Source organism: Poeciliopsis prolifica, unplaced genomic scaffold (assembly GCF_027474105.1).
Source record: "Poeciliopsis prolifica strain line A6 unplaced genomic scaffold, Auburn_PproV2 SCAFFOLD139, whole genome shotgun sequence".
Classification (NCBI taxonomy): domain Eukaryota; kingdom Metazoa; phylum Chordata; class Actinopteri; order Cyprinodontiformes; family Poeciliidae; genus Poeciliopsis; species Poeciliopsis prolifica.
Window position 1 is genome coordinate 455,043 of NW_026562514.1, and position 72,089 is coordinate 527,131.

Sequence of the window (72,089 nt, forward strand, 5' to 3'; positions counted from 1 at the left end):
CTGGACCAGAATCACCTTGAAGCTTTGCGGAAGTCCTTTTCCATGGCTTCTCCGAACTCCTCACATTGCCGAGTTTACAGTTACAGTTTGCTTCTCTGTCTCCTGCAGCTGACCTGAAGCCGCTTTGCCTGCTTCCTTATCTGACTGCTCTCACAGCAAGGTCGAGCTCAACTTGTAGTTATTTCACACTCATGCTTTTCACAGATTAACATTTTTATTGCAGATATGAAAATCACCACAAAACATTTTTATTACAGATATATTAAAAATATATTTTCACATAACATAATTTGATTAGCAAGTCAGATCCAAGAAACATCAAAGAATTATTAGACATATAGATATAACTAAACCGTTAACCTTTTGGCCTTCAATAATCATCTCAATACCTCTGACAACCAGACTGTCTTCCATTTAACATCTAATGACACAACATAGCTCAACAAGAAAAAAATAATAGATTGGTTTTAAAATCTGCATTAAGAAACATTCATCGTATCAATCTTTGTCCTTTTAATTAAGCAGAAGGTCGACACGGCGACGGCTCAGTCGTCCATGATTAAAAAGCAAACATGGCAACACGGACTGAGGCCGCCGCTCGACACTACTCAGCAGGAAGTTCAGAAATCCACGAACTTGTGACACATCAGCTGGTGGTTATGAAAACCAAACGCTTGTGTAACAAACCCGTCATCATTACTTGAGCTGCAGCTGCTTGTCGCTCCAGTCAGTAAATATTTCTTCCACATGTCATGACTCCAAGCATCAGAATGACGACGTTCTTCAAAGTCATTGCTAAAGTCCCACTGTTACTGCTCTTTTTATGTCATACAGGCCTAAATTCACAACCATCTGGGACTTCCTCTTTTATCATGTTTCTGATTTAGTCAGAAAAATGTCGTGTGACCACAGTAACCCCTCACCCTTTCACTATGCAGTCACGTAAACAAACGAGCGATATCACCAGTCTATCAAGTTGGGGGTGATGGTGCTTTATTCAGATCCCTCGATTGTGAAAGCGGGGGGCACCGCAGGGGCCCATGCTGCCTCTTAGAAGATGCCACCCTGGGCGGTTGCCCATGTCACCCATATCAGAAGCCCCCACTGGCCCCTGGTTGTGACATACACTTGTTTTTGTTGCCTTGTGTTCACTTAAAACTATACAGCCAGAATGTAAACCTCAACCTCAATGATGTCAGGTTTAGTGTTTTAGAATTTGATGCATTTTATAGGATAAATGCACCTATTTCTGATTTCATCTTGAAATAAGATACGTTTTACCTGACCCTGTATTTTTGTCTTGGTTATCTTCTCCATGGCTGAAAGGCATTTGTTTCCACATTGGAATATGGCAATTGCTTTCTCGAACCAATCTTGAATTAAATATTTTGATATCTGGATCGTAACTCACTCATGTATATCTAAAGCTGTCTTTTGGAACAGACCGCTCTAACATTCAGTCCAAACAGCGTCATCAATATCCGTAGGTCGGTTTCACTTCAGAGTAAACGGCTGTGTCTGCTGCTGGACTGCACCTTCCTGTAAATGCAGAGAGGAATCAGGTGAGGCAGTACATGGACTAGGACAAACGTGAAACAGATCTTAACCATGGAGATAATACTGTATTTGAGCCTGAAATACTCAGCAAATATTCAATTTAAAATGCCAACGCAAACATAAACACTCCATCAACAAGAGCTTGGGTTTGTCACATGTTCTGGATGTTTTTAGTCCATAAAGCCATGTGGGATTCTGATTGGTTAAAACTGATAAGCAAACAGAAGCATATTAAAGCTCAAAATAGGGCCAAGTAAATGAAAGATGTCGACTCTGAGTGACTGAACCTGTAGTCTCCATCCACAACTATTGAAAACCTGGAATATGAATAAGTTCTGACAATTTCTAACCAAATGACGTGCAACGATTTCTGTTTCTGCTGACTGTACCTGCAGCTCCTACTCTCAGGTCAGTATTGACGGGGATGTCATCTGGTTCCAGATAGGGCCCTGACAAAAGGAAAAAAACACAAAAAAAGTTAGGCTCTTTGAAAATGAAACTTTCAGGACATTTATTTAACCCGACAACGTTGGAGGAACTCACTCAAGTTTCCAGTGTTTTTAAAGTTAAGGAGAGAGTAGGACATGCTTTGACCTTTCTTTGGATCTGTAACAAATTAACACATCATTTCAGTCATCTTGATGTCATTCTTTTCTTGGATAGCTCAGAGTTTCGGCAGGTAAACTTTACCGTTTGGAGGTTCTTTAGTGGGTCTCACTAAGTCATAGAAGTAGGAAGTGCCTAATAAAATACAACACAAATGATTTCCTTTCACAGTTGTATCATGACATATTAATTTTATTTAACTTTGGCTTCTAATAGAGCAGAATTTATCAGTTGAAAACTGATAAATACAAATATTTGTAGGTTAACTACAAGTGACAAAAAGTTGTCTCTTTCATTTTGTAGCTATTTCAAAAAGCAAAACACAATTTATGAACAAAAATATCAGCAAGTGTTTCAAAGTTGACTTTACTAATTCCATAATATTCTAATGAGGGGGTATTCACACCCGACACATTCAGTCGGGTTTTTAATGAACCAGAGTTCGTTTCCCGCATTGGTCCTGGCATTTCATCCACATTTTGTGCGTCCAAGTGAATTCTGACACGGTTCACTTCGGGTGTGAACGCAGACCGGCCTTGATCCGGACCCTCGATTGTCAAATGACTTTGTTTACAAATTACAGTCGGCTTGCTAAAAAGTCCAATTCGAATGCAAAGCATACCTAACGAAAAAATAAAATAAATAAAGTCCTCTTTTGGTCTGGATCAAAAGACTTTCCTGGTGTGAATACAACCTTAGATTACTTCTATTTAAAGTAAAATGATCACATGTTCAAAGTGTTTCTCTTCTGTTTATCTCTACCATGAGATTGCTGGCAAGTGAGTGTGACTTATCAAACATCAACCATTGGCACTTCATAAGAAAATGAAAGTCTGACCTTTGAGCCTTATGAAGCGAATCAGAAGCAGCAGGAGAACAACGAGGATGATTCCACAAATCGGCCCGACGGCCGACATTACAGAAAATGAAGAGCTGCTCTGTTTCAAAACGGCTGCAAAACAAAACAAAAGTATTAAGAATTTATCTTAAAATAAATAAAACATCAATTGCTAAATCACAGGCAGTGCTTGAACCTTGAATAGCCACCCAGCTCTGTGGAGAGACATTTCCTAAATGTTCACACTTGTAGAAACCGTCATCTAACCGAGACACTGTGGAGATCGTCAGCTCCCCACGGTCGTCGTTTTGTCTCAGCTTGTCGTTGTGATAGAAAATCACGTCGGAGAGTTTGTCTTGTTCTCTCGTCACGCAGCTCAGGGTGACAGGAGCTCCTTCAGTCACAGGATGGACGGGGCTCACCAGGAGCAGATCTCCATCTGTAAGCCAGTCAGAAGATGTTAAACTCCAGCCAGGAATCAGCTGCTGGAGACATTTAGAGCAGGTTATCAACGACAAACTCAACACATATATTTTTTGACAAACATACACCAACTTTTCACAATGTTCAACGACACAGCAACATTTGGCGTCAACAGAATACCTGGATTAAAATCCAGACGTGTTATTGACGCGTTGACAGCTGGGAAGTCTTCATGACGATGAATTATAATCCAAAGATAAATATGTGGAGCCTGTTAGTTTAATCAAGATGTAACAAAATGTACTTTGTTGACAAAAAATTTGTTCTTTAAAAAAAACAACTCTTGTGAAAGTGAAAGCCGATGTTTGAATTTTGAATGGAGGAAAACTGTCCAGATTGAGACCATGTGTACATCTAACTAATGCTGACTTGATAGAGTTAATATTCATGCAATCAATTATTATTTTGCATATTTCTACCTTTTGTGAAGAGATCTTTTTTTACTAGCCATTAGCATGTTTTGTTGTGGAATCAGACGAAATCAATTATCCATTCAAAAGGATAAAAGTGTCTAAACAATGACTACTTTTTGATACTATTGCATTTTGTAAAGGTCAATTTCTACAGTGCACATGAAAACGCTGGTTATGACGGCCAATCTAAGGTGATTTCAAAGTTTGGGAACAATTTGTGTTGTGATCTCTACACCCTGAAACTAAATCTAACACCAAAAAGGTTGCATGAAAAAGTGGAAACGCTTTTCAGACAAGCTAATTTACATTAATTCTCTACACCACAGAAGAAGAAAATGTTTGTTATCTAAGTCGACAAAGATTTGGCCAGTCGCATTGCATTTTTGACAAAAGGGGAGCTGAATTTGTACAGCAGGTCCTGAGGAGGAGCTGCTCGCCTGATGCGTTTAAGGCACTTTTTAAAGTAGGAAATTAAAGTGAAATCCTGATGAGACTAATAGGCAACTTATTAGCGGAATAAAAATTTGATTATAGATCAAATTAAATATGATTAAGACATTTTACACTTTTTCTTTTCACTCTTGTAGGGCTTGCAGAGATGATGAAGCTGCTGAACCGAATGAAAAACCACACACAGGCTGTACCTTGCACTGTGATGTTGACTGCGTTGCTGAGCTCTCCTGATTCAGACTCGCACCAGAACGCTGCTTCATAGGACTGTGGACTGCTGAAGTTACACACGGATTCATTCATCGCCCCCCAGGTGGAGCACGAGTCGGTGTACGACGAGAAGCTTAACTCTCTCGTCACCTTCACTCTCCACTCGGCAGCGTTTCCTCCACAGCTCAGTGTCACCGGCTCAGAGGTGAAGTGTTGCGCTCTGTCAGGACTCACTGAGAGAGACGCTGCTGGATGAGGATCTGAAAAACAACGTGATCAGAGGAATCAGTGAAATCAGTGAAGTAGAAAGGAAAGGGGAAGAAACAGGTCCTCAATTCAGGAACAGAATTTCTGGCTTCAAATTAAAACCTTTCATGGAGTCTAAGTGAAGAAAAATAAAACATTTTCTGAACTAAACCTTTAAACAAGTGTTGATAGTTGGTCATGGATGAAAAAATAAATCACTACAAATCATCCACCCCTCTTTTTATACCCTTTACAAATACTTTCTATTCTTTTCCAGCGATAAAGTCTTATCTGTATGTTTTTACTTTGACCAACCTCTGTGCGGTAAAAACTGCATAAAGGGAGGTCAGGTTGCTAAATCACAAAAACACGTTAATTGCAAGAAGAGGACCGCTCTGACCTGAAGAACAGACGAACTTTGGTTCACTGTATCGAGAGAGAAACTCTGGGTTTCCATATCCCACCCTGCATGCATATCCCGCTGTGTGTCTCTGTCCATGAACGATGAGGGAGTCCTGGCTCGTCCCATTGACTTGATCGGGCAGCAGCTCGTATCTGTAGTCATTTCTTGATATATCGGGAACAGCTTCGTACCAGTAGAACCTCCACTCTTCAGACGGAGGATCGACCTCACAGCTCAGGTTCACTGAGGCTCCGTGACTCAGCCATGACGGAGACGCAGTCAGGCGAAGCATCGGTGCAACTGGACACAAACAGTTTAGATTTGGTTTGTTTTTCATTGTAAATAAATGTGAAATTTAAGTGGCAGTGTGACGGCGATCGTACAGCCGAGCTGTGCAACAAACCAACGACTGTGCGATGTTGTCAAGTCGATTCCTTTGTTCTTCGACATTAAGCTCAAAGCTGAAAACTGATGAACTGACATCAACAACATGGTGCAAAAAACCCAAAAAAGTGTAAGTCAGATGATGAAAACCATAAATTAACCTACGGTGTATGGTGATGTTCACTGCGTTGCTGAACTCTCCGGATCCAGACTCACACCAGTACACCGCTTTGTGGAACCAGCGGCTCCTGAAGGTGCACAGGGATCCGGTCATTACCCCCCAGACGGAGCAGTCCGAGGCGGACGATTCCGCCGTCCTCTTCACTCTCCAGTTAGCGGCGCTTCCTGTGCATTGCAGATGGACTTCGTCGAAAGTGAAAATTTTTTCTCTTACTGGACTGACTGTGAGAGACGCTGCTGGGTGAGCGTCTGAAATACAAGAGACAAAATAAACCGAGAGAAAATCAAAATGAAAATCACACATGTTCTGTGTTCTATGATATTCTGAAGGATTGTGTAGATGACTTTACGAAGTCTAACAGGTGCAGCAATGTATAGCCTATTCAATCCCGAGAAGATAATAAATGATTCGTTTGAAATCTATCTTTAAACAAGTAATTCTACAAGTTTCTCTGTTTTAATCTTTTGCCATCATGAATTATGCTTTATTTTTTTTACCTTTAGTATCATTTAAACAGTTCAATTAAAATGACTGTGCTTTACAGACAGAAATGATCGCAGGCCTTAATTTGACAGAGGTAATTGTAAATGTGTTTATTCAACAGAAACATACTGACCAGCTGACCAGACAAACTGTGGTTCACTGTAATTAGTGGAATACTCTACGTTTTCCCATCCGGCTATACACGCGTATCCTGCTGTGTGTTTCTGTTTGTGAACGACGAAGGAGTTCTCTACTGTCCCGTCGACGCTGTCAGGCAGCAAATCGTATCTGAATTTAATCTGCGACAGATCAGGAACAGCTTTATACCAGAAGAACCTCCTCTCTGCAGCCTGAGGCTCCCCCTCGCAGCGCAGAGTCACCGCGGCGCCGGGACTCAGCCACGACGGAGACACGGTCAGTCGGGGCGTTTGCACAACTGGACAGGAGAAATAGTTTAGTTTTTTTTCTCCCCTCGCACATGGAAAGAGATGGAACATCTTCTGTTTGATATTTACTAGCATTTAAAAGACAACAACATATCAGGTCAACTCAAAGGACTTTTAAAAAGAAACCTTTCTCACTGCAAAATCACAAAATCTTACCAAGTATTTTTGGTCTAGTTTCAAGTGTAAATATCTTGTAGTGAAGCAAACTAACTTAAAAGTAACTTTTCAGTGAGATATAGGAACTGATCTTTGGTAAATAATTTCTTAATATTGATGGAAAAGTACTTGTTCCATTGGCAGATAAATTTATTCATAACATAGGAAAGATGTCTTGTTCTAAGTGAAATAATCTGCCAGTGGAACAAGTACTTTTTTTTTTTTATCCCAAACTGATATGTAGCTTAGTTCAAAGAGTTGACCTGATTTCTGATTGAACAAAATCAATGTGGATTTTGGATACAGCTCATCAAAATTGAAAAACCATTGAGTTGAAAACCCCACAAAATCTTTTGATTGTTGACCATTGTTATCAATACTTTGGATCTGACCCCACCTCTAATAATTCTCCTGGCTTGTTTAACACATGTTTCGACACGTCGACACAAAAGGAGACACTTCCTTCACTAACAACCCTCCACTTCTGACAAACTTGAAAAATAACTCGGAACAAAACTAAACCTGTAATAAATAGCATGGAAAGCAATAATATAGACATCGAAAATCAGAAGAAAGGGAAATGTAAAGAAACCCACGGTGCATGGTGATGTTGACCGCGTTGCTGAACTCTCCTGATCCAGACTCGCACCAGTACAAAGCTACATTGTACTGGAGATTGCTGAACGTACACAAGGATCCGGCCATCGTTCCCCAGCCGGAGCAGTCCGATACGTCTGACTGGTCGTATGATTGTCGAACTCGTCTCACTCTCCAGTCAGCAGAGCTTCCTGTACATTTCAGCTTGATGTCGTCAACGATGTAAAGCTTGTCTCTGTCAGGACTCACTGTGAGAGACGCTGCTGGGTGAGGATCTGGAATACAGGAAAGACCAAAAAAATCAAGAGGAGGTTTAATGAAAATGATTCACATTCTGCCTTTAAACTGTTTTTGAAATCCTGAGACTTTTCAAAAAAATGTAGCTAAGTAATTAGCTTGACAAATCCATTTTAAAGCAAGTGAATTATCGTCACTCTTTCTTCACCCTGTCAAATCACTTTTGTTTACATCGTTTCTACTTTGACGTTTTTAGTTATCGTGTGTCTGTTTTTCATTTCTCTACCATAAAATGAAACAATTTCACTCAAAATGAGGACCGGCATTTGTTTCGTTACATTAACAAAGCGAGCGATAAACCAATTCATAAAGTGGAATCACACTGACCTGCAGACCAGACAAACCTCGGCTCACTGTAAGCAGTGAAATACTCTTCGTTTGGTTTTCCGCTCTACATGAAAACCCTGTTGTGTGTCTCTGTCCATAGACGATGTAGACGTCCTCTACCGTCCCCATGGTAACGTTGGACAGTGGATCGTGTGTGTAGTTTTTCTGTGATGGATCGGGGACAGCTCTATACCAGTAGAACCTCCATTTTGCAGAAGAAGGTTTTACCTCACATTTTAGAGTCACAGAGGCTCCAGGACTGAGCCACCATGGAGACACAGACAGTGTGGGCGTTGGCGAATCTGAACAGAGAAATAGTTCATGCGACTATGTGAAAACATGTGACATCGTCTGTTAGTAACATGGCTACTATTCAAAGACAGCATCCACAATTTTATATATGTAAAAACATGTTTTTTTTAAAGAGTTTCTAAAACCCAGATTGCAAGAGTCTTAGCAACTAAGAACTCTTAGATTCATAGAAGTGAAATAAAACATGGATGCCACTGCTTTAAAATAATGGCATTACAAGTTGTGCGATGTTATCCATGCAGTTGCTTTGAGCTCAAACTGTGAGCAGAACTCAGGCAAAAGGTAAATATCATAAACCGACATGGACCACAAATCTTTAAAGTAGGAGAGGGAAAAAATATGTAAATGAACCTACAATTTAAAGTGATGTTGACTGCATTGCTGAACTTTCCTGATCCAGACTCACACCAGTACACTGATTCATGGTACTTCGAACTGCTGAAGGTGCAGGAGGATCCAGTCATTGCTCCCCAGCTGGAGCAGTCGGATGAGTCTGACTGGCCGTATAAATAGCTAAACCGCCTCACTCTCCAGTCAGCAGAGCGCCCTTTACATTCCAGCTTGATGTCGTCAACAATGTATAGTTTTTTTCTGGCGGGACTCACTGTGAGAGACGCTGCTGGGTGAGAATCTGCAACAGAAAGTCAACCGAGAATGATTATTTAATATCATTTCCGAGGGTTTCTCCTCCTGCAGGTGACTCTGCAGATTTCAACAAGTTCAACTCTGTATTCTCAATCCTAAAAGTATTGACAAGCAAATTAATTAGCTTGATAAATCTATATTTAGAAAAGTAATCCTAATATCTCAATTTCTCCACCATCCATTCTTTGGTTTTGTCAGTCATACTTTGTTTAGTTTTTCAATCCCCATGTTTTCTTTCCTCCGTTTCTAGACTTCCAGCATACATCAAACGGCATTTTTCGGATGAAATTAGCATTTGCTCTAGTGATAGAAATGATCGCAGATAAAGCAGTTCTTTCAAACACACTGACCTGCTAACCAGACCATCTTCGGCTCACTGTAATTGGTGAAGATCTCTGGGCTCCCGATTCCAGCTCTGCATGCGTATCCCGCTGTGTGTTTCTGACCACGAACGACAATGGAGTCCTGCACAGTCCCCTTATTGCTACCGGGCAGCAGATTATATGTGTAGCCTTTAGATCGATTTGGAACAGCTTTATACCAGTAGAACCTCCATCCTGCTGATGAAGATTCAACCTTACAGCTCAGAGCTATTGAGGCGCCATGTCTCGGCCAAGATGGAGACACGGTCAGCAGGGGCCTTGGTGCAGCTGGAGAAAAGAAATAGTTTAGTTTGTTTAACAGTACAGACATGTTACATCCTCTGCGAAATCCGAGCTACAACACTAGCATTTAAAAGACAATTAACAGAAATCTCATCTGCAGAGGTCATGAGGCGAGAGGCGTCTCCAGTCCATCGCTGGGCGTCACAGAGACAAACGGGACCAGCAATCGTTCACGCTTTTAATCAGTTTTAGAAAAACCGATCAACCTGACAGTCATGTTTTTGGATCGTCGCAGGAAGCCAGAGTATCTGGAGAGAAACGGTGTGTGTGCAGGGAGAACATGCAAACTCCATTCGAAAAGATCCCAGATCGGATTTACGCAAAACTAGACGACTGTTTCACAAATGCAGGACTCCGAAAACCACGGCAGGAGATCAAGTCAGGCTTCACATTGAGGCATCAGTTCATCCTTCAAAATCAAAACTGACCCTTGCTCAAAAGGTTTAGACTTAAAACTCATTATTATAACATGAATCTCAGAGCTTAATGCCGGGTCAATTTGCTGCCCTGCTTTGGAGAAAAACCCCAGGTTGATGCACCACAGAGAGAGGGCGCCAAAGTCATGGCGGAAAAATAATTTCTAGTCGGGACAGGAAGGAACAGAACCTGCAATGTGCCTGCAAACGCCTTGGAAAGTCCCCACTGGCGCCCTTTCCTCAAATAAAGGATGGCACCTTACTGATGAATTTTTTTTAGGTTTACTAGAAATAAACCCATAAATTGTTTACAATTCAAAATAACATTAATGTTAGCATGTAACTGAAATAAAATGCACAGTTTAAGTCACACAATGTTTAACAAAGGTCGTTACATAATGAGCTCTCCCTGCTTATGATGTAACTAATCACAAGATACATTTCGTCAACTCTGTTACACTTATATTCTGTTTTGTATTTTGTTTTTTTGTTTTGATTGCCAATATGTTGCATTTACACACACAGTTACAACAGAAATGTTTCCTTTCAAGATAAAAGGAGCAATCAAAACTGAAACAGGAAGTTAACCACTGTTAAGACTAAAAACAAAAGAGGTTGTACACAGATTTTTTGAGTCATTAGTGCAAGTCCCTTGTACTAATTTGACGTTTAGCATACTGTCAAATGTTCTTGTAACACCTGCTCTCCTTATGAATGAATCCTCTGTCTGATTCACACATGATAATATTGACATCCTCTAATCATTTATTAGTATTTTGTTTGAGAAAATGAAAGGTAACGCCATGAACTGCACAAATGTGATGTCTTTTAGTAAGCAGCATTGGTTAGGAATGTAATCTATCAATCTATTATTTTGTCGCTATTGTTTCAGCAGCTTCTTTATGGAGCATTTGTGCTTCAGTTTCTCAAGTAAAAATGTTGCCAGTGTACTGTGAAGTGTATGCAATTGATCAATTAGCATCTGTGAACGTGTGAACGATCTCGTAGGCTGTTGAAGAAATCAGTGGACGCGCTTTTATCCGAATGAAGCCTTGCTTCGACTCTGACGCTGCGTTTCTGACTCGCCGACAGCCATCAGGACATAAAAACATGCAGGGAAACCTACGTTTCAAAGTGATGTTGACCGCATTGCTGAACTTTCCCGATCCGGACTCACACCAGTACACTGCTTCGTCGCTCTCAGGATTTGTGAAGGTGCACGAGGATCCGGTCATCTTCCCCCAGACGGTGCAGTTGGACGAGTCCGACTGTCTAAACCTGTTCACTCTCCAGGCGGCCGAGCTTCCCGTGCAGCTCAGCTGGATTTTCTCATTGGCGAAAAGTTTCGTTCTCTTGGGACTCACGGTGAGAGACGCTTCTGGGTTGGAAGCTGGAGATCAAAAACAGAGACGAAAAAGAAGCCAAGAGAAAGTTTGAGCAAAATGTTCTGATTTTTATTTTTTGGGGAAAATTAAGAGTCGCACCACTGTATTCTCAAACCCGACAATACAGTGCTTTATTTTGATGAATCCATCTCAAAACAAGAAATCATATTATCCTAACCATTTCAAATCACTCTTTTGATTCCATCAATTATACCTTAACTTTTCCCGTCCCCATGTTTTTGGGTTTCTTTTCTCTCCAATCACAGACATTTGGTTGGCAAAGACAATAATAAAGAAGTTTGTTCAATAAAATCACACTGACCTGCAGACCAGACAATCTTTGGTTCGCTGTACTCTGTGAAAAGCTCTGGCTTTCCTTTTCCACTTCTGCATGCGTATCCTGCTGTGTGCATCAGTCCATGGACGATGTGGACGTTCTTTACAGTCCCTACAGTAACGTCATGCAGTGGAACATATTTGTAGCTCTTCTTTGATAGAAGAGGAACAGCTTTGTACCAGTAGTACTTCCATCCCGCAGAGGAAGGTTTAACCTCACAGATTAGAGACACCGGGCCTCCGGAACTCAGCCATGATGGAGACGCGGTCAGCCGGGGCCTCGGTGCAGCTGCAGAAAGGAAATCATTTTGCTTTTGCACAGTCAGGATCTAAATTCTGTTAGATCTGAGTAATATTACCAGCATCTCAAAATTGTACAAAAAATAAATTAATTAAAACCAAATAAAATAAGTAGCTTGAAAAGAGACGACTCAAATTTCTTCAAACTGAAACATAGGAACCACCTATTTAAAATAGAGGCATTAAAAGTTGCGCAATATTCTCAAAATGACTGCGAGGAACTTCTCCAACTTTAAACAGAACTCAGGACGAAAGATGAATATTATAAACGAACAACAGAGTAGCAAACAAAACTTATCAATAAACATACGTTCTACAGTGATGTTGACCGCATTGCTGAACTCTCCTGATCCGGACTCACACCAGTACACTGCTCTAGGGTACAGGGGATTGGTAAAGGTGCACGAGGGTCCGGCCATCGTTCCCCAGCTGGAGCAGTCCGATAAATCCGCCTTGTAGTATGATTGTTTAAACCGCCTCACTCTCCAGTTAGCAGAGCTTCCTGTACATTCCAGCTTGATGTCGTCAACGATGTAAAGCTTGTCTCTGTCAGGACTCACTATGAGAGACGCTGCTGGGTGAGGATCTGGAATACAGGAAAGACCAAAAGAAATCAAGAGGAGGTCGGGTGACAAATGATGCGTCCTCGCCATTTTACGACAGTTTGAAGGGGTTTCGTTTTCAGAAACTGGGATAAGTGAAAGTAACTGAATTGCTCTTTCTTTTCATAAACTGTTCCTTATTGTTCTCGGGTAAAAGTGAAGCAGATTTTGATATTTTGTTCACATAAAAAAAAGTCCTTTTATTTGGACCCTCTCAAGAATGTAAGAAATTATCTACTAAATTGCACTCATGCACTGACTTTGTCCCTCCCACACTACATCGACAATAGAAACAGTTTTGATGCATTTATTTGATTTCTGTTAAAATTGTTGCGATAATCCTGTTGATATCTCCTTTTCTGGGACCGTAAACGCCAGAGTATCTCACAGGTTTATTCAGAGTAAGTTATTCGACTCAAAGTTTCTTGCTACAGCTTCCTAAATTAAGTTTATTGAACAGAAGCACACTGACCTGCGGACCAGACAAACTTTGGTTCACTGTATTCAGTTAAATACTGTCCTTTTTCTCTTCCAGCCCTGCATGCGTACACAGCCGTGCGCGTCTCTCCGTGCACGACGTGCGTCCCGCTGACGCCGTCAGACAGCACCTGGTATCTGTAATTGTTCTGCTGCAGGTCGGGAACGGCTTTGCTCCAGTAGAACCTCCATTCTGCAGATGCGGGTTTGACTTCGCAGCTCAGAACTACTGAGGCTCCAGGACTCGGCCACGATGTCGACACAGTCAGGACGGGCTTCGGTGTAGCTGGACAGAGGAATAGTTTAGTTGTTTTTTTCTTCTTTTTAATCACTGCCCCACGGTAAAGACATGTAATATTCTGTGTGTGTGTGTGTTTTTTTTTTTTTTTTTTTGAGTAACATCTAGAAGACAATATCTAAAACAAAAACAAGCAACAGAAACATTTTAATATAAAAAGACTCGGCTTTCTTAGAAACGAAACATAAATGCCGCTCCTTTAAAAAGCTGTGCAATGTTACCAAACTCACTGATATGAAATTCTTTAACTGTGAATGCAGGCAACTATCAGCCATCGACTTGGACAACATGGGATAAAATTTGAAAGGAAGGGGGGGGGAAAAAAAGCAACATATAAGTGAATTTACCGAGTATTGTGATGTTGACTGCATTGCTGAACTTTCCTGATGCAGACTCACACCAGTACACTCCTCTGTGGTACTGGGGACTGCTGAACGTACACGAGGACGCTGTCATGGTCCCCCAGATGGAGCAGTCCGTTACGTCCGACTGGTAGTACGGTCTGAACCGCCTCACTCGCCAGTCGCCAGTGCTTCCTGTGCACGTCAGCTGGACTTCATCGACAGTGTAAAGGTTGTCTCTGGCAGGACTCACTGTGAGAGCGACTGCTGGAAAAGTCTCTGGAGCACAAGAAACAAAGAGGCAAAACAAACCGAGAGGAAACCAACTTGAAAATGGGACACAGTTTGCATTTTGTGTCATTTTGGAGGATTTCAGCAAGACGATCTTAAAAAGTTGACGAAGATGAAAATTACTTTGATGAATCTTTTTCTCTTTAGACAGGTGATTCTAATATCTTCAGAATTCTTGTCAAGTCTTGTTTTAACCAATAATACTTTGTTTTTGTTTTTTAAATCTTGCTGGGGTTTTTTATTGTTTCTTTTCACAACTTTTAACCGTACATCAAGCAGCATTTCCAGTTAAAACCAGACACAGACATGACGTCATCGATACGTTCATTCAATAAAATCACACCGACCTGCAGACCAGACCATCTTTGGCTCGCTGTAATCGGTTAAATACTCTGGGACTCCCCATGCGGCTCTGCATGCGTATCCCGCCGTGTGTTTCGGATCACGGATGACGTAGGAGGACCGCAGAGTCTCACGGGTTCTCTCAGGCAGCGGCAGATATTTGTAGGTGTCGGGCTGTCCGGGAACAGCTCTGTACCAGTAGAACGTCCATCCTGGTGACGAAGGCTTGACCTCACACCTTAGAGTGACCGGGGCTCCTGGACGCACCCACTGTGTGGACGCAGTCAGCACGGCCTTCGGCGCGGCTGGGGAAGAGAAATAGTTGACTTTGTTTCAGAATTTCTTTCACGGTTTGTTTCATCTGAACTGAGAGAAATAATAATAGAAGAAAAATAAAACAAGGCTAGAATTGAGACATGGATGTCATTACTTTTTTCAAAGAGAAACATTAAAAGTGTCGACGGCATGGAAATCAAACCAGATCAATTTCAGTCACTCGCTTTGCAAAGCTGGTAGAAGCAAAACCCAGCAAAAGTATGCTATTTTAATTTTCAAAACGCCTAGAATCATGCATCCCTTTCTTCCCACTTCACAGTTGTACATCACGTTGTGTTGGTCTCCCACATATAACGTGTTTTTTTGTGTGTTTTTTTTTTTACCGTGCACGGTGATGTTGATGGCGTTGCTCAGCTGTCCCGATCCAGACTCGCACCAGTACACGGCGGTTTGCTGCCAGCGACTGTGGAAGGTGCACGAGGAGCCGGACATTGTCCCCCAGCTGAAGCAGTCGGAAACGTCCGAGTTGTAGGACGACTGTCTGAACCGCCTCACTCTCCAGAGGCCGGGGGTCCCGCTACATTTCAGCTGGATCTCGTCGCCCGTGAACAGTTTCTCCCCTGGCAGGACTCACCATGAGGGAAGCTGTCGGATGAGACTCTGGAACACAAGAAAGGAAATGAGATGGCAGGCATGTCATTCTTTTTTTTTTCCCCTCAGGTGCAACAATATATAGTCAACCCTGAGGATTTAATCTAATAAACCCTTTCATTTGATAAATTTATCTTATAACAAGTCACCATTAGCTTCACCGTTTCTACATCCTACCCAACCAGTCCTTTGTTTTAATCTATTATAATTTGTAGTTTTTCAGTCCAAATACTTTTTGTTTCTTCTGTCTACCTCTATCATAAATTAACAAATTGTTTTCGTAAATGAAATAATCACACCCATTAGAGTCGCACTGACCTCCGGACCAGCTCAGTGTGATTTTACTGTAATCAGTGAAGATCTCCGGGTTTCCTCTTCCGGCTCTGCAGGCGTATCCCGCCGTGTGCTTCTGTCCCAGAGTGACGTACGTGTTCTTTGCGGTGCCCTTCTGAGTGCCGAGCAGTGGGTCGTATCGGTAGCTGTACTTCGACTGGTCGGGAACAGCTCTGTACCAGTAGAACCTCCACAACGGCGACGGAGGCTCCACCTGGCAGCTCAGAGTTGTTGAGGCTTTGGGACTCAGCCATGGTGGGGACACAGTCAGGACCGCCCTGGGCGCTGTTGGACAGAAATAGTTTTGCTTTTTATGTTTTTTTTTCATAAAGACATGAGACATCTTTTGTTAGGCCTAAGTGACACTGTATGCATTTGAAAGACCTGACAAAATGTTTGGGCTGATCCCTGCAGCAGAAATTGTTGTTGCTTGGCTTTGAAGATGCTAACAAAAGTTTAAAGGTCATTTGCTGGTTGACCTTTTGACCTCTAAACCTCCATTAATATAATTTATCATTAATTAATTCGGTCGATCATTTACTTTTTGTCAATATCTAATGAAACACAAAGAAAAATGTTTGCTGATTTTGGCGGGGGTTCGGAGGGCGATGGTTGACCCTTCGTGACCTCTGGAAATTTTTCCTGAAAGTCTTCAAAATGACAGTGGCACAAACAAATTACTTGTTTATTTACTTATTTTCCTGCACAAAGGTTTGGCACCAATTCAGCCTGATCTGAAGAGTGTGGAAAGCAGCACGAGCGCTTAAAAGACAAGATGTGCTTAAAGATAAACACATTAGCTGCCAAAAAAAAAAAAAAACGGACGATGAACGTCTTCAACTAAAAACCTTGTTAATTTGACACGGTGAATATGAAGTAAAAAAAAAAATGAATGAATGTTCGTGAACCTACGGTGTATGGTGATGTTGACTGCGTTGCTGAACTCTCCGGAACCAGACTCGCACCAGTACACCGCTTTCTGGTACCAGCGGCTGCTGAAGGTGCACGTGGGTCCCGCCATTTTGCCCCAGACGGAGCAGTCCGACAAGTCGGACGGGTAGTACTGCCTGAACCGCCTCACTTTCCAGACGGCAGAGGCGCCGCGACACGTCAGTTGGATCTCGTCGACCGTGTAGTGCTTTGCTTTCATCGGGCTCAGCAGGAGAGACGCCCGCCGAAGACAGAAGCGGGGAGAAAGACATCAAATTAACCCTGGAAGGTCAAACCGGAGAGCAAGTCAAGCTGAGAAGTCAAGTTTGGTAAAACTGACTCCACAGATGTAATTGGAATATCCAGGCCCATAAAAAGGGCGGGGCTCAAGCCTCCTTTGCCCCTCCCCCTGCACGGCCTGAATATCTTCCCAATTTCTCCACCCCTTCCAATCTGTCTTTTGTTTTATAAATAAATCATACTTTGCATCTTTTTGCTCATTTTTGTTACCTTTGACACAAATGAAACAGCTCATTCCATCGAAACATTTGTCTCCGTGACAAAAATGACCACAGATATCAAAGTTCACCCAGGGAACGATGAAGAAGAAGAACACACACTGACCTCCTGACCAGACAAACTTCATTTCACTGTACGGAGTGAAAACCTCCGGGATTCCTCGCCCGGCTCTGCACACGTACGCTGCTGTGTGCGTCTGGCCTTTGATTCTGCAGAAGTCCTCTTCGGTCCCGTCGGCTCTGCCGGGCACCGGCTCGTATTTGTATTTGTTCTGGGAGACTTCGGGAACAGCTTGATACCAGTAGAACCTCCATTCTTCTGATGAAGGTTTAACCTCACAGTTCAGCGTCACTGAGGCTCCAGGACTCAGCCACGACGGAGACACAATCAGGACAGGCCTTGATTTGGCTGGACAGAGAAATAGTTTAGGCTTTTCCCAACTGTTAGACTTGAGTGACATTGTGAGTATTTAGAAGACAAAAACCTCTACAAAATGAACAAAAAAAAAAAAACAAAAAAAAGAGAGAGAGAGACAAGATTCAGCTTTCTTAGAATTAGTCTAGACCTTCCTAAGGGGAAAAAGTGTTATCAGTCAGTTTTGGGGGTTTGTAGTAATGGTGGCAGCTCTACTGAGGACTTGGGTAAACCTCAAAAACACACGTTCCATTGCAAAAAAGACGATTTCCACCTAAACCTACGATCTGGTCGGGCAACGGCTGCTGTCAGCCGTTTGCGATGACCTTCTGTGAGTGTGAGGAATTTTAGTCGCTCATTTGCTAACTACTTTTGGAGGGTTTTTTTGTTTGTTTGTTTGTTTTTTGAGCATGAACTGCCTTCTCAAGGCAATTCAGGTCGGGGCTTTTGTCCGAAACAAGCCAGCGAGTCCACCTCCGAAACGGTTGCGGCGAAACGAAATGAAGACGTTCGAGTGAAAATTTAAAAAAAAATGTTACCATTACCTGTCGGGTTTCCAATGCAGAGGAGTACACCGAGAACTAAAGCAAAGATTGAAACTCTGTTAGATGTCAAACAATTAAAAAAAAAGAAAAAAAATCACAGCAGGAATACATACATTTACTAATAATTTTTTTTAAAAACAATTTACTGCTTAAATTTAATATTTGTATTTTAAAATGGAATTAAAATCCAGTAGTGTGGCTCAAAGAGAGCATTTAATGAGTTCTGACTACAGACTGATTCATGAAATATGTGAAAGAGTAAAAGTATCATTTCCTGCCATTTAAGCACACACACACGCACACACACACGCACGCACACACAAACCAAGCTATTTTATTACATTGCAGGATCTTTCTGTGTAAAGGCCCTGTTTGACCTCTATGACCTCTGCGCAGTACGCGTTTCATTAAGTATATTTACAGCATGTTAGAACTTCAAAAAGATGACAGATCTGCAATACTCAATCTCCCACACTATCTCCCAGATTATGACGATATCTGAGCAGCCATGTTTCAATGACGGCGGCTCTGCCGTCCAGGTTTGCTGTGTCTTTTGAGGTGAGGAAGCAGGAACCAGGTTGGAAGACGTTAAGTTCTAGAGGAAAACTCAGATTACAGCTCCTCTGATGAAAACGTCAGACATAATGTCCTCAGTGGGTCCTATTTACTCATGCACACTCGACAGCAGTAGAATCAGACTTCAGAAGCCACAAGCTGGTTACTTCTCAACGTTTAGGTTTTTCTACTTTCATAAATGGGCAAAAAAAAACCTAAGTCAAGGACAAATATGAAGGTATTTTTGCTTTTATGTCTGAGGGAAAACTGGGTAATTTGTTTTTGTTCATAGATTAAAAAAACAACTTCCATTCTGTCCTACTAAACATTGAATAATAATAATAATAGTAATCAACTTTCTATACATGCCAAATAACTCCGAAGACTAAAAGTCTGAACAGTCAAACTGCTTGCAAGAGTTAACGCTAAACAACAGCTGACTTCAAATAAATAATGATTAAAGCCCAAACCGTCTTTCTTCACGCTTCAAATATGATCTCACAAGTATTTCTCATGATACTCAAGGAGAAATAAAGTGGCTTTACTCACGTACTACACCCGGCACACAGAGCAACGTGCCGCCCATCTTTAAATCCAGACAGAGAGCGTTGCAGCTCCTCTGAGTCCTGCAGATATACAGTCCTTTATCACAAGAGAAACGCTGAGACTGCACTGCACACTGTAGCAAAAAAAAAAAAAAAAAAGAAGAAAAAAGATAGTAACATTTACAGTAAATTACGGGCAGCAGGGTTGCCAGTCAGGTTAACGCAATCTTTACAGTAACCTGACAGTCATTTAGTTACATTTTAGACAGGCAGGAGGACAGATGTGAAGAGACAGTGTTACTAATGTCTGTCCTCCTGTCTGAAAGACAAACAGGAGGACGGATTCGGGGACAGTTTGTGGTGTTTCCTTAAAACGTCGCTCCGCTTTGCCTCATTATGTGGACCAAGCAGGCAACGTGAAAATGGCCGCGCCGTGTGGAGCTTTAAATTAAACACAAATGAAGGATTTCTCTGAGATTGTGAATTCTGAATGTGGTCTGGATTTTCTCTCAATCGGGTTTTGATGAAAAGGAAAACTGGAAACACGTCAGGAGAGGAGAGAGACGTGGATGGGTGGCGTTACTTTGTAGCCATGCTGATGTCACGAGGGACAAAAGTTGATTTCAGTGCTGTTTTCATGTTATCACAAATGATGACTCATTTCACTAGGTGCAGTTATTATTATTATTATTATTATTGTTAACAGACATCAAAATGTTGCCAGACACGGGAAATTGATTTGTTGCAAAGTGGTGCATGAAGAAACTGCAGACACACACACAATGTAATCCTAGAACAAGAAAATATGACTTTGGGTTTACAAGCAAACTGACGAACCAGTTCCTGAATCACTGGATCCAACAAACAAGAAATGTGTCTTTTCATTTAAAAGGCTCTGGAAGAATGTTTTGCTGAAAGAGAATGATTGTCTGCTGCCATTCTGGATACAATGCACTCAAAAATAACTTGTTCAATTAATTCAGTATGTAAATGGAACTTAACTTTATGTAATAAAAAAAAAGAAAGTAATATTGTGCAGCTGGTATTAAACTGATTGAAATTAGTGTTGCAATCACTGCATTTTGCTAATTTTAATTGCTGTATCGGCAGTTTAATTGCGTAAACAAAGACGTGTCAACAGCAACCCCACAGTGTAGTTAAGTAAATTCAACTTACACCACTTTCATGTTGTGGAAAGTTAGTTTATTAACAGCAAAAACAAACATTACAGCAACAGAGTGAAGAAGAGCAATACCCATAGTTCAAGAAATTAACTGACGGCGTTAAAGATTATATTTATTTGAAGATGTCAATGTGAAACCCACACATTGTTCATAATGACTTCCTCTCACTTGTGGTTACTTTGCTGGATGGTTGAACACTAACTAACACATAATGAGCACATAAGCTAGAGTAAGGAACCGACTCACTGACAGAACGATGCTAAAGCAATTCTCTAAAATGACTGACAACAAACATAAATCCTACCCACAATCCCTCACTGCAGCCACACGACAAACAGCCAAACAAAACAGAGAAATGCAGATATAGAAACTCTGGTTTGAATTTCCATATTAATCAATATTTTCCGCCTTCTGCACTGGTCTTGACTCTTCGCGTCTCTGCTGCAGTTAGCTACGTGTGACAGGAGGTTATGGCAGGTGGCTTTCAGTTTTTGACAACATAAAAAACAGGAAACCGACGAGAAATATTGACAAGTTATGTTTTCTGACACGGGTCTGAGGATTTGTTTTGGATCCAAAGTCGAACAGGTAATGACATTTCAAGAATCAGAATGGCATTTGTTCTTCAAAGTCATTGTTAATTCCACTAGCACTCTATTTTTTGTGCAATTCAATTGAGCACATACCTTATTGATCTGAATTAAATATCGAGAACATCTTTTTTAACAAACCCCTCTAACATTCAGTCCAAGGAGCATCATCAGTATCCAGAGGTCGGTTTCACTTCAGAATAAATGGCTGCATCGGCTGCTGCTGGACTGGACCTTCCTGTAAATGCAGAGACAAATCCAAGACAGTTACATGGACTAGGACAAATGTGAAATAGATCTTAATCATAAAGATAATATTGCATTTGAGCTTGAAATACTCAACAAATATTTAATTTAAAACGTCAAAGCAAAGATTCCGATCATCAACGAGTGTTTGGGTTGCGCGTCGGATGCTCTGGATGTTTTGAGTCTATAAAGCCAGACGGGATTCTGATTGATTAAAACTGATAAACATGACTGTTTCCAAACAGAAACCTCTTGAAACTCAACTGGGACAAAGTAAATGAAAGATGTTGAATCTGAGTGACTGAACCTGTAGTCTCCAGCCACAACTATTGAAAGTCTGACGTATAAAGAAGTTCTGACAATTTATTTCCAGTGTTTCTACTGACTTTACCCTGCAGCTCCCACTCTCACATCAGAATAAACAGCGCCCTCTTCTGGTGCACGATGGCGACCTGGTAAAAGGGAAAAAAAAAGTATTATAAACATGCATTTTAAGAAGCAATGTTTCTGAAACACATTATTTTGGAGGAACTCACTCTTGTTTCTGGAGTTTTTAAATTCCAGGAGGGAGTAGGTGTTGGTCGTCGTTTGCACCTGAAACACACCGAGACCCAAATTCAGTCACGTGGAATTGGCCTGTTTTCAGCCTTGTGTTGGATGTTTCAGTGTTTAAACAGGGTAAACTTCACCATTCACAGGCTCGTCAGAGGGCCTCACTGAGCCATTCAGGTTAGATGTACCTGAAGTTGAAGAAAAAAAAAAACAAAATACAAATTAAGTCCTAGTAGATGGACTGTTTTTTTTTTTTGGAATTAATTGAAGTTGAAAATTAAGCAAAAACGTTGGTTTTATTTTATTATCATTAATCACCTAATTGATCTGAATAACATACAAAGTCAAGGTTTTGTAGATTAGCTTATTTTTTTCTTTCACTAGCCTGTCAAAAGGCTAAACAAAGCTTACTTTGAAGAAAAACTAAAGGAAAGATTAAACTGTACAATTCTAATAATTTTGTAATGCTATGCTATTACTTTGCACTACTATTACACAGATTTATTCACGCATCTGTATCCCATATTATGTATTCAAAATATGATCAATTGTTCAGAGCAATTTTATTCTGCTTTCTGCCATAAGATTGTTATCCAGTGGCCCAAGTGTAATTGATGAAACATAATCTATATTTCAGAAATAGATGAAAATCTCACCTTTGATGATACAAAGCAACAGCAGGAGAACAAAGAGGACGACGCCACAAACCGATCCGGCAACCAACAGCACAGGAAATGAAGAGCTGCCATGTCTTGAAACAGCTGAGACATAAAACATTAAAAATGATATTCTCATTGTTTAAAAGCAAATTTTAATCTCTGCTCACCTTTAACAGCCATCCAGCTCTGAGGTGAAACGTCTCCTGAATGTTCACACTTGTAGAACCTTCATCTGACTGAGACACTGCAGAGATATTTAGCTCTCCTTGCTGTCGCCTTGGATCAGTTTGTCATTATGATAGAAAATCACATTAGAAAGTTGTTTTCTCCTCTCAGTCTGCAGCTCAGAGTGACAGAAGCTCCTTCAGTCACAGGATGGACGGGGCTCACCAGGAGAAGATCTTCATCTGTGAACCAGTCAGAGAAAATGAAGCTTCAGTCAGAAATCAGCTGCTGGAGACAATTAGAGAAAAACATGAACACATGATTTTTATCATTGATGTTTTATATTTTATCTTGATCATCTTTTATTTCAGTTGTAAAATTTACGAAATAAATATTTACATTTCATCTACATTTCTAACAGCAGCTGAAACAACAACAAAGAGTTTCTAATCATGTTGGATCAGAAACTCTTTGATGGAAGAATGAGGGTTTTAAATAAAAAGTCATTTACATTAAATCTGCAAAATAAATAAGAAAAAAATAACTGTCCTGTTGCATTCAGTCTAAAATTCCTCTTGTGAATGAAATAACATATTTATGAACTTACCATCTATGGTGATGTTGACTGCATTGCTGAACTCTCCTGATCCAGACTCACACCAGTACACTGATTTAAAGGACCAGTCACTGTTAATGGTGCATGAGGATCCAGTCATTTTCCCCAGATGGAACAGTCTGATAGATTGCTTATTTCTCTCAACTTCTTCACTCTCCACTCAGTAGAGTTTCCTCCACAGTTCAGAGTCACAGACTCAGAGGTGAAATGTTGATCTCTGTCAGGACTCACGAGAGACGCTGCTGGATGAGGATCTGGAATACGAGGAAAAACGAGATCAAGAACAAAACTGACAATAAAACTTGGGTTTTTGTATCATACAGAATTTATTTCATTTTAACATGTACACTACTGTATGTTCAATCATCAAGCAAATCCTAGATTGATAAATATTTCTTAAACAAGTAATTGTTATCTTCACTGTTTCTCCACCCTGTGCTGTCATTCTTTTGTTTGTAAGTATTAAACTCCATTCTCAATCCCGATGTTTTGGGATTGAGAAATGTTTCCCAACTAGGAATTAGTTTAAATGACAGTGAAGCATATGGTTTATTACATTTAATCACACTAACCTGCCGACCAGACGAACTTTGGTTCACTGTAATCAGTCAAATATTTGGGTTTCCTCTTCCAGCTCTACATGCAAATCCTGCTGTGTGTTTCTGTCCAGTAATGATGAAGGAGTTCTCTACAGTCCCACTGATGCTACCAGCTAGCAGCTCATATCTGTAGTTGTTCTTTGATAAATCAGGAACAGCTTGATACCAGTAGAACCTCCATCCTGCAGATGAAGGTTTAACCTCACAGCTCAGAGTCACTGAGGCTCCAGGACTCAACCATGATGGAGACACAGTCAGGACTGGCTTTGGTAGTGCTGACCACAGATCCGCGTGTACAAATCCCTTAAAGCTGTACAAAATTACAGAACATGATAAAACACATAATTTTAAAGATTCTAAACGCTTACATTTATCAGCATGTGACAAAGACTTTCAACCATGAAACTTAACCGGCAATATGACCAAAAACCAAAAACATTCATGGGAAATTCTATATTTGAAGAAAATAACCAAAAAGATTCAAATCATTCTGACATTAGGGAAATAATATAACTCTGTTGATCGTTCCTGAAAAAATACACATTTTTTTTACTCATTTGATGTCAGTTACTACAATTTTCTTATAATGAAAATGTGTAGAACAATCTGTATCATAAATTGACCAACAGGGTAAAAATTAATTGATCAAACTATGTCACTAATATTATTATTTTTAAATACTTTCAATGATCAATATCCTACAGAGAAAAACAAGGATCCAAAGATTTACTTCTAAACATATTTATAAAAGTCGGCACTCATTCTGAAGCTCAGTCCAAACAGCAGGGGGTAAAATCCTTCAGATTTGAGACCAACTTGTTTTTGTCTCCAAACAGCAAAATCTTGTTTGACACTCAATTTCTAGCAGAATACTGTTAGTAACATAAAACATTTTATTATAGAAGTAATGACTTGGCTTCCTATACAAGTTAAATATGCTGAAAGTCTAAAATTTTGTTCAGACACATAAAGAAGTTTCTGACCACACTCAAACCGTGGAGAAATTAAATACAAGTCAAAAAACCGTCTGCAGCAAAACTAAACAACCAACATCCAACGTTTCACGTCTCGTTGGCCACGGCGACTAACGTCCAAACATTTAAAGATGATTTTACCGACACGATTCAAACAGAAGATGTGATGTACTTACGCAATACGCCCAACACACAGAGCAACAGGAGGTCCATGTTTAATCCAGAAATAAAAATGTTTCTGCTCCTCTGTGCGCACCAGAAATTCAGATGTTGGTCGTAAGAGAAAGGCTGAAACTCGCAGAATGAGTGGAAAATGTCGAGGGTCGTCACCACAGAGCATCCGTCTTTGTGCTTCCTTCTTTTGAAGAAACTATTAATGTTTCTGACCTACAGTTCCTGTTTTGACAGATAATTTCCTTTCTTTGCCACCACAAAAACAAGCAGCGCATTTAGCAGCCTGCACCCACACTGCATGTTTGTCATCAAAGTGTTACTAGAAGTTGAGCTGGTGAGATATTGTAAAAAAAAAAAAAACAATTCATGCTTTAAGAAAAATATCATTTGAAAATGGTCTTACATGAGCATCGAAGCTTCCCTGTGGTTTTCTAAATTAGCTTAAATAGTTTGGGGGCAAGATTCTAAGCTGGTTCTAATAAAAGTGACTTGTTGTTTGCGCCGTACTTTCCCTGAGACAGAATAGAGACTGACTCATAGTGGACTGAGAACGCTGACGAAATTCACACCTTTTCGCAGCTCTTGGTGAAGGCAGAAACATTTTTTTTTCTCTGTTTTTGTCTCGTCCTTTTCTCTATTTTTGGAGCCTTTTTTTTGCACATCTTCCGACCGGTCTCTCAATGCAATTGAGAAGACTGGGCACAGGAAAGCCCAGTTGTCCTGCGGGGACACGTCCAGCAGGATTCACTCTGGATTTATTCATGACAACAGGATTTCTGCTGTTGGAGTTGCGTTTTTTTGCAAATCGGCAAATTTGTGATGGACTTGGCCAAACTAGCGAACCCTCGGACTGTTGTGAACCGAGACGCAAGTTGGATGTGAGTCTTGCTGAGAGTCACAGCCCATCTGAGGACTCCAAACTCGTGTTGGCCTTGGATGGGCTGCATATTTCAGATCTAGTGGAAGACATGTAAACATGACGCTCCTTCCCACCTCACCAGCTCCTCTTGTCATTCATATGAGGTGGGCGCTACAAGGACAGGCTCTTAGATAAACCATCAGACTATTTCTTGGGACACTGAGCTATGTGGCTGTCATGGCACATGACAACTACTCCGTGATGTCACTGCCTTTCACTCATGTCTTTGTTTGTCTGGATGTTGCAATGTGCCCTAATGTGTCCATTTTTCTTATGTCATTCCCCATTTTATTCATTACACATTAGAAACTCTCTATTTAACCCAGCAAAGGAATTAGAACAAACTTAAAAAATACATTGTACTTTTTACAAAAGGGTGAACTAATGTGGGTCAGTTAAAGAATCACTGAAATGTTTTCTCCTTTCTAGAAAACTGAATTCAACTGAGACCCTATCAGAGCTTCATCTCAACATAATGCATTTCTAAAACTGTCATAATAAAGTTGTCTTGTGGTTTTTCTCTGCCTGCTCTTTATTTTACGTCACTTTGTGCAGAAGCTTCCTCCATGAGTAGAGCGCACAGAAGTCAGAGTCAGTCAGCAGCTTCAACAGAGCCGCTGTAACACAGACAGCTACAGCAGACTCTTCTCCCCCACCGGAATCAGCAACAACTCTGAAGAACGTTGTATCATAGTAATGTGTGAATCTAGTGTGTAGTTAGAAAGACACTAAAAACACAAAGACAGTATTTAGTCAACATTTCTTTATTGGGTTCTGAGCCCATGGAAGTGAGCAAAGCAAAGCAGGGAGCCTTGTTGTTTTTACTACGTTTTTCCATTATTCTTATTATTATGTTCTTCCTGCCGCGCAACTTATTACAACACACTGCTACTCACAAGCACACATTAAAGCATTTTAAGCTGTAGGTGGCGCTATGGTCAAAAATACACTTTTCTCATCAGGCGAAAATAGCATGTCTCATTAACAAGTTCCAACAGAACACTGCAAACACATTTTTGGCTGAATTTCTTATTTTTTCCCAGCCAAGACAAAGAATGAATTAACCAAAACTAATCTGAGATGAACTCTGAGCCCAATAAAACGTGACATAATAAGCTTGTTGATTCATTCCTCTTGACAAAATCTTCAGTCTGAATCTGACCTGGCGCTGACATCAGCATAATCCGATTGTTCTTGACCTGAAACTGCAATTTATTCCTTCAGTTTATTGTTTCAAGTTGCTGTATAATTGCAGATCTTAACAGCATTTATATGATGAGAAATCTTTCTACTGTACCATTTACGTAGTTTCCAGGTTGTCTGATTGTTTCGTAAACACCGAGGTCTCCTACAAGTCAGTGACAAACACAGAAAAGTTAAAAAACTCACATTGTGTCAGTGATGCTGATGGAAAGTTAACATTCCTGAAATGTCTTTTAAGTTATATTGAAATTACCAGCTACATACGACTGAAAAATACCAGCTTCAAGTATACTTATATAATTCATGTTAAATTGGTTGGAAGCCAAAAAAATGACATTTGTTGTGTTTTTTTGTGTGACTAAGTTCAGCTACATAAGGCTGGACAGAAGGACATTTAAAGATAATATTCAGGCATCATATTGAGATTGACTTTAGTTAAAATAAAAATAACGTATATATTTTATCTTATTATTTTATTCAATACATGTTTTTGTTATATCATAAAAGTAAATAAAAGTCAAACCAGATAATTTTTTTTGAGAATTAAACATTAAGGATAAAAAATCATGAATATAATTTATGTTAAAAATGTGTAGAAACATTGAGAGCAAAGTGAGACACTGACCATGGAGGAGAGCGGAGTACACTGGCTGCTGCTGCTCGTCCTGGTAGACAGTCTCCACTCTTCCAAGACCTTTTCACAAAAGAGACATTTTATTTTATGTAATGTCCTTCCTAAATAAATTGAAAAACTGTAAAATTTTGACATTCGACATTGGTGGATGGGTTTAAATGTGCGTTTGTAAATGAAAATACTCATCAAATATATAAACTGGGTCAAGTGACACAAAATGGTGGAGAAAAGGAAACAGTAATAAATGCTGTTAGCTTGACAATATATCAATAATGGAAAAAAAAATGTTGATCAAGACTCGTGATCTGAAAAGAGTTTTGAGTGCAGTTTTGTGAAAAACACTGATATTAATAATAACAAAAACACCTTTTCTGAAAAGTTTTTTATTGAACTTTTTCTCTGGAAAATTGTTATTTAAGTTTTTGGATACTAAAGCCAGCTTTAACTCCTACAGACCTGCTTCATGTTTAGAGCTAAAATAAGTTGATTTATTCAGTTGTCAAACTAAATATAATTTCAATTGAAAGACATGATAACAACCAAACATTGCTATTTGATTTAAAAAAAAAAGTTTTAAATTCAGTAATTATTTTTATAACTTCTCATGGTTTTTGTTGTTTCAGTTTGTGACTCAGTTCTTCATTTGATAAATGAAAGAGTGAAACATACAAATTTACTACTTCAGGTTGTCACCTTTGGTCTGTCTGAACCGACACAGCAGCAACAGGAGAAGGAAGAGAACGACTCCAATCACTGATCCAACGACCAACAGCACAGGAAACGAAGAGCTCCCATGTCTTGAAACAGCTGAGATATAAAGCATTAAAAATGATAGTATTATCATTGTTTAAAAGCAAATTTTAATCTCTGCTCACCTTTAACAGCCATCCAGCTCTGAGGTGAAACGTCTCCTGAATGTTCACACTTGTAGAAACCTTCATCTGACTGAGACACTGCAGAGATATTCAGCTCTCCTCTGCTGTCATTTTGGATCAGTTTGTCATTATGATAGAAAGTCACATTAGAAAGTTTGTTTTCTCTCTCATCTGCAGCTCAGAGTGACAGAAGCTCCTTCAGTCACAGGATGGACGGGGCTCACCAGGAGAAGATCTTCATCTGTGAACCAGTCAGAGAAATGAAGCTTCAGTCAGAAATCAGCTGCTGGAGACAATTAGAGAAAAACATGAACACATGATTTTTAACATTGATGTTTTACATTTTATCTTGAGCATCTTTCATCTGAATTGTAAATGTCAAATAAATATTTACATTTCATCAACATTTCTAACAGCAGCTGAAATAACAACAAAGACTTTCTAATATAAGAACCAGATTGAATGCAAAGTAATCATGTTGGATCAGAAACTCTTTGATGGAAGAATGAGGGTTTTAAATAAAAAGTCATTTACATTAAAGCTGCAAAATAATAATAAGAAAAAAATAACTGTCCTGTTGCATTCAGTCTAAAATTCCTCTTGTGAATGAAATAACATATTTATGAACTTACCATCTATGGTGATGTTGACTGCATTGCTGAACTCTCCTGATCCAGACTCACACCAGTACACTGATTTAAAGGGCCAGTCACTGTTAATGGTGCATGAGGATCCAGTCACATTTCCCCAGATGGAACAGTCTGATAGATTGCTTATTTCTCTAATCTTCTTCACTCTCCAGTCAGCAGAGTTTCCTCCACAGTTCAGAGTCACAGACTCAGAGGTGAAATGTTGATCTCTGTCAGGACTCACTGAGAGAGACGCTGCTGGATGAGGATCTGGAATACGAGGAAAAACGAGATCAAGAACAAAACTGACAATAAAACCTTGGGTTTTTGTATTCATACAGAATTTATTTCATTTTATTTAACATGTACACTACTGTATGTTCAATCATCAAGCAAATCCATAGATTGATAAATATTTCTTTAAACAAGTAATTGTTATCTTCACTGTTTCTCCACCCTGTGCTGTCATTCTTTTGTTTGTAAGTATTAAACTCCATTTCTCAATCCCGATGTTTTGGGATTGAGAAATGTTTCCCAAACTAGGAATTAGTTTAAATGACAGTGAAGCATATGGTTTATTACATTTAATCACACTAACCTGCCGACCAGACGAACTTTGGTTCACTGTAATCAGTGAAATATTCTGGGTTTCCTCTTCCAGCTCTACATGCAAATCCTGCTGTGTGTTTCTGTCCAGTAATGATGAAGGAGTTCTCTACAGTCCCATTGATGCTACCAGCTAGCAGCTCATATCTGTAGTTGTTCTTTGATGAATCAGGAACAGCTTGATACCAGTAGAACCTCCATCCTGCAGATGAAGGTTTAACCTCACAGCTCAGAGTCACTGAGGCTCCAGGACTCAACCATGATGGAGACACAGTCAGGACTGGCTTTGGTAGTGCTGACCACAGTTTCTCGAGTCCAAATCCCTTTAAAGCTGTACAAAATATAATAAAACACATATTTTCAAAGATTCTAAACACTTACATTTATCAGCACGTGACAAAGGAGTTAAACTGTCGCTAACATCATTAAATTTTAGAGACATTTTCCCAGGACACAAAGAGCCTCTTCTCTCATCACTCCTGCTTTATTTTGGAAACCTATGATCATTTTCACCAGAAATTAAACTGGAAAAAAAATAAATAAATTAAAAAAAGCCATTGTAAGGATGAAAGACTTTCAATCCATGAAACTTAACCGGCAATATGACCAAAAACCAAAAACATTCACGAGAAATTCTATATTTGAAGAAAATGACCAAAAAGATTCAAATCATTCTGACATTAGGGAAATAATATAACTCTGTTGATCATTCCCGAAAAAATGCAACATTTTTTTACTCATTTGATGTCAGTTACTACAATTTTCTTATAATGAAAATGTGTAGAACAATCTGTATCATAAATTGACCAACAGGGTAAAAATTAATTGATCAAACTATGTCACTAATATTTATTATTTTTAAATACTTTCAATGATCAATATCCTACAGAGAAAAACAAGGATCCAAAGATTTACTTCTAAACATATTTATAAAAGTCGGCACTCATTCTGAAGCTCAGTCCAAAACAGCAGGGGGTAAAATCCTTCAGATTTGAGACCAACTTGTTTTTGTCTCCAAACAGCAAAATCTTGTTTGACACTCAATTCTAGCAGAATACTGTTAGTAACATAAAACATTTCTTATTATAGAAGTAATGACTTGGCTTCCTATACAAGTTAAATATGCTGAAAGTCTAAAATTTTGTTCAGACACATAAAGAAGTTTCTGACAAGACTCAAACCAGGGAGAAATTAAATACAAGTCAAAAAACCGTCTGCAGCAAAACTAAACAACCAACATCCAACGTTTCACGTCTCTGTTGGCCACAGCGACTAACGTCCAAACATTTAAAGATGATTTTACCGACACAATTCAAACAGAAGATGTGATGTACTTACGCAATATGCCCAACACACAGAGCAACAGGAGGTCCATGTTTAAATCCAGAAATAAAAATGTTTCTGCTAATGTTTCAGCAAAGAAATTAGAACAAACTTAAAAAATACTTTTTACTTGTACTTTTTACATTATTCTAGTTTACTAGTAATTTTAGAAATCGTGGAGTCCTCATCACTTTTAGAGAAAGTACTCACTATTTGGAACGATGTTGTACTGTGTTTAAATGACTTTTTGGATCAGACTCTGATTGTTGCAGCCCAGAAAAGGAATTAGAACAAATTTAGAAACATTTAGTTCTTATTATTACTCAGAAACTGTGCAGTACACATTCCTTGTTGAAATTTAGAAAGTCCAGAGAAAGATTACTGACTTATACTTATCTAGCAACCCAGAACAGGGATTAGAACAAACTCAGAAACCTTTGACTCTTCTTGTTTTTTGTGTACTTTCCCTGAGAAACAATAGATCTTGACTCCTAGTGGATGTTTGAGAACTCTGATAAAATTCAGAGAAACTATTGTTTTCACACGTTTGTATTCAGTGCAAACTTTACAAACTTTATGAGTTTTTTAAGATGATTGAGCCAGGACAACTTATATTACTGACATAATGACAGTGCAAATTTTACTATGGAAACATTCTTTGAACACATTTTTATCTTATTAAACTTGATTCCTAAATGAAATATGCATGCTGTCAGTGTTCTCCAAAAGAAAGTGACTTTCTAGGAATTCTAGTTCATAGAAAGACTGTACTCATGTATTGTGTCAGTAGGAAATTCAAGGTTAGTTTGGCTGAGTTGTATGGAAAGCTCAAATATATTTAATAAAGTGCCAGGATTGTCTCCTTTCTTCTATTCATTTTACCATCAGGAGTGAACTGAATCCTTTTTCATTTACCAGTCAAAAGGGTGAACTAATGTGGGTCAGTTAATGAAACACAGAAATGCATTAGGTTGAGATGAAGCAATAATAGGGTCTCAGTTGAATTCAGTTTTCTGGAAAGGAGACAACATTTCTAAAACTGTCATAATGAAATTGTCTTGTGGTTTTTCTCTGCCTGCTCTTTATTTTACGTCACTTTGTGCAGAAGCTTCCTCCATGAGTAGAGCGCACAGAAGTCAGAGTCAGTCAGCAGCTTCAACAGAGGCGCTGTAACACAGACAGCTACAGCAGACTCTTCCTCCCCACCGGAATCAGCAACAACTCTGAAGAACGTTGTATCATAGGTAATGTGAATATGCTAGCTGTGTAGTTAGAAAGACACTAAAAACACAAAGACAGTATTTAGTCAACATTTCTTTATTTGGGTTCTGAGCCCATGGAAGTGAGCAAAGCAAAGCAGGGAGCCATGTTGTTTTTACTACGTTTTTCCATTATTCTTATTATATGTTCTTCTTCTGCCGCGCAACTTATTACAACACACTGCTACTCAGATGCACACATTAAAGCATTTTAAGCTGTAGGTGGCGCTATGGTCAAAAATATACACTTTTTCTCATGAGGCGGAAATAGCATGTCTCATTAACAAGATTGATTTGGGCGAAGTTCCATCAGAACACTGCAAACCAATTTTTGGGTGAATTTTTTATTTTTTTCCCAGCCAAGAGCCACGAAGAATGAATTAACCAAAACTAATCTGAGATGAACTCTGAGCCCAATAAAACGTGACATAATATAAGCTTGTTGATTCATTCCTCTTGACAAAATCTTCAGTCTGAATCTGACCTGGCGCTGACATTAGCATAATCCGATTGTTCTTGACCTGAAACTGTAATTTATTCCTTCAGTTTATTGTTTGAAGTTGCTGTATAATTGCAGATCTTAACAGCATTTATATGATGAGAAATCTTTCTACTGTACCATTTACGTAGTTTCCAGGCCGTCTGATTGTTTCGTAAACTCCGAGGTCTCCTACAAGTCAGTGATAAACACAAAAAAGTTAAAAAAGTCACATTGTGTCAGTGATGCTGATGGAAAGTTAACTTTAGAACCGCTATCCACATTTTTTCATCTCTAAGTTAAATTCATTTTATCCAAATTATTTTTTCAAATAGATGAATGTTATTAAAAAAAAAGTTTTAACTATTTATATCATCAATCCAATCCAATGGAGGGGAAACTTTATTACTGCTGTAGAAACAAGCTGCACTGTGGTTCAACATGTTGATTGTCGTCAGAACAGCTAAGACTGAAATGTCTTTTAAGTTTATATTGAAATTACCAGCTACATATGACTGAAAAATACCAGCTTCAAGTATACTTATATAATTCATGTTAAATTGGTTGAAAGCCAAAAAAATGAAATTTATTGTGTTTTTTTTTGTGTGACTAAGATCAGCTACATAATGCTGGACAGAAGGACATTTAAAGATAATATTCAGGCATCATATTATTCCCTTGTCTACAAAGACAGTCTCATTAGTTAAAATAAAAATAACGTATATATTTTATCTTATTATTTTATTCAATACATTTTTGTTATATCATAAAAGTAAATAAAAGTCAAACCAGATACATTTTTTTGAGAATCAAACATTAAGAATAAAAAATCATGAATATAATTTATGTTAAAAATGTGTAGAAACATTGAGAGCAAAGTGAGACACTGACCATGGAGGAGAGCGGAGTACTGGCTGCTGCTGCTCGTCCTGGTAGACAGTCTCCACTCTTCCTGGACCTTTTCACAAAAGAGACATTTTTATTTTATATAATGTCCTTCCTAAATAAATAGAAAAACCGTAAAATTTTGACATTCAACATTGGTGGATGGGTTTAAATGTTGCGTTTGTAAATAAAATACTGATCAAAATATAAACTGGGTCAAGTGACACAAAATGGTGGAGAAAAGGAAACAGTAATAAATGTTTTTAACAGGAAACTACACTGGATCCTAAACATGTTGCTGAAACACCTTCCTCAAATCCCTCACCTCAATTCTCTCTCTGACCTGCAGGTGGCAGTAATGATCCTAAAGCACTTTGAAGCACATTTATGGCGGATTATCCAATTACTTCTATTCAACACATGAAATCATATCATGTTGCTGCATTTCCAATACAAATGTGCTCAAAGATTGACAATATGTCAATAATGGAAAAACAAAATGTTGATCAAGACTCGTGATCTGAGAAGAGTTTTGACTGCAGTTTTGTGAAATACACTGATATTAATCATAACAAAAACATCTGATCTGAAAGTTTTTTATTAAACTTTTGGAAAATTGCTGTTTACATTAATTAGATTAATTTAAGGTTTTGGACACTAAAGCCAGCTTTAACTCCAACAGACCTGCTTCATGTTTAGAGCTTACATAAGTTGATTGATTCAGTTGTCAAACTAAATATGCTTCAATTGAAAGACATTATTACAACCAAACATTGCTATTTAAAAAAAAAAGTGTTAAATTCAGTAATTATTTTGATCACTTCTCTTGGTTTTTGGTGTTTCAGTTTATGACTCAGTTCTTCATTTGATAAATGAAAGAGTGAAACATACAAATTCACTACTTCAGGTTGTCACCTTTGGTCTGTCTGAACCGACACAGCAGCAACAGGAGAATGAAGAGAACGACTCCAATCACTGAGCCAACGACAAACAGCACAGGAAATGAAGAGCTTCCAGGAGTTAACACAGGTTTAGTAGCTGAAAATGATCAGAGAATACACAAAAACAAGATCACTTTCATATAAATTATTTCTCATTAAGTTATAAAAATATTGTATCTCTGCTCACCTTTAACAGCCATCCAGCTCTGACGTGAAACTTTTCCTGAGTGTTTACACTTGTAGAAACCTTCATCTGACTGAGACACTGCAGAGATATTCAGCTCTCCTCTGCTGTCATTTTGGATCAGTTTGTCATCATGATAGAAAATCACATTAGAAAGTTTGTTTTCTCCTCTCCGTCTGCAGCTCAGAGTGACAGAAGCTCCTTCAGTCACAGGATGGACGGGGCTCATCAGGAGAAGATCTTCATCTGTGAACCAGTCAGAGAAAATGAAGCTTCAGTCAGAAATCAATTTGTTATTAGATGGTGTTCATGAAGTGGCCCACTCACAGGGTCACTCCATGAACTTCACTAATTTAATTGTGAAAGTTCAGGTTGCAATTCCAAAAACTGGTTGGAATTAAAATCCATAGTGATTTCAAAATTTTGCCATAATTTGTGTTGTGATAAAATCTCATGGAGACAGGTTCAACATAAATGAGGCAGCAGCTTTTCAAAACAACCTAATTTAATTTCAATCTAAGACAAAAGAGGAAGAAAATGTTTTGTTTTACTTTACTAAATGATAAACTTGTTAAAATAAATGAAAAGTGACACAACATATGTAGCCGGGGCATACTGTCCTGGAAGTATGTTGCTGCGCACTCTTCCTCTTGCCCATATAAGGAAGACGCAACCAGCTGTGTTGGAGCGCAGCTGGTTTATTAGGGAGACGGGTAATGAGCATTTACATTTAAAAGCAGGTAGTATTAGTATTAGTTTAGAATTTCTTTTCTGGGTAGTTATTACTGATCAAAGCATTTTCTTTTTTGGGGGGTTTTTGTCTAAGGAAGGGGAGTTTTTATTGTCCAGCCCTCTGCCTTGTTTGTGAAACAAAAGGACCTATACCGTTCCTTGGTTCCCAGCTGTTTTATTGACATTAGGGGAGTTATTCTTTTCTTGCTTTATTCACCAGCGATTTTTGTAAATAGTGTTGGGGAACACTCAGGTGTATTTAGTTATATTTGTGTTTATTACTCCTCCCCAATCAGTCAGACTTTATTCAATAAGATTTTAACTATATTATTTAGCTGTAAGGTTTCCAGGACCAGAATAGACTTCTGGTTTAAGTGTGGTCATTTATGTACAATAAAATATATTGCGTGCTTTTGTAAGCCCAATAAACTGTGTTTAATTTGCAACCAACGTCACACATACATTGAAAAGTGATGTTGACTGCGTTGCTGAACTCTCCTGATTCAGACTCGCACCAGTACACTGATTTATCGCTCGGTTGGCTGGTGAAGGTGCATGAGAATCCTGGTTTTGATAGCCTGGAGCATGTTCCAGGGAATGGTGATAATCTGAATCTTCTAATCATCATCACTCTCCACTCAGTAGAGTTTCCTTCACAGTTCAGTGTCACAGACTCAGAGGTGAAATGTTGATCTCTGTCAGGACTCACTGAGAGAGACGCTGCTGGATGAGGATCTGGAAAACAACATGGAGAAAATAATCAGTGCAAATAGCCACATCTTAATTCAAATGCTGCCCTTATTTGTTCAGATTATCACCTGGTGAGAAGCTATTGCAACATAGCTCTCTAACAAAATAGACCAATATGTCTTTTTTGTTGTTCATGACAGACTGGTATTTTCATTTACTTGTTTTTAAACCCATCAGTATTTTTCAACTGTCAGCAAGACAAACAGCTGCACAGCTGTTTGTCTTAAACAAAACATTGATAGATTGTCATTTAAAGTAAAAATAAAAAATGTTTTGGAACTGAATTATTTTTATGGATTTTCCAGTGACTTTCACACTATTCTCTCCTCAAATGGAGGATCAGTTGCACGTTGGATATCTGGTAGAGAAATAACATTACATGTTAACTGGTGGAGCATAAACAGAACTGACCTGATGACCAGATGAACTTTGGTTCACTGTAAAAACTGAAATACTCTGGGTTTCGTCTTCCAGCTCTACATGCAAATACTGCTGTGTGTTTCTGTCCAGTAATGATGAAGGAGTTCTCTACAGTCCCATTGATGCTACCAGCTAGCAGCTCATATCTGTAGCTGTTTGATAAACCAGGAACAGCTTGATACCAGTAGAACCTCCATCTTGCAGATGAATGTTTAACCTCACAGCTCAGAGTCACTGAGGCTCCAGGACTCAACCATGATGGAGACACAGTCAGGATGGGCAATAATACTGTTGGAAAAAGATATAATGATATGTTTTGTTATTTTTTCTTGCATATATACACAGAGGAAAACAAGTATTTGAACACCTGCCAATCAGCAAAAATTCTGGCCCTCAGAGGTGACCTCTAAAACATTTCACTCCACTTAATATTCTAAATTCAAAGCGTCTGCTTGAGATCGTTGGCTGCATAAAGACTCGTGTCGTCCCACACAGTCAGTAAGACTCCAACTACTAACATGGCTAAGACCAAAGAGCCGTCCAAAGACACCAAAGACAAAACTGCAGACATCCGCACGGCTGGGAAGGGCAGCGGGGCAATTTCCAAGCAGTTTGGTGAAAAAAGATCAACTGTTGTAGCAATTATTAGAAAATGGAAGAAGCTCAACATAACTGTCAGTCTCCCTTGGACTGGGGCTCCATGCAAGGCCTCAGCTGCTGGCCTATCAGTGATCCTAAAGAAAGGGAAGGAGGTTGTTCCCCAAAATCTCGCAACACATGGCCCCGGTCATCCTCAATGACGTCTTAGTGTATTACCCACAGTAACCTCGGAAGCAGCGGTTCTGGGCTGATTCCTCAACCTGGGTAAGAGCACTGAAGCAGGGTCGTGGCTGGGTCTTGACCTTGAAGCACACAGCCAGGATGACCAAGTAGTGGCTCCGTAAGAAGCATATCAAGTTTCTGGAGTGGCCTCGCCAGTCTCCAGACCTAAACCTGATCACCTTTGGAGGAGCTCAAACTCCGTGTTTCTCAGCAACAGACCAGAAGCCTGGCTGATCTAGAGATGATCTGTGTGGAGGAATGGGCCAAAATCGCTGCTGCAGTGCAAAACTACACCTCCTGAGAAAAACTACAGGAAACTGTGGACCTCTTCAATTGCAAACAAAGAATACTGGGCCAAATATAAGCATTGAATTTCACAGGTGTTCATTTGCAGCAGTAACACACAATTCAATTAAGTAAAAAAAAAATTCATCGTGATGTCTGTGTTTTGTTTTGTTTTTTGTTTTTCCATTTTTTTTAGATCATGTCTCTCACAGTGGACATGAACCTAAGATGAAGATGTTTAAGTGCTCATTTTCTTAGATATTAGATAACACGTATAATGCAAACATGTGACATTGCAAGCGCCTGAACAGCTGCAATGTCTTCAAATTGTACGAAAAAATAGCAACTAAAATAAAGTTGGAAAAGAAAAGACTCAAGATTCTTACAAGAAAAACCTGGGTGCTATCATTTTAAATGGAAAACATTGAAGGCCATTAAATATCATCAAACTCATTATGTAATTCCTCAACATGAAGCAGAACTCAAAGCAGAAGCTGCAAAACATCAGGAACTGACATGAACAAAAACTCAGGAGGTCAGACCAACATGAAAATTAACCTACTGATTACAGTGATGTTGACTGCATTGCTGAACTGTCCTGATCCAGACTCACACCAGTACACTGCTCTGCGGTACTGGGGACTGATGAAGGTACATGAGGATCCAGTCATTGTTCCCCAGATGGCGCAGTCCGATAGATCTGACTGGGCGGATGAATCTGTAAGCCTCTTCACTCTCCAGTCAGCAGAGTTTCCTTTACAATTCAGTTGAATTTCATCAATAGTAAAAAGTTGCTCTCTGTCAGGACTCACTGTGAGAGACGCTACTGGGTGAGAATCTGAATCATGAGAAGAAAAAAAAGACCAAAAAAGATAAAGAAAAAGACAACCGACAATAAAATCTGCGTTTTCGTGCTTGACAGGATTTCATCCTGTTTGAGGTTACCTTGTGGATTTCGACAAATGAAATGTACTGTTCAGTTAAATCATGAGCGTAATAAACAAAGCATATTCATTAGATGGATAAATCTATATTGTTTCTATATAAAGAAGCAATATAAAGTATCGCTTCTTTTTATTTAAAGAAGCAATTCTCTATTTCTGCACCTTGTCCTATCACTATTTGGATTTTATTCATTGAACTTATTTGTCTCAATCGATTTTTTCTTCTTCTTGGGCTTTAAAATTCTTTAAACATAAATTAAAGTGCATTTTCAGACAGAATGAGAATTTGTTTAAATGACAGTCAAACGTATAGATTATCACATTTAATTACACTGACCTGCAGACCAGACGAACTTTGGTTCACTGTAATCAGTCAAATTCTCTGGGTTTCCTCTTCCAGCTCTACATGCAAATCCTGCTGTGTGTTTCTGTCCAGTAATGATGAAGGAGTTCTCTACAGTCCCACTGATGCTACCAGCTAGCAGCTCATATCTGTAGTTGTTCTTTGATAAATCAGGAACAGCTTGATACCAGTAGAACCTCCATCCTGCAGATGAAGGATCAACCTCACAGCTCAGAGTCACTGAGGCTCCAGGACTCAACCATGATGGGACACAGTCAGGACTGACTTTGATTCTGTTGACCGTAGATTCTCATCTCCAGATGACCTATGAACTGTACAAAATGGCAAGATATAATGAAACACACAGAAATATTGCATGCATTTGCGTGCATTCATCAGCACCTGAAGAAGAAGCTAAACTCTCTCTGACATCTGTAACTTTTAGTGATATTTTTCCAGAACACACAGAGCCTTTGCTCTCTTCACTCCTGCTTCATTTAGGAAATGTTCACCAGAAATTAAACTGGATAAGACCTTGTAAGCATACTGGATGAAATTGGTTAAATATTTCATAATCCACAGTGATTTTAAAATACCAAACTAACTGTCAAGCACAGAGGCAGCAGCATCACGTTTTGTTTGTTTTACTGCAGGAGAGACTGGTGCACTGCAGAAATAAGATTCCATTGCGATAAAAGAGCATTCAGCATAAAATGTCGTTTCAATATTTTAATCTGTGACTTTCTTCACAGTTGCTAATAACCCGGACAGTCATTTATAAAGTGAATTGCAGCTCAAACTTCCCTTGTTCTCAATGTTTCTGAGACGCGTTGTGTAAAAATGAAAAGGTGGAAGGAAAGAACCACCTGCAGAACCTCACTCGGTTACAGCGAGTGAGTCATGAGGAATGCGCCAAAATACCAGCCGAGATTCCCAGCAGAGTAGAAAACTGAGAACTAAAGCACAAATTGAAATTTTGCGAGGTGCGAAACAATCAAAGTCGCTGTGCAGAAGCACGACGTAAAATGTGTTGCACAGATCTGCCAAACATTCTGCAGAAGTAAGCAAGACTTCTACAAAATGCATTGCATAGTGCCTTATGAAACACCTTTCAGAAGGTGTCTCAACCTTATGAAAGGTGTTTCATAATGTCGAAATACATGTTGTTAAATGTATTTCAGATCCAGCAGTGTGGGTGAAACGGAGCCTTTAAGGAATCTGATTGTGTTTCTGCCACAGAGACAAAGACCTGCTGGTCTTTGAATGTTCAGTGATTGACCTGGAATCAGTGGAGGATAAAACTGCGCTAGAGTAATCATTACTATGAGTTAAACACACACACGCACACACACACACGCCGCACACACACCAACCATGTCAGTTTACGACATTGCAGGGTTGGCTCTCCTCTCTGAGATGATCTGCAATGCACCCCGTCCTCTATGTCCTCAATGAATTATAAAGGTACCTGATAAGGTGCCTTTATCATGTTGCACAATGAAGTTTAATGTGCAAGATGCGAGGAAGCAGAGATTAATTTGGGAGACAAAGTTTCAGAGCTGCACGTTATAGATGAACATTTAGATTACAGCTCCTCTGATGAAGATGTCAAAATATCGTCATCAGTTTGTTCTCATTTCCTCACGTCAACTTGCAGTCAAGTATGACAGAGGAATCAGACTCATTAATTAAAAAAAATCAATTAATTCAAATGATAAGCATTTTATATCTGAACGACGACTGAGCAATGATTTTCAGATGGTTTTTTGGTTTTATTTTTGGCAAAAGCAAGTGGTGTAAAACCTTCAAAAATCATTTTTTTCAGTCTTCAGAAACATTTATTACTATAGAAGTAATGACCTGGCTTTCTATACATTAAATAAGCTGAACGTCTGGAATTCTGTACAGACACTTATAATAAAGAAGTTTCTGACCAGACCCAAACCGTGAAACACAAATTCTGTGTTAAAACCGTCTGCAGCAAAAACCAAACAACCAACATCCAACGTTTCACGTCTCTGTTGGCCACGGCGACTAACGTCCGAACATTTAAAGATGATTTTACCGACACGATTCAAACAGAAGATGTAATGTACTTACGCAATACGCCCAACACACAGAGCAACAGGAGGTCCATGTTTAAATCCAGAAATAAAAATGCTTCTGCTCCTCTGTGAACACCAGAAATTCAGATGTTGGTGGCAAGAGAAAGGCTGAAACTCGCAGAATGAGTGGAAAATAGAACCAAAGAACATCCTCACTTGTGGTTCCGTCTTTTGAGGAAACTGTGTTTCTAACATTTCCTGTTTTTGGCCAATACTTTCTTTCCTTTGTCACCACAAACACAACCTGCTTGCGCAGCCTCTGGCACACAAACTGCATGTTTTTGTTAAAGGGTTACAAAAACATAAGTTTGTAAAACAATATTTTTTGCAATAAGAAAATATAATTTGTAAAACTGTCTTATATGAGGCATGGGGCTTTACTGTGGTTATCTAAATTAGGCAAACAGTGTGGTTTTAAAAAGAGACACTACGGTGTGATTAGCAATTACACAGAAAGATATTAACTTTTGTTTTCAAAGTCTCCCATATTTTCAGTTGTCAGACAATAAATTATGTTATTATTATGTAGTATGTAGTGAACTTTACCATTTAGTATTCCCATTTTAATTTTCTGTTTTGAATTAAATTAAATGTTTTGTTGCTCAATAAGAACGTATGTCATCACTCAGATTATTTGACATGTTTAAATTAGTTTTTTTTTTTTTTTTTTTTTACTTTCTCCATAATTTCAGTGATATGCACACATTTTTACAACTGGAAAGAGAACATGTTTTCTGATGAATTTCTAAACTGTCAAAATATTGAAGATGTCTTGTGGTTTTTCTCTTTATTATACAAGTTACTTTGTGTAGAAGCTTCCTCCAAGGGTGGAGCGCACAGAAGTCAGGGTCTGTGCGCAGCTTCAACAGAGCTGCTGTAGCACAGACAGCTACAGGAGACTCTTCCTCCCCAGAAACACAACAGCTTTGTGAAGTCTATTGTATCACAGGTAATGTCAGCATGTAATTACAAAGATGCTACAAATATAAAAGCTGTACTTAATCAACAAATCCATTTGATTCTTGTGGCTTTACACTCTAGAACGTTTTGGAGGCTCATTTTCCAGCTATGCGTTTATTTATGTTAAGTATGTAAGTAATATGACTGATTTCTCAAAATTCTAGCTTCAAAAATGATAAGTTGTTCGATGTTTTGATAAAGCATGTAAGTTTAATAGGCGCCTCTCTATAGCAACACGTTAATACAGATATTCAGGTCTAAAAACACAGAGAAAAACCAAAGAGAACATTTTCCAGAGAAATTTGATGCTTCTTCAGTTTCTTAAGAAACATCAAATCCCTAATTCTCTGAACAGAACTTTAACACAATTTGGTTCAATGTTGCGTTGGAAGAATCTTTGCTGATCTAATGCAAACAAGTGTCTGAATACTTGTTTGCATTAGAAGCACACACATAAATTATATTAAAAGAAATATTAATAAATCACACATTGTGATTTCCGAACTTTTTTTTTTCAGATTATGTCCACACAGTGGACATGCAGATGAAAATTTCAGAGCCTCCATGATTTCTGAGTGGGGAGGATTTGCAAAGTCGTAAAGTGTTTTCCTCGCTGTATTGTTCATCCTCATGACTTCCAGATTTTGGACCCCAAATTTCCTCTTGACAAAATCTTCAGTCTGAATCTGACCTGGCAGTGATGTTAGCATAATCAGGTTGTTGTCGACCTGAAACTGTAATTTAGTCCTTCAGTTTATTTATTGTATATTTATTTATTATATTTCATATCATATGACATATATATAATCATTATACTGTAGTATTTACGTAGATTTCAGGCTGTCTGATTGTTTTGCAGACACAAAGATTTCCTACAAGTCGGTGTGTTTTCATATATCACTGGTTTGATCCAAGGGGAGAACGCGGTTTGAACTCTCAGGAGGAGCCATCTTACCCCTGCGGCGTTTTTAACCAAAATTCCTCTGTTGTTTTAACTGATCGCTGTGATTCAATGGTCAGTCGCCATTTCAATAAACGGGAACAACAAATAGCTCTGCTGTTCTCCAAAAAAAGCTTTTAATAAACAAGTACGCCGCTGGAAAACCAAAGGCATCAAAAAATTCGACAGAAACATCCAGGAAAAGCAGAGGGGAAATGGAGGAGAAACAAACGGACAATCGACTCCTCCGCTATGCACACACAGCTTCATATACTCAATTGTGCTGTCAGAAATTCAGGAAACGCACAGTTCACCAAAAATAATTAACAGTCACAAAAATAATGCCAAAGTTTTGTTTTCAACCACATGATCAAACCCAAATGTACTGCTTCCTCAAATACTCCAACTGACCTCCCTTTGCAAACAGTTTGCAAATCACTTCAGAGGCTAGAATCAATTAACGGCAACATCTTAGCTTTCAAAATGTTATTTAGCCTTTTAAAGCTAATACCTTAGCTTTAAAAGCTCACACTTTTAACAAGCTGAAAAGCTAGAATGTTAGCTCTTTCGCTTGTTAATTGTAATTAAGCTCAATTAATTGAGGTTAAATGTTAACCCTGAAATGTTAGCTGACATTTAAAATGTGGAGCTAAAATGTTAGCTGACATTTAAAATGTGGAGCTAAAATGTTAGCTAACATTTAAAATGTGGAGCTAAAATGTTAGCTAACATTTAAAATGTGGAGCTAAAATGTTAGCTGACATTTAAAATGTGGAGCTAAAATGTTAGCTAACATTTAAAATGTGGAGCTAAAATGTTAGCTGACATTTAAAATGTGGAGCTAAAATGTTAGCTGACATTTAAAATGTGGAGCTAAAATGTTAGCTAACATTTTAGCGTTTTGTCTGACTCTTTTGTCTGAGCAAAATATTGTAATTTGACTCACTTAAATATTTTGGCCCTGATGTCATTTAAATTAGTTTTTGTTGCCCTGTGTTGACTTAAAACTTAAACCCGTCTCCAGTGTTGGTGATACAACATTCATTCCTCGCTGCTGTTCATCTTTGAATCTACTATTTGATTTACATAGCTTAAAGCATAAATGTAGCTTTCACAAAAAAAGAAAAGAAAAGCTATTACTGCCAAGTAATTGCAGCTATCTTGACATCCATCACATTTTACTGTGTTTTTGTTTTGTCGTTTTTACAAGCTATAGGTGGGAGGCAATTTGTTGTAATATCACACAATTCACTTGACCAAATCTTGAACTATAGCTCAACTATACATCTCGTCTTCATATTTACATTACATCTCAATTTATATTATTTTAAAACATATATCCAGAGACATCTAACGTAAATAAGAATATCTTCTGGAAAAAAATCCCATCAACATTCAGCATCATCAGTATCCAGACGTCGATTTCACTTCAGAATAAACGGCTACGTCTGCTGCTGCTGGACTGGACCTTCCTGAAAATGCAGAGAAAAATCAAGACAGTTGCTTGGCCTAGGACAAATGTGAAATAGATCTAAGCCATATAGATAGCATTTTGTTTGAGCCTTATAAATATTCAACCAATAATCCATTTAAAATGCCAAAAGCAAATACATTTCCTATCTGTATTAAGTGTCTGGGTTGTGACAGAAGATCTGGATGGTTTTATCCAGCAGAGCTGGAAGACAAATCTGGTAGACAATTCGATTATGGACAAAAGTGAAATGTTTTCAGCTGGTGCGGTTTGTGTTCAAGCTGGACTGTGTCAAACAACCTAAACCCTTTGAAAAACCTTTACAACCCCTCGCCTGTGGTGGCGCTGCACCCAGAGCTACTGAAGGAAATGACAGGAAGACTTCAAAAGAAGACATGAGCGCACTTCCTTCTTCGCAAAATGCAACAAAAAATGAAGTAGGGTCAGATTTTAGTGGTAACGAGGGGTAGACTTTCACGTTTGTTTTGGTTCTATTTACCCAGGATGGCCTGCGCTCTATTTCAGATCCTGCTTTTGGTGCTGCCTTCGGTCCGCTTGCATTCACATATGGATTTGAACAAAGTATACCTCAATTGAACCGAGTCCGAGATTTTAAGTTCACTGTTTTGCTCCTCATCAGAGTTTGATTGGTCATTCAGACCCCCCTAAATGAACCGGACTTACTACACAAATAAACTACAGTTTTATTGAAGCGGATTAAACTGGGGTGATGTGAAGGCACCCATCGTGTAAAACTGATAAAATAATCAACAGTCACTAAACAGTACACTATGTACTATTTAGTACATATTGTAAGACTGATAAACACAACTGTTTCCAAATAAGCTGAAATATCTACCAGCTCAAGCTAGCATAAAGTTGATGAAAGATGTTGAATCTGATCCTGTAGTCCACACTAACAATTTATGAAGACTTTATATGTATATTTCTGATCATTTCTAACAGATGATGTCCAATAGTTAATGTTTCTGCTGACTGTACCTGCAGCTCCTGCTCTCACATAAGAATAAACGGCGCCCTCCTCTGGTGCGCGATTGCCCCCTGAATAATGAGATATACAAGTTATGTTTATAAATACTAAAGACAAAATAATTTATTTTAGGAAAAAAAAACAAAAAAAATAAATAAACAGTCCTTCCAGAAGATATTAGCTCCTCGACAATGGAGGAACTCACTCTTGTTTCTGGAGTTTTTAAATTCCAGGAGGGAGTAGGTGACGTGTTGGTCGTCGTTTGCACCTGAAACACATCAAGATGCAAATTCAGTCACGTGGAATTGGCCTGTTTTCAGCCTTGTGTTGGATGTTTTAGTGTTTAAACAGGTAAACCTCACCATTCACAGGCTCGTCAGAGGGCCTCACTGAGTCATTCAGGTTAGATGTACCTGAATTTAACAAATAAGATGCAAATGATCTCCTGTCACAATCACAATTTTTAAAAGTAGAATTGAACAGTTGAAAATTACAGACAAATAAAATCAAGCTTAGTATTCATTTCATAATTCAGTCACTGAAAGCTAAACAAACATTAAACTGTTGCTGAAACTACTAATTTCATAGATAAAATACTAATGATACAGATATATTTAGTACTGACCTTGTAAAGGAGAGCTGTACTCATTAGCTTCAGTTTGGCTGCCTGTGTGATTTGTGTCGGAGCCAAAGCCTCTGCTTGCTGCCCGGGCCGACCGAATAAACACAATATACATTGAAAAAACAAAACAAAACATAAATGAAAAGCATTGTAAAGATATTTTGTGTCGATGAGAGCAGATGAAAATGTTTTGCAGACATGAGGAAGACAGGATCTAAAAGTGTATTTATAGAAACATGAAAAGATGTTCAAAGATGTTTTTATGTTTTGGTTTTCAACACAAGATTGATGTCGCTATGACAGCCTCTATAGGTCATTAGAAGGTGCAACTCTGACCTTTGAGCTTTAGGAAGCGACTCAGAAGCAGCAGGAGGACAACGAGGACGATTCCACAAACGGGTCCGAAGACCCACATCACAGGAAACGAAGAGCTGCTCTGTTTTGAAACAGCTGCTGTAAATTAAGAAAACAATGCATCTTCATATGTAAATATACGAGTCTAGGTTTTCACAATTATTCATCTGATCATTAAAATATTTATAATGTTATACTCACCTTTAACAGCCATCCAGCTCTGAGGTGAAACGTCTCCTGAATGTTGACACTTGTAGAAACCTTCATCTGACTGAGACACTGCAGAGATCTTCAACTCTCCTCTGCTGTCATTTTGGATCAGTTTGTCATTATGATAGAAATTCGCGTTAGAAAGTTTGTTTTCTCCTCTCAGTCTGCAGCTCAGAGTGACAGAAGCTCCTTCAGTCACAGGATGGACGGGGCTCACCAGGAGAGGACCTCTATCTGTAAACCAGTCAGAGAAAATGAAGCTTCAGTCAGAAATCAGCTGCTGGAGACAATTAGAGAAAGTTATGGAGAATTAACTGAACATACATTTTCTTTGACATTTCATGTTTTTTCGCCACAATGTTCAATGAAAGTGACACAAACTGTAGACCACACAGTTTTGATGATGAAGAGAATCAACTTGAATTTAAAAGTACAGACTTGCTTAAAATGTGTTGGAAGAGAAAACAAAATGTTATCAAAATAAATGTTACATTTTGAAAAGTCTTCATAAATTAAATGTATAAATGAGCGCTATGATTTCAAAAACTGTGGAAATTAAATCCACAAATGTTTTCAAAGTTTGGGTTTAATTTATTATCTGATCTTTAAAACGATTCTGAGAGGCTCAGAGTTATTTATAAGTATTCTAAACAAATATTTTCTTCTTCTGTGATCATCTGATTAAATTTAAATGAGGCTCTCTGAAAAGGTTCTCATTCACTTTCAAATTATTTTTATGTTTATTTTTAGTTTTTGAAACATGGAGCAGTTAATTTTATGAGAAGCTGTTAAAATTAAAGAAAGGCCACAATAATAACATACTTTGAAAAGTGATGTTGACGGCATTGCTGAACTCTCCTGATCCAGACTCACACCAGAAAACTGATTTCTGGGACGAAGTTCTGCAGAAGTTACATGAAGGTCCAGTCATTGACCCCCAGGGGGAGCAGTTTTTGATGTACAACAGATCATTTGATTCTCCAAACTGCTTCACTCTCCACCCAGCAGAGTTTCCTCCACAGTTCAGTGTCACAGACTCAGAGGTGAAATGTTGATCTCTGTCAGGACTCACTGAGAGAGACGCTGCTGGATGAGGATCTGAAAAACAACATGGAGAAAATAATCAACATAACAGATGAAAAAGAAAATCTTAATTCAAATCTTTTTTTCTTTGTTTAGATTAAAACATATTTTAGTAACATTGTTGCAACATTGTTCTTATAAAGTGGAAACATGTCTTTATCTCAAAGACATATTTGTGTGTTTGATGTATTTGTTTCTCTCTGGTTTTGAACAGTGAGCTGTCCAAATGTTTCTCTAATTCCCTGAACAAAAGCCTTTAAATCCACATAGATAGTTGATCATGAACAAAAAATACAGCAACTGAATTATGTTTTAAAGCATTTCCATTGATTATCCCATCTCCTCGTTTTCCACTCTTTCTGCAGACTTTATATTTTTCTAAGATAAAATCAAATATCGGGCATCTGAATTGGACCCCTAAACCTGAGGGGTCAAGATCCTGACCCATAAACCTGAGAGGTCAAGATCCTGACCCCTAAACCTGAAGGGTCAGGTTTTCCTCCCAGGACGCATTGTAGGGTTTATGTTTCTCCACTGGGGGAGGAAAGTCTGGGTGTCTCTGTTTTTGGATGGACGAAAAGGTTGAAAACTTAAGAGAATATAAAAGTTTCTTATCAGTCAATAATCAATAATTACTGCATGTTTTTCTTTGTTTTAATATTCTAAAGACTGAAAGACTGGCAAGATGACCTTTCCTGGTTTATCCTTTATCTTTCCTCTACTTAGTTTTTTATTATAATGTATTTTATGAGGCATGTTACTCAACCGGTTGTTGCTAGGTAACCAGTGAGTTAGTTGAGCGATAAAATCCTTTCCTCTGCCGACATTTCCCAGAATGCTTTGGGGTTCTGGATCTAATATTCTATCAGATGATTATTTATTGATATTGACTTTGTATGTTGCAATATATACTGTTAATGATTTATTGTCCAGCTCTTATGAAAGGAAATTAAATCTATTTTCACCACTGGATACAATTTGATAAACTAAATCTTTAATCATACAATCTGATGTTGCAAACTTCTGTGCAGCAAAAACTCAAAAATATGATCAGTGGTACGTCAGGTTGGTGAATAACAAGATTAGTGGCAGAACAGAATCACACTGACCTTTAGACCAGATGAACATTGGTCGACTAAAAATTGTAAAATATTCTGGGTTTCCTCTTCCAGCTCTACATGCAAATCCTGCTGCGTGTTTCTGTCCCGTAATGATGAAGAAGTTCTCTACAGTCCCATTGATGTCACCATTCAGTGAATCATATCTGTAGTATCTCTGTTGTGGATCAGGAACAGCTTTATACCAGTAGAACCTCCATCCTGCAGACCACTGTTCAACTTCACAGCTCAGAGTCACTGAGGCTCCAGGACTCAACCATGATGGAGACACAGTCAGGAATGAATCTGGTGCTGTTGGACAAAGAAATAGTTTGTTGGTTTACATTTCAGAGTAAAAACCTGTTAGAGTCACATTGTTAGCATAGAAAGACAGTGACATCTCCAAACAAGTAAAGGATGCATTTAAAAGGAACCAATCAGCTTTTTTAAAATAGAAACAAGCATGTTACTAATAAAAAATATTCAAAGTTGTGCAATTTTATCAAGCTGATTATTATGTCTTTCAATAATAAAAACATATTATTGAAAGACATATACAACCAGAACTCACAAATAAAGCTACACATTATTAGTTAAGATGGGCAACATGGCATCAACCTTTAATGTCAGAAAATTTAAATTAACCTACAGTTTAGAGTGATGTCGACTGCATTGCTGAACTGTCCAGATCCAGACTCACACCAGTACACTGCTCTGTGGTAATAGGGACTGATGAGGGTACATGAGGATCCAGTCATTGTTCCCCAGTTGGAGCAGTGTGATAAATCTGGTTTGTAGTGTGATTGTTTAAATCTCCTCACTCTCCAGTCAGCAGAGTTTCCTTTGCAGTCAAATTGGATTTTCTCATTAGTGAAAAGTTTCTCCCTGTCAGGACTGACTGTGAGAGACGCTGCTGGATGAGAATCTGGAGAAAAAGAAACAGATAAAAATAATCAAAAGGAAATCATCTTGAAATAAAACCTTTTCTATGTTTTTGAAGAGTTTTTTGTCTTCAGATTTCAACAAGTGCAGTTCTGGATGATCAGTCCTGAAGATTTGTGCTAATAAGTCACTTTGTTTCACTATTTCTCCAACCTGTCAAGTCTTTAGTTTTATCAATTTACGCCTTAGCAGATGATCACACATTAACTTAAATTGAATGCCAGAAGATTAGTTCATTAGTTTGATCACACTGACCTGCAGACCAGACAAACTTTTGTTCACTGTAATCAGTGAAATCCTCAGAGTTTCTTCTTCCAGCTCTACATGCAAATCCTGCTGTGTGTTTCTGTCCAGTAATGATGAAGGAGTTCTCTACAGTCCCACTGATGCTACCAGCTAGCAGCTCATATCTGTAGTTGTTCTTTGATAAATCAGGAACAGCTTGATACCAGTAGAACCTCCATCTTGCAGATGAAGGTTTAACCTCACAGCTCAGAGTCACTGAGGCTCCAGGACTCAACCATGATGGAGACACAGTCAGGACTGGCTTTAATGCTGCTGAACACAGAATTTCTTTTATGTATTAATCCTCTTAGAACTGTGCAAAATGAAATAGTCTCAACACATTTCAGTAGGTAGTTTTTGTTCCATCAGCAACTGAAGAAAGAACTGAAATGTTTTCATATTGGTGATGTTAGATTCAAGCATCATAAGAAAAAATATGATCATTTCCTGTAACTGTGTGGAGTTGGAAAAAAAGCAAATCATCCAGTTGGAGACGGAACCTGATCGTGTATCGTATCATATTATTTACAAAGTGGAGAAGAGACAAAGTTTGTGTTTTTAAGTGACCTTTAGAGATATGATCTCAGTCCTGCAAATCATATGTGGGCAGAGCTGAAAAAGTGTGTCAGTGGTGTTGTCATGAGGTGGTGATGGAAATGCAGCCGACCTACGTAAATGTAGATGATGATGATGTTTTAATGAAGAATTGAAGAAAAAAACCTGGCAGCACAGCAGAGCAGAAGGCTGGGGCTCAGCACTGGTAGCAACAGGTCAAACGATTGGACAGAAGAGACAAACTTACTCTACAAACATGCGGCAACAACAAGGACTCGATGAAGAACAAGGAACACAGGTGGGGTGAAATGAACAGAGGGAAATCATGGAACGAGACACGTCTGGGTATTATCAAGGGGAGACCGGACAACACGGAGACTCAGAGACACAGAAACTCAAACTAAACACACAGAAAACTCAAATCCTGACGTGTGGCCTGCAGTGGTTCAAAATTCCAGGAAACTGTGGAGAGGAACTTTGTGAAAAGACACAAAAATAATCTGACCTAAAATAAGCAATTAAAAAGACAATTCCACAAGCATTAAGGACACGGATACAGAGGTCTGAGTTTGAACAGCAACAAATAAATCTCTTTAATTTTATTGGCTTTTAGCAAAAACAATCAACTGAACTTTCACTGAAAAAGTTGAGAAAATTTTAAGATTCATTCATTATCACTTCAAACTACAGTTTGAACTTTTACTACGTTCAGTGTTAATATCTGATGATTTTCATCTGATGTGACAAAGAAATCCACAATATTATTCAGTTTTAACAATCTAAAGCATCAACTTTTAAACCATCTTAATAGTTTTAATGATCAGTGTTCTGCAGGGAGTTGTCTGTTTCCTTGCATGTAATACAACTGAGTGAAGTTGCCCCTCCCACCTGTTTCAAATCAAACAAAATTGGTGTTAATCAACTCGACTGTGTTTGAGCTGCTATCATTCAAAGATATCATGAAAAATGTTCTCCAGGGATCAACCAATCTCCTCCCCTGCTCACATTAAAACGTATTTGCACAATCTCAGCTCGGCTAAGTTGGTGCAATATTTATTATGAAAGTTTAAAGGTCAAAAGATCAATCAGCCCCACCCCCACTTTTACGAAATCAATCAAATCTGGTGTCAATCAACTCATCTTTGTTTGTGATGATAAATCACAAACATAGGCGTAAATAGATGTAAATTTAGGTAGTTAGGTACTAGCCTATGAACTAAATTTAACTTTAACATGGATGAAATTTACTTGGAAGTAGGTCTTATTCAGAATGAACTGCTACAACAACAGGCAAAACAAACTTGGTGACCTGTGTTTAAATGTCTGATCACTAGAGGGTGCTATTAAACAAACTGTACTATTGAAATACAAAAAGTCAGACTAGAGTAGAACTAGCCATGTAGTGAGCTGTTTCCAGCTCACTTTCATGTTTGACATTTATTTTCACTACTTCAAATCAGTCCACAAACTAGCATATAATGATTATAAAGGTAGGGGGGCCGGTTGACCTTTTGACCGTTAACCTTTTATTAATATTTTCAAATCAAAAATGGCACAAACAAAAATGTTTGCCGCACAAATCAGCACAAACGCATTTGAGTTGAGGCAACTTCACTCAGGTTGGAAGTTTCCAACTTTGTGTCATTAAAATGCCTGAGCAGAAGACAGAATTCAGTCAGATGATGATGTCAGCTAATATTCACAGCTCTAGTCAATAGCAATGAGAAAAGATTTTTGTTTTACCTGTAGACTTTCCACAGAAGAGGAGTAAACTGGGAACTAAAACAAAGTTTACAATTTTGTTAGTCATTAAGTAAAACAAAAACACATGTAATGAATTTTCTTCTATTTTACATACTTCTGGAGAAACAACTTTGTGTATTCAATACATTTCATAAAGAAAAGCAGAACCATTTTGATCTTATTGATTCTGATGGAGACATTGATGACCCACTTTAAGCCAGTTCTTTTGTTGGATCTTAAAGGTTTAAACATTGGGCATCTTATTGCAGAGAGGAGGATCTTGATCCAGATGTTACAACCAAAAATGAAAGAACTGAAAATCCAAACATAAAACGTCTAAAGTAAACCTCACAGTCTCCTCTAGCCATAGTGTTTCTGCCACAAACACAATTTAATTTCACAAATTTAATTGTGAAATTCATATTCCTGCAAATGATTTTAATGCTCTTTTATATTGTCAACATGTTGTTTCATTAGTTAGTGATCAGTTTTATAGCAATGCTCTATATATGAGGACACAAATCCTGAATGCTGTTGAATCCTTATGCCTGGCAGAGCAACATCAGGTTCTTTATCTAAGGTGGGCAAAGACTCCAGATAAATAAAGATTTTTGCTATAAGTTCAAAGATTTAATGTATCAATTCTCAACCAATCATAAAGAAAAATGCAACACTTGTCATTCTATCACTGTCCCATTGCTGGGGCTTCAAATCAGGATCTGACCTGCAGTCCTTATTCTGCATGCTACACTCTGTCTAATGGGCGTCACCCTTTAAGCTCTGATCTCCAGCAGTTGTGTTAACAAACAGCAGCTCTCAGTGATGTGTGTGCAGGATAAGAAAACAACTTCCTCTATGACTATTAATCTACATTTTAGTTCAAAGTTTAAACCTACAGCAGTTAAACATAAGGAAACACATTAAACAAAAAACAGTGATACAAGATCTATAATCTATAATCAATATTTATGATTTGAAATTGAATTTTTTTTCTGCACAAAATAAGTGGTATAAGTGTTTCTTCCTGTTCATAAAAAATATGCTTCATAATACATCGCAAGTTCAACTGTCTAATCAGACGCTTATGAAGAAATTCAACATGTTACAAGGGTATTAAATATAAATTGTATGCAAGAGTGAAGACTGAAGCAAACTAAACAACCTACTAATATGAAATCTTTAACTTATCTGCACTATTCAAAGAGAAAATGTGATATACTTACAAAGTAAGCACAGCAAAGTGTTGGTCATGTTTAAATCCAGTGATAAAATTGTATTTCTTGGTTTGTGAGGATTGACAAGTGTTGTCTTCAGAGAGTGTCTGCGCTTACTGGTCGCTTCTTCAGAGGAAACTGAACATTTCTCTATTAGAATAGTTTAAAATAACACACGTCCTGTCTTGGAACTTCCTGTCAAGCCATAAGTTGTTGGTTCAATCTAATCCACACATATATTATTGAAAGCGGAAGCCACAACTTCTGATTACAACTACTGATTACAACTTAAGTTGGTGAGAAATTTTTATAGAGATTTTTTTTTTATTAATTTAGAAAAACACAATTTAAAAACTGTTACATGAGGAATGAAGCGTTATTGTGATGATATTAGGTCATGGGTGCAGTATTATGTAAAATACACTTTTGAGCTCTACCTCATGTTAACTGTGTGAAATGATGTCAACTTCTGGTAAAGCCGGGGTCAAAAACTGGGAACTGATGTCATTTAAGTGAAGATCAAAATCATCATGTTTCTTTGTGTCACTTTACAACTCATAGTCAAGTATTTCTCAGCTAAAATCCTTCTGCTTCTAGTCGTAAAAATTTGTTTCAGTTGTTTATTTGCATTCCCTAAGAAAGAATAGAACCTGATTCATATCTGAAAACTTTCTTGAGCTCTTCTTCTAGTTTACCTTCCTTCCTCTTGCAGCTTCCTGTGTTGAAAGAAGAAGCACATTAACCTTTAGTGCAGAGAGCTATTCGCTGTCAGTCAACTTCAAACATAAAACCTTCGTAACATAAAACCTTCCTGAGCTTAATCACGTAAGCTCAGGATGCATTTGATTTTGCTATAAATGTAAGTTTTTGCATCACCTCAGTGATCCGATGTGAGTAAATTTAAATTGTTTGCACATTTATTTAGCAACTGAGTATTTAGAAAATGTGCAGGGTTAAGCTAAAATGAATAACTCGATCAGTAAATAATTCCCTTGATTGATTAAACGCTGGTGAGTGGAGGTCAACATTAGCCTGTAGCTAAGCTAGCTAATGCTATAGGTGTATAACCACAGTCAACCCACCTCTACTCATGGGTCACAAAGTGACCCCCCTCTTTTTTCTTTCTTTTTTAAACCTGAGATTATGTTTTTCATAGGCAGCATGATTATTATCGCAGTCATTTTTGTCTTCTATTGAGTTCCACTAAACACATCGTTGACGTCAGTCTGCTAAAGCAGGAACAGACTATTTCATGCTTGCTTCGTGGTCTGGCAGAGGAAACATTTGACTATTACTGCCAACAAGTAAAAATGTTTTTTTTTTTTTTTTTTTTATTTTAACAAAATTCAGCTCCTTTTCTCATTTAAAAGTTCTGGCAGTCAAACACTTCAGTACAATTGAGTCCTGGATGAGCATTGTGACGCTGCATCTAGTTATTGACTCAATATCTAAGAGGAACGTGGTACTTTTGATAATCTCAAATAAATGTATTTATATATCTGTGGTCTGTGTTATTATATTAGCATTTAAGGACCTCTGAAAGCCTGGTGGAACTGCTGATTTCATTTGGATTAAACAAAAGCACAAATAATCAATGTTCATTTTAATGGAATTTTTATTTAGTTGTTTTCAAGACTAGTTGTGAGTTTCTCACTGGCGATGGTTTCCCCTAACATAAAATCACCCAGTGATGTATGTTAGCATCAGCAACCCAACCACTGGCTTAACAAGCTTTCTGGGAGAATTCCTGCATTATATTAATTTAAATATTAAAATGAACATGAAAAGGTCACAGGGCAGAAGTCAGGGTCAGTCAGCAGCTTCAACAAAGCCGCTGTAACACAGACAGCTACAGGAGACTCTTCCTCCCTGCAGCAATCAGCAACAACTCTGAAGAAAATTTATCTTAGATAATGTGAATATGCTAGCTGTGTAATTAGAAAGATGCAACAATTAAAAAGACTGTATTTAATCAAAGTATCTTTATTTGATTCTAGAAGGTCTAGTGGCAAAATTTCCAACCAATTCATGAATTGCCAGCAATAACAAAGTGAGTGATAAACATGAATAACAACCATTTATCAAAATTATAACTTAAAAAATGAAAGACCCAAAATTAGATGTTATGATAAAACATTTATGTACAGAATATATTTTGCTGTTATCTGAAAAAGTGTTAAAAATGTCATATATACACACACAATACATTCTTATATATTTGTTTTGTTTTCACATTTGCTCTAAAATCAAAGCAGGTTATTAGATGATCTATGAATTTCCATGATGACAGAGCAGTTTAAAGAACAAACATTCTTATGACCCCAATAAACATCACAAAGTACATGGTGTTGTATTGTCTATTAAAATGAGTTGAAAAACATTAAATCACGTTTTACACAGAACAATAAGAAACAGTTGAATAAGCACCTCTATATGACAACACACTAATATAGATATTTAGGTATAAAAAGACAGAGAAAAACCAAAAAAAATGTTTTTAAATGAAATGAACAATTGTATTAAAACCAGATCTTACTTATAGAAAATGTTCATACTGATCACTTCCAGGTTTTAGTGATTCAATCCTCTTGACAAAATCTTCAGTCTGAATCTGACCTGGCGCTGACATTAGCATAATCCGGTCGTTCTTGACCTGAAACTGTAATTTAGCCCTTCAGTTTATTGCCGTTTGAAGTCACTGTATAATTCCAAATCTTAGCAGCATTAATATGATAATGAATCTTTATGCTGTACCATTTACGTAGTTTCCAGGTTGTCTCATTGTTTCGTAAACACCGAGGTCTCCTGAAAGTCAGTGATAAACACAGAAAAGTTAAAAAAGTCACATTGTGTCAGTGATGATGATGGAAAGTTAACATTAGAACCGCTATTTGCATTTTTAAATATCCTTAACACTCTTGACTTAAATTAATTTGATCCAAATCATTGTTTTAAATGGATGGATGTTATTAAAAATAAGCTATAACCATTCCTGCGATGGACTGGCGACCTGTGCAGGATGACCAAGCCTCTCGCCTGTTAACAGCTGGAGATGAGCACCAGCACGTCTCCTGACCCCAATGGGAAAATGGCGTAAGAACATGGATGGGTGGAAGTTATAACGATGGAAGTTATTAGGTTGATCAGGTTAATCGATAACCTGATTAACTGAAGGGAAACTTTTTTAAAACCAAGCTGCACTGTGGTTCAACATGTTGATTGTAGTCAAAATAGCAAAAACTGAAAATATGTTGTTTTTTTTAGAAAACATTTATACTTTCATATATCTGCCATTTGTTCAGAAGACCGAACAAACAAGTTAGTTATATAATTTATGTTAAATAGGTTGAAGGCCAAAAATTATCTTTATTGTGTTGATCTGTGGCTATGTTAAGCTACATAAGACAAGAATTTAAAGATAACATTCATGCATCATATTATTATTCCCTTCTCTGTGAATACAGTCAAAAGTTAAAACAAAATAATGGATTCATATATTATTTGATCTTATAAAATGCATGTTTTTTTTGGTATATCATTAAATAGAATGAAACTCAAAGCAAAGATGATTTTTCTTTTTGAGAATCAAACGTTAAAGGTAAAAATCATGAATATAATTTATGTTAAAAATGTGTAGAAACATTGAGAGCAAAGTGAGACACTGACCACGGAGGAGAGCGGAGTACACTGGCTGCTGCTGCTCATCCTGGCAGACAGTCTCCACTCTTCCTGGACCTTTTCAAAAAAGAGACATTTTAATTTTATGCAATGTCTTTCCTAAATAAATATAAACATTCTGTTAAACATGGAGCTGTAGCATCAATGGATGGGTTTAAATGTTTTTTGTAAAAAAAAATAGCAATCAAATCTCTGAATTTTATAATAATTGACATAAAATGGGTCAAATGTCATAAATGACTTGACCTAAAACTTCACTGGATCCTAAACATGTTCCTGAAACACATTTCTCAATTCTACCAGTAATTCTCTCAATCACATTTCTCTCTGACCTGTAGGTGGCAGTAATGACCCTGAAGGCAATTTGAAACTTTGATGCAACTTTAATTAAAGGTATCATGGTATCATATCGTTGTAAAAGATGACATTTCCATGACAAATGAGAACGAAACTGCCCGTATTCCACTGATATCGCAAAAAAAAAAAAAAAAAAAAAAATTGTTGATCAAGACTTGTGATGTGAAAAGTGTTTCCATTGCAGTTTTGTGAAATACACCAACAGATACAGCCAAAAAAAAAAAAAAAAAAAAAAAACTCCTTATCCAAGAACAATTTTTATTTTCAGTCAGTAACTTTAGCTTTGGTGCTCTAGACCAGGTTCAGGTTTAGAACTAAAATAAATGTTTATACTTGATTTGGCATCTTGTGTTCATTTATTTTATTTTCTGATTTTGTTGTCAAGAGAAATGCACTTTTCTAAATATCATAACATTAGTAATTCTTATCTTTACAATATCAGTTTATGACTCCATTACTAAGCTCATGGAGTCATAAACTCCATGAACAATTAAAGTGAAACATACAAATTCACTACTTCAGGTTGTCACCTTTGGTCTGTCTGAACCGACACAGCAGCAACAGGAGAATGAAGAGAACGACTCCAATCACTGATCCAACGACCAACAGCACAGGAAACGAAGAAGCTTCCATGTCTTGAAACAGCTGAGATATAAAGCATTAAAAATGATAGTATTATCATTGTTTAAAAGCAAATTTTAATCTCTGCTCACCTTTAACAGCCATCCAGCTCTGAGGTGAAACTTTTCCTGAATGTTGACACTTGTAGAAACCTTCATCTGACTGAGACACTGCAGAGATCTTCAGCTCTCCTCTGCTGTCATGTTGGATCAGTTTGTCATTATGATAGAAAATCACGTTAGAAAGTTTGTTTTCTCCTCTCCGTCTGCAGCTCAGAGTGACAGAAGCTCCTTCAGTCACAGGATGGACGGGGCTCACCAGGAGAGGACCTTTATCTGTGAACCAGTCAGAGAAAATGAAGCTTCAGTCAGAAATCAGCTGCTGGAGACAATTAGAGAAAGTTATGGAGAATTAACATTTTTTTGACATTTTATGTCTTTTCCCCACAGTGTTCAATGAATGTAACAGAAAGTATAGCCCACACAGTTTTGATGATGAGAATCAACCTGAATTTAAAAGTACAGGCTTGCTTAAACTGTGTTGAAAGAGAAAACAAATATTGATATTTTTCCAGTAGAATAAAAAGTTAATCAAAAGATAAATGTTACATTTTGAAAAGTCTTGATAAAATAAATGAGCGCTATGATTCCAAAAACTGGAAATCCACAAATGTTCTCAAAGTTTGAGTTTAATTTATTATCTGATCTTTAAAATGATTCTGAGAGGCTCAGAGTTATTTATAATTATTCTAAACAAATATTTTTTTTTCTTCTGTGATCATCTGATTAAATTTAAATGAGGCTCTCTGAAAAGGTTCTCATTCACTTTCAAATTATTTTTATGTTTATTTTTAGTTTTTGAAACATGGAGCAGTTAATTTTATGAGAAGCTGTTAAAATTAAAGGAAGGCCACAAATAATAACATACTTTGAAAAGTGATGTTGACGGCATTGCTGAACTCTCCTGATCCAGACTCACACCAGAAAACTGATTTCTGGGACGAAGTTCTGCTGAAGTTACATGAAGGTCCAGTCATTGACCCCCAGGGGGAGCAGTTTTTGATGTACAACAGATAATTTGATTCTCCAAACTGCTTCACTCTCCACCCAGCAGAGTTTCCTCCACAGTTCAGTGTCACAGACTCAGAGGTGAAATGTTGATCTCTGTCAGGACTCACTGAGAGAGACGCTGCTGGATGAGGATCTGAAAAACAACATGCAGAAAATAATCAACATAAACAGATGAAAAGGAAAATCTTAATTCAAATCTTTTTTTCTTTGTTCAGATTAAACATATTTTAGTAACATTGTTGCAACATTGTTCTTATAAAAGTGGAAACATGTCTTTATCTCAAAGACATATCTGTGTGTTTGATGTATTTGTTTCTCTCTGGTTTTGAACAGTCAGCTGTCCAAATGTTTCTCTAATTCCCTGAACAAAAGCCTTTAAATCCACATTGATAGTTGATCATGAACAAAAAATACAGCAACTGAATTATGTTTTAAAGCATTTCCATTGATTATCCCATCTCCTCGTTTTCCACTCTTTCTGCAGACTTTATATTTTTCTAAGGTAAAATCAGAATTGGACCCCTAAACCTGAGGGGTCAAGATCCTGACCCCTAAACCTGAGGGGTCAAGATCCTGACCCATAAACCTGAGGGGTCAAGATCCTGACCCATAAACCTGAGAGGTCAAGATCCTGACCCCTAAACCTGAGGGGTCAGGTTTTCCTCCCAGGACGCATTGGAGGGTTTATGTTTCTCCACTGGGGGAGGAAAGTCTGGGTGTCTCTGTTTTTGGATGGACGAAAAGGTTGAAAACTTAAGAGAATATAAAAGTTTCATATCAGTCAATAATCAATAATTACTGCATGTTTTTCTTTGTTTTAATATTCTAAAGACTGAAAGACTGGCAAGATGACCTTTCCTGGTTTATCCTTTATCTTTCCTCTACTTAGTTTTTTATTATAATGTATTTTATGAGGCATGTTACTCAACCGGGTGTTGCTAAATAACCAGTGAGTTAGTTGAGCGATAAAATCCTTTCCTCTGCCGACATTTCCCAGAATTCTTTGGGGTTCTGGATCTAATATTCTATCAGATGATTATTTATTGATATTGACTTTGTATGTTGCAATATATAGTGTTAATGATTTATTGTCCAGCTCTTATGAAAGGAAATTCAATCTATTTTCACCACTAGATAAAGTTCTGTTGGATAAACTAAATCTTTAATCATACAATCAAATTTTAAAATCTTCTGTGCAGCAAAAACTCAAAAATATGATCAGTGGGATGTCAGTTTGGTGAATAACAAAATTAGTGGCAGAACAGAATCACACTGACCTTTAGACCAGATGAACTTTGTTTGACTGTAATCAGTCAAATATTCTGGGTTTCTTCTTCCAGCTCTACATGCAAATCCTGCTGTGTGTTTCTGTCCCGTAATGATGAAGAAGTTCTCTACAGTCCCATTGATGTCACCATTCAGTGACTCATATCTGTAGTATTTCTGTTGTGGATCAGGAACAGCTTTATACCAGTAGAACCTCCATCCTGCAGACCACTGTTCAACTTCACAGCTCAGAGTCACTGAGGCTCCAGGACTCAACCATGATGGAGACACAGTCAGGAATGAATCTGGTGCTGTTGGACAAAGAAACAGTTTGTTGGTTTATATTTCATAGTAAAAACTTGTTGGAGTCACATTGTGAGCATAGAAAGACAGTGACATCTCCAAACAAGTAAAGGATGCATTTAAAATGAAACAATCAGCTTTTTTAAAATTGAAACATGCATGTTACTAATAAAAAAAAAACACTAAAAGTTGTGCAATTTTATCAAGCTGATTATTAACCAGAACTCACAAGTAAAGCTACACATTATTAATTAAGATGGGCAACATGGCATCAACCTTTAAAGTCAGAAAATTTAAATTAACCTACAGTTGAGAGTGATGTTGACTGCATTGCTGAACTGTCCTGATCCAGACTCACACCAGTACACTGCTCTGTGGTAATAGGGACTGATGAGGGTACATGAGGATCCAGTCATTGTTCTCCAGTAATAGCAGTGTGATAAATCTGGTTTGTAGTTTGATTGTTTAAATCTCCTCACTCTCCAGTTAGAAGAGTTTCCTTTGCAGTCCAATTGGATTTTCTCATTAGTGAAAAGTTTCTCCCTGCCAGGACTGACTGTGAGAGACGCTGCTGGATGAGAATCTGGAGAAAAAAAAACACAGATAAAAATAATCAAGAGGAAATCAACTTGAAATAAAACCTTTTCTATGTTTTTGAAGAGTTTTTTGTCTTCAGATTTCAACAAGTGCAGTTCTGGATGATCGGTCCTGAAGATTTGTGCTAATAAATTTCTCTTTGCAGTTTGTCTTTATTTTATCAATTAAACCTTGTATATTTTTTCCAGGACCGACATTTCAATTAATAACTACTGTTTGCACAATTTGTGTTGCTGAATGAGAGTAAGATTCTCTATGACTCCGACCAAACTCCAGATATTAAGGCTCAATTCCAATTTATTGTAAAATGTGATTTTTTGCATAAAAATCACATTTTTATGCAAAATCTGATTTTGCATAAAATGCTCACATTTCCAAATATGTGACCAGTATGTGATGTCCTGTCTGCCTCCTACAAGCAATCTGAAGTGACGTTAGTTAACAACATACGGGTCAGATGAAGACGATCTGGTGGTACAGATTTAAAAAGATCAAATACAGATCAGATTTTTTTTTACCACATATCAAAGTGGCCTGGATCACATTGGAAAAAATCCAATCTGTGTTGTTCAGAATGTCATAAAAAGATCAGAAACAGATCGCATAAGAGCAAGAAAAATCTGATTTGGGTCACTTCCCTCTTCAGTATGAACATAGCCTTATTTTAAGATGATTCACCCACTTTTAAGCCAAAAATGATCATTGGTTCCAGAAGATGATCACACATTAACTTAAACTGAATGCCAGAAGATTAGTTCATTAGTTCGAATCACACTGACCTGCAGACCAGACGAACTTTGGTTCACTGTAATCAGTGAAATCCTCTGGGTTTCCTATTCCAGCTCTGCATACAAATCCTGCTGTGTGTGTCTGACTACGAACGATGTAGGATTTCTCTACAGTCCCATTGATGCTACCGGGCAGTGAAACATATCTGTAATTTTTCTTTGATAAACCAGGAACAGCTTGATACCAGTAGTACCTCCATCCTGCAGATGAAGGTTTAACCTCACAGCTCAGAATCACGGAGGCTCCAGGACTCAACCATGATGGCGACACAGTCAAGACTGGCTTTAGTGCTGCTGAACACAGAATTTCTTATGTATTAATGTTGTAAGAACTAGGCAAAATGAAATAGACTCAACACAGTAAAACACATTTCAATAGGTAGTTTTTGTTCCATCTGTAACTGAGGAAGAGCCTCCACTTCCAAGTTAGACTCCTGCATCACAAGGAAAAATATGATCATTTTCTGTCACTGTGTGGAGTTGGAAAAAAATGTAATAAAAAAAGCTAATCATCCAGTCGAATGATTCGCGTAATCGTGTGTCGTGTTATTCACAAAGTGGAGAAGAGACAAAGTTTGTGTTTTTAAGTGACCGTTAGAGATATGATCTCAGTCCTGCAAATCATATTTGGGCAGAGCTGAAAAAGTGTGTTAGTGGTGTTGTCATGAGGTGGTGATGGAAATGCAGCCGACCTACGTAAATGTAGATGATGATGATGTTTTAATGAAGAATTGAAGAAAAAAACCTGGCAGCACAGCAGAGCAGAAGGCTGGGGCTCAGCACTGGTAGCAACAAGTCAAACGATTGGACAGAAGAGACAGACTTACTCTACAAACATGCGGCAACAACAAGGACTCGCTGAAGAACAAGGAACACAGGTGGGGTGAAATGAACAGAGGGAAATCATGGAACGAGACACATCTGGGTATTATCAAGGGAGACCGGACAACACGGAGACTCAGAGACACAGAAACTCAAACTAAACACACAGAAAACTCAAATCCTGACGTGTGGCCTGCAGTGGTTCAAAACCAGGAAACTGTGGAGAGGAACTTTGTGAAAAGACACAAAAATAATCTGACCTAAAATAAGCAATTAAAAAGACAATTCCACAAGCATTAAGGACACAGATTCATTCATTGTCAATTCAAAATATGGTTTGAACTTTTACTACGTTCAGTGTTAATTTCTGATGATTTTCATCTGATGTGACAAAAAATTCACAATATAATTCAGTTTTAACAATCTAAAGCATTAACTTTTGAACCATCTTAACAGTTTCAATGAACAGTGTTCTGCAGGGAGTTGTCTGTTTTCCTGCAGGTAACTGAGTGAAGTTGCCCCTCCCACCTATTTCTAATGAAACAAAATTGATGTTAAGCTTTTGAGCGGCAAAATGTTTCTTTCTGCCACGATCATATGAAAGATAAAAGAAATATTTCTAGAGGTCATGAAAGGTCAACCAGCCCACCCTGAGTTCTTCAAATCAAACAAAATTGGTGTCAATCAACTCGACTATGTTTGTGCCGCTATCATACTAAAGATATCAAGAAAAATGTTCTCCAGGGGTCATCAGAGCTGAAACCCCTCCTTTACTCCCCCTCACATTTAAACTTATTAATTTATTTGCACAATCTCAGCTGGGCTAAGTTGGTGCAACATCATTTTTCATCTGTGCTGCTTTGACTTTTGAGATGTATTTATGAAAGTTTAAAGGTCAAAAGTTCAATCAACCAAATCTGGTGTCAATCAACTCGTGCATGTTTGGGCTGATAAAATTTTTATTTGTGAAGCTAACATTATAAAGATAGGTTGTTAGGTACTAAGCTATGAGCTTGAGTAATTTAATTTTAACATGGATGAAATTGATTTGGAAGTAGGTCTTATTTAGAATGAACTGCTACAACTAGGCCTGTCGCGATAATCGATCAATCAATTAATCGGACGATAAGTTAAAACTATCGACCTCATTTTAATTATCGACTATATCGTGTCATCTCTTACTGTTGATGGCACTGAATGAAAAAAGGCTCAACTCCGGTGCTCTCCACTGACCCTCCCTTCCTTATTTCCTTATTGTAATGCCCAGCGCGCGCTGCACCATCTGATGTCGCCGATTGTCGACCATTATCAAAACCTGAGAGATACATTAGCGACAGAAATCCTCTGTATAACGGTTCGATCAAACCGAGTGGTGACCAACAATGGACACAAAATAATAAGTCCAGTTCACTAATTTTGAAACCAGGCATTAATCAATTCCTTACTACAATCTACCTGCAATGCATGTGACTAGTGTCAGTCTGACTGAATGAAAATCATTATAACCTATTTATGTCACGTTAACGAAGTACAGCTGAAAAGTTACCGGGTTTTCTGGGAGAAATTTCACTCCAACTCCTCCCCTAGTTATTTATATTTTATTTGCACAAAATGTTGAATAAACATTCATGTTGTTTCCGATGTCTGCTGGACTTCGGGTTGCACCTTGTCAGCTGTTCGGGATTCCCTCCTTGTTTCCCATCAGAAAGCACGAGGAGAATCCGCGCTTTCTGATTGGCTACCAGTCACATTCAACAGGCTGCGTTCAGCTCCCAGTCTGGATAAATCCTTGACTTAGATCGGAGCAGCTACAACGATCTACCGTAACACACAACACAAGTGACAATCTTTAAACAAATAACGTTCTAAGATTGTCGTTTGGGGTGAAAAATCCTGTAATATGAACTATTGCATCAGGCAATCAGATGTCTTCTCTATTTAAATGTAATGATTACTGAAGGGCAATATACTATACAGACTTCATAATCTGCACTCTTTTGGTTGAATGTAGTATTTATTTCCACTTTGGCTTTATGTTCTTTAGTTTTGATTCAAGTACAGTTATTCTTAATGGAGATTTTATTTTTGTTTTTGGTTGTTTTATTTATTTTGTGTATCAGTCCCAGTGTTAAGTGTCTTTTGAAAGTAAGTTGTATCTATTCTTGGCAGGAAATCACATGTATCATTACTTAATTTCTATTAAATCAGTGTAAAAAGGTCTTCAAACAATATTATTTTTATGGCAATAATTTTTGGAGACAATTAATCGCTCAGCAAAATCTGTTATCATGACAGGCTTAGGTACAACGCCTCCCAAAACAAACTTGGTGACCCGTGTTTTAGTTTCTGATCACTAGAGGGTGCTATTAGACAAACTGTACTGTTGAAATACAAAAAGTCCAACTAGAGCAAAACATGTGCTATAAATCTAGTCAGCTGTTTCCAGCTCAGCTTCATGATTGACAATCATCATTGACATTTATTTTCACTACTTCAAATCAGTCCACAAACTAGCATATAATGTTTATAAAGGTAGCAGGGCTGGTTGACCTTTTGACCGTTAACCTTTTATTAATATGTTCAAAGCAAAAATGGCACAAACGTAAATGTTTGCTGCACAAATCAGCACAAACGCATTTGAGTTGAGGCAACTTCACTCAGGTTGGAAGTTTCCAACTTTGTGTCATGAAGATGCCTGAGCAGAAGACAGAAGTATAATTCAGTCAGATGATGATGTCAGCTAATATTCACAGCTCTAGTCAATAGCAATGAGAAAAGATTTTTGTTTTACCTGTAGACTTTCCACAGAAGAGGAGTAAACTGGGAACTAAAACAAAGTTTACAATTTTGTTAGTCATTAAGTAAAACAAAAACACATGTAATGAATTTTCTTCTATTTTACATACTTCAGGAGAAACAACTTTGTGTATTCAATACATTTCATAAAGAAAAGCAGAACCATTTTGATCTTATTGATTCTGATGGAGACATTGATGACCCACTTTAAGCCAGTTCTTTTGTTGGATCTTAAAGGTTTAAACATTGGGCATCTTATTGCAGAGAGGAGGATCTTGCTCCGGATGTTACAACTAAAAATGAAAGAACTGAAAACCCAAACATGAAACGTCTAAAGCAGGGGTCGGCAACTCCAGGCCTCGAGAGCCTGTCTCCTGCAACTTTTAGATGTGTTTTCTACTTCAACACACCTGAGTCAAATAATGGGGCAATTAGCAGAACTCTGGAGAACTTGACTGCATTTAGGAGGCGATTCAGCTATTTGAATCAGCTGTGTTGGACCAGGGAGACATCTAAAAGTTGCAGGAGACCGGCTGGCGAGGCCTGGAGTTGCCTACCCCTGATCTAATGAAAACCTCACAGTCTCCTCTAGCCATAGTGTTTCTGTCAGAAACACAATTAAATTTTGCAAATTTAATTGTGAAATTCATATTCCTGCAAATGATTTTAATGCTCTTTTAAATTGTCAACATGTGGTTTCATTAGTTAGTGATCAGTTTTTATAGCAATGCTCTATATATGAGGACACAAATCCTGAATGCTGTTGAATCCTTATGCCTGACAGAGCAACATCAGGTTCTTTATCTAAGGTGGGCAAAGACTCCAGATAAATAAAGATTTTTGCTATAAGTTCAAAGATTTAATGTATCAATTCTCAACCAATCATAAAGAAAAATGCCACACTTGTCACGATGCAGAGATTCTGTTACTGTCCCATTGCTGGGGCTTCAAATCAGGATCTGACCTGCAGTCCTTATTCTGCATGCTACACTCTGTCTAATGGGCGTCACCCTTTAAGCTCTGATCTCCAGCAGTTGTGTTAACAAACAGCAGCTCTCAGTGATGTGTGTGCAGGATAAGAAACAACTTCCTCTATGACTATTAATCTACATTTTAGTTCAAAGTTTAAACCTACAGCAGTTAAACATAAGGAAACACATTAAACAAAAAACAGTGATACAAGATCTATAATCTATAATCAACATTTATGATTTGAAATTGAATTTTTTTTCTGCACAAAATAAGTGGTATAAGTGTTTCTTCCTGTTCATAAAAAATATGCTTCATAATACATTGCAAGTTCAACTGTCTAATCAGACGCTTATGAAGAAATTCAACATGTTACAAGGGTATTAAATATAAATTGTATGCAAGAGCGAAGACTGAAGAAAACTAAACAACCTACTAACATGAAATCTTTAACTTATCTGCACTATTCAAAGAGAAAATGTGATATACTTACAAAGTAAGCACAGCAAAGTGTTGGTCATGTTTAAATCCAGTGATAAAATTGTATTTCTTGGTTTGTGACGATTGACAAGTGTTGTCTTCAGAGAGTGTCTGCGCTTACTGGTCGCTTCTTCAGAAGAAACTGAACATTTCTCTATTAGAATAGTTTAAAAAAACACACGTCCTGTCTTGGAACTTCCTGTCAAGCCATAAGTTGTTGGTTCAATCTAATCCACACATATATTATTGAAAGCGGAAGCCACAACTTCTGATTACAACTACTGATTACAACTTAAGTTGGTGAGAAATTTTTATAGAGAATTTGTTTATTAATTTAGAAAAATACAATTTAAAAAGTGTTACATGACGAATGAAGCTTTATTGTGATGATATTAGGTCACGGGTGCAGTATTATGTAAAATACATGTTTGAGCTCTACCTCATTTTATTCTGTCATCAAAAACATTCCTAGAGTGACTGAGTTATGCTCATCATGCTGAAGTATTGCTTCCTGGGCTACTTCTTTGTTGTCCAGGAAGTAGATTGTTCCTGGACTGAAGAATCTTGTTGATTGAAGAATCAACAAGAAAGAGCAACAATAATTGTCAATCAGGTTCAGTCCTAGGATTCCAACTCCAGGAAGTTGTTTAGCATTAAATTATTAAATTAAGATTTAAGATTTGTATACATAAAGAAGGATTAAGTTGTAAAAAAAAAATTAAGAAACAAAGCAAAACTAATTCTGAAGTATCTGAATAGATGTAAGAACTTTGATAAGCAAATGCAGGATGTTTTCACAGAGGAGCCATTGCTTTTCTTCACGCTGTGATTCAGCGTGAACAAAATCTTGCTTACAGCACAGTCAAAGTTTTGTCCCCTTCCCCTGGATTTTCTACTGAAATTGTGAACAATAACTTTGATTTTCTGTTCTGTTTTAGAATTGGAGTCTGCCTTGAGCTTTAGCAATGGCAGTAGAGGGAAGTGAATGAAGCCACTCAGTCCATGTTAGCCTCGTTTCCAAATATTGAATTAACATTCCCAGATGCGTCCTTTAGATTGCCGCTTCTCTCTCGTTATCCCCACAAAAGGTCAACCTTTGAAATACGAGGCCAACTGTGTGAAATGATGTCAACTTCTGGTAAAGCCGGGGTCATGCTGGAAAATGATGTCATTTAAGTGAAGATCAAAATCATCATGTTTGTTTGTGTCACTTTACAACACGTAGTCAAGTATTTCTCAGCTAAAATCCTTCTGCTTCTAGTCATAAAAATGAGTTTCAGTTGTTTGTGTCCATTCCCTAAGAAAGAATACAACCTGATTCATATCTGAAAACTCTCTCGAGCTCTGCTTCGTTTATGTTCCTTCCGCTTGCAGCTTCCTGTGTTATCAAACATCTGACAGCGATCATCTCCCTACACTAAGTTATTCTGCCTCTTAACTGCAAACGTAAAAGTTTCATAAAAAATAGCTTCATCACGTAAGCTCGGGATTATTGTTTTTTGTCATAAATGTGTTGGCATCATTTCAGTGATTCCATATGAGCTCAGAGAGGACTTCACCAATACAATGTTTGGACATTGTGAGTATTTTGAAAATGTGCAGAAAAAAGCTAAATATGAATGGGTAAGTTAGCAAATAATTCCCTTGACTGATTAAATGCTGGTGAAATGGAGTTTAACCCTAGCCTATAACTAAACTAGTTAATGTAACTTTGATAATCATACAGTCAACCTACGTCTCTCTCTGAAAAGCTGAGTTGCAAATTGATGACCCTCTTTCTCTCTTCTTTGTTTTTTGAAAACCTAATTTTATTATTTTTTTATAGGCAGCATAATTATTATCGTAGTTATTTTTTTTCTTCTATTGAGTTCTGCTAAACACACCGTTGACCTCACTACGCTAAAGCAGGAACAGGCTATTTCATGCACACATTGGGGTTGGTTAAATATGGATGTTTGCTTTGTGGTCTGGCAGAGGAAACATAAAAACAAAAATAAAAATAAAAACTGCCAGAAAGCCTATTTATTTATTTGCAGGGTCTTTGGACAGCTTGGTTCTGGTTTCAAAGGCAAAATAAAAAGTGTGCTAGAACACAGTGCTGAGTAAAGGCAGTCTGGTTTTTACATGCAGATGAATATATAAAGACACATTTCCAAGCACAAGTTTGTCTGATAACATTCCATTCTGTTTCAAAAGAAAAACATTCTTACTCGATTTTAAATATTCAAACTATACATGCATGATACATTGATATAAAGGTTATGTGCAGTGAAATTATTTTGACTGAGGAAAGTTTTCACGAGAAAGAATAAGCCATTGACAAAAACAAATCCGATGTAAGTTTCAGCTGTCTGTCTACCCTAGTTTTTTTTTTAACCTTTGTAGATGTTTTAGTTCATACATTATGCTGAAACATGTATTTATGTCTGTGATTGATAAATATAGAGTTGAGAGTTTCTCTGTTTCTCTGTCTATCTTGGTCTCTCTGCTCTCTCAGCATGGTTTCTCTGTCCAGTGGAGGGAGAGCTGCAGCTTTTCAGTGTTTCAATATTCTTCATCCAACAGAGACAAACTGCTGGAGGAAAATAATTCATCTCTTATCCAGACTCCCTGGTTTCTGACACATTAAAGACTAGATTTAGCAACCTACCTGGTTTGATTACAGATGCTTGATTTGATTATAGTTTAATAAAACACACTTGATGAGATTATATTAAGAGTTCCAATTACAGTAGTATATTTTATGTTCTCAGGTCAGTGTTGTTTCATGGACTGGTTAATACTTCGAGACCTTTCTTCTATTATGACGGTGAGAAAATGGAATTAGTTCAGCACACTGTACTTTTTGGATGCTGTCTAGAACTACCAAAGCCCAGGACCCAAGGCGGAGTGCAGAAAGGCGACTCCCGCAGGTAAAATTAATAAAACAGCAATATAAACTGCACAGAAATAAATGTATTATTTAACAGAACCAAAATCCCTAGAAGATATAAAAAAAAAAAAACATAATAATAATAATAATAATAATAGCAGTTCAAAGTTTCCTTAGAGTCTTTTGAGGGTATTTATTAATTTCTTCATTTATTGATATTGAGGCGCTATAATTACCATCCAAACAGTTGTAACAAGTCATCATTAAGACATCACTAAACCATGCCATTACATTGCAATTATGATAACGATATCTATTATAGTTTCATTGCCGTTTTGCAAACAGGTGTGGCTTGCATGCTTCACCTGACCAACAGGCGGCGCAAACGAGCAAACTCGACCTGAACATTTCTCTGGACGTCACAACTCCACTGCTGTCTTGATTCATGTAAATGTAAGTCTTCTTCCGTCTGAACCGCGGTTCAGAAAGAGGCTCAATGCTTCCTCGTTTGATGTAGTTGAACGACAAGGGTTTCCGGTGGAGAGTCATACAGTTGGGGAGGGGTGGAAAGTTTCACTGCTTTGCTTTTAAGGAGAGAGAGAGAGAGAGAGAGAGAGGTAAGAAACAAAAATAAATCCCCTAAAGTTTCTTATCCTGTCGTGGAATCATTACTGGCTGTCACGGTTTTTTTGTTCGTTTGTTGTTGTTTTTTACTTGACTTGCTCTTTTATTATTTTTGTTTTTTTTATTTTTATTTTTGCTAACTGTCTGTTGTTATGTTTGTGGTCATCAATGTCTTAAAGTCAGGCGCTCTGCCAGGTTTCACTTGCGCTTTCTCGCTGAGCTCACATGCGGAGGAAGTTTACTGCCGTCACATAACCCGCATTCCAGAGACCCGAACCTGTCAGAACACGAAAAGAAGCCGAGTTAAGCCGAGTGTCGGTGTGTAAATGTGTCCTTCAAGAACAGTGTGTAAAGTGCAAAGCAAAATATCTGATGTCTCTTCAAATCTTTAAGGTGGGAAATGTGATTGATGAAACATTAAATGTGATTAATTAATTAATAAATTGTATTTATCGCATCTACTATAACAAAATAATAGATGACAACATAAAAATGAAATACACACGATGTAAAATAGTCATACAATTCTCGCTTTATGTTTTGTTTTTTGCTTTTTTTTTCCATATAGAATGAGATTTCATAATAGATAAGTGAACTATGTTTGGATTTTCAGAAATGTCGGAAAACATGCAACTGCTTTTTCAGAGAACTTTATAAAGGGATAGAAAGGGAAACTTTTTATTTGTATTTCCGGTGATTGAAAAATTGGCAAGGAAAAAACAGCTCAACTGTGCACACTAGCAATCACCTCAGACAAGTTTCCATTGTGGAATAGCCGCTGTTGCACTAGATAATATCAAGGTGTTGGCCTTTTTGAGAAAGTTCATAGTAATCGCATCTTTTTTGATAATGCGTTATGAAAGCAGAAGCAGGCAAGAAAACCAACCCCCCAAAAAAATCCCAGAATCTGTCACGTTTTTCAAAAAGCAGGATGTGGTGGTGCTTCTGCCAGCAGAAAATGCACAGCGTCTATGTGTTTTAAGGAAAAAAATATTACAGGAGCACGTTGAAGCATAGAGCGTTCTCTT

At 37.9% G+C, this 72,089-nt stretch overlaps 3 protein-coding genes and 1 long non-coding RNA gene across 4 annotated transcripts in view; 1 reads left to right on the forward strand and 3 right to left on the reverse strand.

Annotated features, from left to right (window-relative positions):
• Positions 1-270: 270 nt before the first annotated feature.
• Positions 271-19,319, reverse strand: LOC129355611 (obscurin-like). The gene is made up of 24 exons (XM_055025196.1): positions 19,260-19,319; positions 18,156-18,191; positions 17,310-17,604; positions 16,660-16,901; positions 15,733-16,032; positions 15,147-15,383; positions 14,493-14,792; positions 13,861-14,133; positions 13,211-13,501; positions 12,447-12,722; positions 11,823-12,125; positions 11,242-11,505; positions 9,385-9,684; positions 8,745-9,020; positions 8,035-8,379; positions 7,453-7,728; positions 6,388-6,690; positions 5,756-6,019; positions 3,198-3,440; positions 3,002-3,115; positions 2,248-2,298; positions 2,101-2,163; positions 1,947-2,006; positions 271-1,539 (listed from the first exon to the last, which is right to left on the reverse strand). The coding sequence occupies exons 1-24, from the start codon at positions 19,294-19,296 to the stop codon at positions 1,475-1,477; spliced, it is 5,214 nt and encodes a 1,737-aa protein (XP_054881171.1). The 5' UTR covers positions 19,297-19,319; the 3' UTR covers positions 271-1,474.
• Positions 19,320-27,055: 7,736 nt separating this feature from the next.
• LOC129355642 (uncharacterized) lies at positions 27,056-27,834 on the reverse strand. The gene is made up of 3 exons (XR_008605294.1): positions 27,762-27,834; positions 27,231-27,281; positions 27,056-27,138 (listed from the first exon to the last, which is right to left on the reverse strand). It is a non-coding gene; the product is annotated as an uncharacterized LOC129355642 (long non-coding RNA).
• Positions 27,835-34,723: 6,889 nt separating this feature from the next.
• LOC129355612 (low affinity immunoglobulin gamma Fc region receptor II-like) lies at positions 34,724-49,837 on the reverse strand. The gene is made up of 6 exons (XM_055025197.1): positions 49,729-49,837; positions 46,076-46,126; positions 45,919-45,981; positions 38,522-38,797; positions 34,954-35,196; positions 34,724-34,863 (listed from the first exon to the last, which is right to left on the reverse strand). The coding sequence occupies exons 1-6, from the start codon at positions 49,835-49,837 to the stop codon at positions 34,724-34,726; spliced, it is 882 nt and encodes a 293-aa protein (XP_054881172.1).
• Positions 49,838-70,861: 21,024 nt separating this feature from the next.
• LOC129355613 (protein mono-ADP-ribosyltransferase PARP14-like) overlaps positions 70,862-72,089 on the forward strand; it is a 7,472-nt gene continuing 6,244 nt past the window's right edge. The window contains exon 1 of the mRNA XM_055025198.1: positions 70,862-70,890. The gene's annotated coding sequence lies outside the window, so the exon portion shown is untranslated. The remainder of the gene's footprint in view (positions 70,891-72,089) is intronic.

Excerpts from the sequence above, each read along its gene's own strand:
- LOC129355611 (XM_055025196.1), bottom strand. The coding sequence starts at position 19,296 with ATGGGCGGCACGTTGCTCTGTGTGCCGGGTGTAGTAC. Across the intron at positions 6,691-7,452 it reads GGTCAACATCACCATGCACC|TTGTGCAAACGCCCCGACTG; the intron begins GTGGGTTTCTTT and ends TCTCCTGTCCAG. Across the intron at positions 2,164-2,247 it reads CACTAAAGAACCTCCAAACG|ATCCAAAGAAAGGTCAAAGC; the intron begins GTAAAGTTTACC and ends AATTTGTTACAG.
- LOC129355612 (XM_055025197.1), bottom strand. The coding sequence starts at position 49,837 with ATGACTGGATCCTCATGTACCCTCATCAGTCCCTATTACCACAGAGCA. Across the intron at positions 46,127-49,728 it reads AGTCGACATCACTCTAAACT|GTACATCTAACCTGAATGAC; the intron begins GTAGGTTAATTT and ends TGTTAAATTCAG. Across the intron at positions 34,864-34,953 it reads GAGCTGGATGGCTGTTAAAG|CTACTAAACCTGTGTTAACT; the intron begins GTGAGCAGAGAT and ends GATCATTTTCAG.